This window comes from Chrysemys picta, chromosome 8, assembly GCF_011386835.1.
Source record: "Chrysemys picta bellii isolate R12L10 chromosome 8, ASM1138683v2, whole genome shotgun sequence".
Classification (NCBI taxonomy): domain Eukaryota; kingdom Metazoa; phylum Chordata; order Testudines; family Emydidae; genus Chrysemys; species Chrysemys picta.
Window position 1 is genome coordinate 61,459,171 of NC_088798.1, and position 71,623 is coordinate 61,530,793.

General features: G+C 46.4%; 1 protein-coding gene and 2 long non-coding RNA genes across 3 annotated transcripts in view; all 3 read left to right on the plus strand.

Moving 5' to 3' along the window:
* The first annotated feature begins 1,225 nt into the window (after positions 1-1,225).
* On the plus strand, positions 1,226-15,238 carry LOC135973091 (uncharacterized). Its single transcript, XR_010589796.1, has 3 exons — positions 1,226-1,546; positions 6,085-6,210; positions 14,694-15,238. It is a non-coding gene; the product is annotated as an uncharacterized LOC135973091 (long non-coding RNA).
* A 15,926-nt stretch (positions 15,239-31,164) lies between these two features.
* Positions 31,165-36,750, plus strand: LOC101933411 (uncharacterized). The gene is made up of 4 exons (XR_010589795.1): positions 31,165-31,357; positions 31,441-32,908; positions 35,793-35,910; positions 36,565-36,750. It is a non-coding gene; the product is annotated as an uncharacterized LOC101933411 (long non-coding RNA).
* Positions 36,751-46,942: 10,192 nt separating this feature from the next.
* NUF2 (NUF2 component of NDC80 kinetochore complex) overlaps positions 46,943-71,623 on the plus strand; it is a 34,351-nt gene continuing 9,670 nt past the window's right edge. The window contains exons 1-9 of the mRNA XM_005304261.4: positions 46,943-47,325; positions 51,147-51,278; positions 52,838-52,912; positions 54,749-54,825; positions 55,718-55,779; positions 57,181-57,278; positions 59,278-59,351; positions 68,337-68,433; positions 69,805-69,867. Of these exons, the coding sequence (XP_005304318.2) occupies positions 51,156-51,278; positions 52,838-52,912; positions 54,749-54,825; positions 55,718-55,779; positions 57,181-57,278; positions 59,278-59,351; positions 68,337-68,433; positions 69,805-69,867 (669 nt within the window). The 5' untranslated portion in view covers positions 46,943-47,325; positions 51,147-51,155. The remainder of the gene's footprint in view (positions 47,326-51,146; positions 51,279-52,837; positions 52,913-54,748; positions 54,826-55,717; positions 55,780-57,180; positions 57,279-59,277; positions 59,352-68,336; positions 68,434-69,804; positions 69,868-71,623) is intronic.

Genomic DNA, 71,623 nt, shown 5'->3' on the forward strand with positions numbered 1-71,623 from the left:
TCTCTTTATTGTGAAATGGAGAGAAATGATTCCCCAGACTGCACTGGACTTGCAGGTTCTGCTAATGAGGAGCTGGTTAGCAGGCTGGGAATATGGTGTACTCCGGTCATTTTCCTTATGTCCTTATCCTCTATATCCCTCCTCAATCCTAATTCCTGTTACCTGCACTCACTGTGTGATGTCTAAAGTTAGAGGGCAGGAACTATGTCTTTCTGTACCACCGAGTGCACTTTCTGGCCCTTCTCAGATTCAGATTATGGGATGGATTCTCCATGAAACTGGCTCACGCTTTGTCCCAAAGCTTGGATCTCCTCCCAAAATACAGGGACTACACTCCCAGAGTGGAAAAACATAAATAACCCCCCTTTCCAAAAGAGTGTAATCATCTTGGGTGACATTGCCCATGGTGTGCAGGGACACAGCCCTCTTACACATGCATGAATGAAGTGGGATAAGCTCCCCTGCCCCGAGGCCAGACTGGAGGCTGCAGGCGCGGGGAAGGGGTGCCGGGCGCTGCTCGCTTCTCCCGGGGGCTGTGGGGGAGCGGAGCAGTGGGGTGGGCAGCAGCTGGCAGGCGGGCAGATCCCCACCTCTCTCCGGCAGCTTCCTGCTTCCCTTGGCCCAGGCGGGTGTGCTTGGCAGCCCAGCACTGGACCCGGAGAAGAAGCCTGTTGCTGCTTCCTGATATTTGTCCCCCGATCGCGTCCGGGAGGCGCTTGGGACATTAGACGTGTTGGGGCTTCTTGTCCCCTCTCCCATCCCTGCCTCTCTTTGCACTGTATAATGGGCTGCGAGCTGCTGCTAGGAGATGCTGCTGCTGCCGCATCCAGGGGCGGGGAGCGCTCGGCCGCTGAGCCCTGAGCCGCCGCAGGAGGCGGCTGCGGCGATGTTGGGGCCGTGCTGAGCATGGGGCGCAATGGCCGAGGAGCCGGCCCCTTCGCTCCTCCGCGCCCACCCCCCCAATGGCTCCTCCGGCCATGCTGCCCCCCCTTGCCTGCAGGAGCCCAGCGCCGGCCCGGCAGGCGCCACTTTTGAAAAATGTGCTGAGGGGAAGCGGCTGCTTCCCCTGCACCCCCCTAGCTACGCTACTGTGCAGATCCCCATATCCTATCTAACCAACACAAAGGAGCTGCAGCTGCTCTTCCACCCCATAGGTTGGAGTAGCAGTCATGGGGGTGGGGGTATGACACCTCTGGCCCTGGCCTGAAGGCAAGATATACGTAACTGAAGCAACACCTTATTCAGGCGATTTTTTGCCCTTTTTTAGGTAGTGGAGAAAAACATTCTCATTTTTGTCATTTTGCCACTTCATTGATCCTGCATCATGGGAATTTCTGGACAACTTGCTCTCCAGCATCCCAGTGTTTACGGTCATGTCTCTATCTCCTCCCAGCCACCAAGCACGGCCGCCTTGTGTCTCTGCTGCAAACATCATTAACAGCACAAAGACCACCCACGTTCAGCTGCGGGAGCTAAAACCCTCTGTGATCCTGCAAAAAGCCTGCCAGGACCTTGGGGTGGTCAGCATCTCCCGGGAGCTAGAAATGTAAGTGATAGGCACCTGATCTGTGCTCTTAGCTGCAAACCAACCTTTCTCTGCAAAACAGAGGGGAGCAGGTCCATAAAGGAGGAACCAAATGGCTCATGGTCAAGTGACTGACTCTGTAGGGTCCATGAAAGCAGGGTCAAAACAGCCCAATAGCCTAGCACCCAGTAAAACAGGGTTGGTCCTAACTGTATGCTGTTCCATCTAGGGCTTGGCAAAGATTCACTGTAGCCTAGTGGATAGAGCACTGGATTGGGACTGAGGTTTATTCCTGGCTCTATCACTGTCTTACTGGGTGACCTTGGGCAGATCACATTGTTTCTCTGTCCCTCAGTTTCCCCATCTGTATAATGAAGCTGATTATACTGCCTCTGAAAAAACACTGATGAAAAGCACTATAGAAAGTCCAGATATTATTGTTATTAACATATAGCTCTTGGCTTGTCACTGCCTTCTAATGTTCTGGTTTGCAAATACATCCCAGGGCAGTTGCTTGGGGGATCTCTTGATCAGTTTGCTCCTAGGCAGAGAGTTAAGGTGGTACCATCCATCCCCTCTGTTGTGGTGAAGAGTGGTGAGCGCAGAAGGCTAAGATGTTAACTTGACCTTTGTTTCCCGCCCCACCATTCAGCAGTCAGGTGTGAGTGCACCTTAGTACAGCAACTGCCCTGTCAAAATTCCTTCAACTACTCACTCAACGCAAAGAGGGAAAATACAGTCTGAGCTGTTTGAGCTCTGACAGGGAAGTGGCTCTGCCTTGGAACTAGTCTGACTGGAGTGTTTATCAGAGTCCTTTAGAGGGAAGGTGGTCAGAATTCTTTGCTGATATTAAAGGGCCTACCCCTTTGGGGAAAGGAAAGAAAGGCTAGGTTTGCTGCTGGGTTTCAGGTCAACATGGTCAGAGATTATTCCAGCTCTTTAGGCAAAGGGGTTGGCACAGGAGGGGGAGGGAAGGTGAGGCAGCAAAGGTTGGGGAAATGCGGTTTTCTGTCTGGGGTTGTCCCAGGAATCAATGCAGGCAGGGCAGCTTCAGACAGGTTCAGTGGTGGCATGTCTGGCTTGCAGAGCTTGAGAGGGTGTCATGATGGTGCAATGTGGTTCAGTCAGCCTCAGAGTTGGTTGGATGGAAGCTGAGGAGGAGCGTAGAATCAGGCAGCGGGGACAGGTGAGGGAGAAGAAACCAACAGAAATCTTCAGTCTCCCATCCCCTAGGCAGTCTGGGATCCAGTTGGTCCAGTGATGGGGCCCAAAGTCTGGGTGAAGCCTGGATGTCCTCAGAGTAATTCCCAGAGCCCACAAACAAAGGTAAAATCATCAAAGTAAAGCATAAGCTTTCTGGAGTAACCCCCCCAGCCATCAAGTGCCAGTGGCTCCTACACCTCTTCTCAACATGTCCCACAGGGGGCAGGTGGTGACTTACCCACCCATCTATCTTCATTATTCCAGCCAGCTGAACACAGCTGCCAGTACCTCAAATTTGGGCAACTCCTTCCAGTTCTAGACTCTTTATGCCTATTTCTATATCCATTTGTGACCTGCTGAGAGTCCTCAGCGTTGTATCAGCAGTTCCCTTTTTGCTTAGGTAAAACCCAGTCTGTACTAGGCTTCCATCTCCAGTTTTATAAACAGACTTAGCGAACGTCTATCTCCAGGTTGCCCTTTCACCCATTCAAATTGCAAGGCTAAAAATTCATTAAACCTTATTTGATACCTGCTTGCAGCTAAAAGCAATCAACTAAAAAAAAACCTGCACAGTGCATTTTAAAATGTTATCCTTATTGGTTTTTCCATTTTACTACTGTCATGCAGATGGCCATGCCAGTACTGTTTCCATATTTGCTAAGATACTAAAGCTAAGCATGGTACGAAAACACTGGATGTTTTTTCTAAAAGATATGCTCTAGTTTCAACAGGAATTATTTCAGGGAAATTCTGTGGACTGTATTATACTGGCGGTGAGACTAGCTGATCACAGTGGTTTCTTCTGGCCTTAGAATCTGTGAATCGATGAAACATCAGGTAATGAGCGGACTTGGGGGATATTTTGCCAAAGGAAGCTTTACTGACATTTTGAATCTTTGCAATTCAAGTGGCTGAGAGGCCGCAAATGTCATAGCAACTGGTCAACAGATATTGGCCGAGCCTGTTTAAAACATTGCAAATCAAAAGCCTGGTATAAAATGGAGAGATTTTCAAAAGAGCAACCGGAAGTTAGATGCCTAACTGCTGTATGTGCCTAAGCGAATCTCCTTACCCTCCTCCTGGTTTTGTATAAGTACTGTAGAAGGGACCCTTAAAATAACTCCAAGGACTCCTATGTGACCCCCACACTGGTGTAACCATAGGATCCTAGATTCCATTGTGTGCATTGACTGAAGCAAGAAGTCCCGTGGGGGAGAGGAGGACAGTAATTAATTAAAGATTGAATCATAGTGCGTATGCACAATTAAAGTTGTATGGGTGATGTCAATGGGAGCTGCTGGGTGCTCAGCACTTTTGAAATAATCAGGCAATTTATTTAAGTGCCCAAATATGGATTTAAGAGTCTTACTTTAGGCTCCCATTTTTGAAAATCTTGGCATTTATTTATATTATAGTAACATCTAAGGGTGCCAGTCAGGATGAGGGCTCCAGTGTCCCTGCCCTAAAAACACTGAGACTGTATGTTACAACAGGTAGTCAAAGAGGGTGGTGGTGGTGGTGGTGGGAATGGGAGGGTGAGAGTTAGGCCATGGAATCCCATTTTACTGCGAGGAGTTGCTGCGGAACCTCCATTTAAAGAACATGCTCATCTTCCATTTTTGGGAGGAGGAGGAAGAAGTAGATGATGAGTGGGAAGGCCTTTTCAGTAAGCTACTTGTCATTAACTCATCATCACTTGGTAACCTGGTCTGTTCATTCCCTCTGAAGCACCTGGCATTGGCCACTGTTGCAAGACAGGTTCTTATGTTCTTAAATGCCACAGCCCATTGTATAGTGTATAGTGATTCACCCTCCCAGGCAGTTCTCATCTTTCTGGGAATGTTTGTCGGCCTGGCACTGGCTGCTGGAATTCAGGGAAGGAAGGAGGGTGCAAGGGGCAAAGGGGAGATGTGCTGAGGGGAATGGAAAGAGTAGCTGAACAGGCTAGGAAAGGAGGCAAGACTGGGGCCAGGGGAGGCAGCAGAGAGGGTAAGTGGTGTACGTTCAGCAGTAGAATGCTGGGTTGCAGGGTTCCATTCCTGTCTCTGGGAGGGGAGTGAGGTTGAGTGATTAAAGCATGGGACTGAGTTAGAACTCTTGGATGCTATTTGTCCCTGAGAAATTTCTATTCCTGCTCCAAATCTTTGGGACACTAAAGCTGCTCAAAAAGAGGGCAGGTGGAAAATATGCATTTTTTTAACGTTAACAAAACTGCTGAACCATTTTAAGTCTTAACTTTTCAAAAAACCAAATCTGAGGCAGAGACCAAGCATGGAAAATTTCAGTCCCAAAGCTTAATGCCTAACAAAGTTATAAGTCACTGAAAAAAGGTTATAATGCAATTTGTTAGCAACCTTAAAAGGTTTCCTCCATGTGCTACCCCTCTAATAGTGAATAGTTATAGTTTTCCATAATAGAATATGCTGACACCCAGTGAAATGAAAAAGCAACATATTTAAAACATTAAAGGAAACACTTTCTTACTCACCACACAGTTAATCTGTGGACTAATTGATACAAGATATTATGGTGACAAATATTTTCCAACCAAAAGATTTTGATATTTATGGGAATGGTATCACTTGCAGTTATACTAGCTAAGATATGAGAAATGTAGCGGATAGATTCTTAGATATGTTGTTCAATATTCAGACAAAATACATTTGCCTGAAAACAAAAACAAACCCAGCACATCTGTCCATGTTTTTGATTATTAACATTTGATGGACATGCCTGGCTTGATAAATGGGTAATCAGAATAATACAATCACCAGAAACAAAACGTCTTGCATAGTGCAAAGGTAACACCCGGTTAAACAGAGATTTGATGATTATATTGTATAATGTTTCTTTAAATAAAAGCTGTTGTAAATATCAAAAACAAAATGATAATAATTCCATGGCAATGATTCTGTAAGCCTTTTAAAACTTCCTAAATAAATAAGGGGGAAGAGAAAAATAGCAGCCCAGCTCCTGCAGGCCATAAACCAGCCATTTACTTCCTGGGATTAGGCTAGTACTTCCCCATATATTAGTGCCAAATTTCCATAAGGGAAGAAGAGTTACGGTTTCCTCCTAAGATAGGCCATTGATCTGATTTAGTCTGGGAAATCTAGGCGACACCAAAGATTTGGCCCCCAGAAGAGCCAGCCTCGGAATGTTGTGATTAAGTAGAAATGCAATGGAACCTGTTTTGCATTCTGGGTGATAGAGTTTATTCTCACACCCAAATGGTTATAATGGCTGTTCCCATTAGATCTTGTCAAGTATTGTTTTGCTTTGGATAGATTTAAAAAGCAAACAAATTAAAATGTGAGTTCTTGTAATTGTTTTTTCTCCTCTTTCTCTCCGTGCAGCCAATGCCATCAAGGTCATCCCCTCCAAAACGGAATCGCTTTCCAGCTCAGACAATGAATTGTACATTTGCACCATTCGCCAGAATGTTAAGTTGTAAAATATTATGCTGCCCCCTACCTTAAAAGGTGAGGGTCTGATCCTGATGTCTCCCGCCAGTGGGGACACAATGTTTCTGTTCCTTAAGGGCAGCAGTTAAAGAGGGCCTGGGAGCTTGAATGCGGCAGACAGCGCAGGTCTGAACTTTGGAGCAAAGCGGAGAAGCACGAGTCTGAGCTCTGCAGAATAGGCCAGACCTTCCAATTAGGCAAGAAGTATGTGTAGTGGTTCCTCACTCTCAAGTGGGGATGGAGGCCACCTGGCCTCACTACAGGCAGGTAGTAATCAATAGTCTATGGGGAAGTTCTGGCCCGGGAGAAGGAGAGGGGGAGGGTAGAGCACAGGCAGTCTATGGCCCACAACCTCCTGACTGGAGCAGACAGCAATTAACAGTCTATAGCCCACAACCTCCTGGCTGGGGCAGAGCAAAAGCAGGCAAGCGCAGACCATCCGGCCTAAGGTGCAGGGGCGGCTCTAGCTTTTTTGCCGCCCCAAGCACGGCAGGCAGGCTGCCTTCGGCGACTTGCCTGCGGGAGGTCCGCCGGTCCCGCGGCTTTGGCATACCCGCCGCCGAATTGTCGCCGAATCCACGGGACCGGCGGCCCTCCCACAGGCAAGCCGCCGAAGGCTGCCTGACTGCCGCCCTCGCAGGGACCGGCAGGGCGCCCCCCGTGGCTTGCTGCCCCAGGCATGTGCTTGGTGCGCTGCTGTCTGGAGCCGCCACTGCTAAGGTGGGTAGACTGCCACCCCAGGGGTTAGGATGACCAGATGTCCCAATTTTATAGGGACAGTCCCGATTTTTGAGGCTTTTTCTTATATAGGCTCCTATTATCCCCGTCCCGGTTTTTCACACTTGCTGTCTGGTCACCCTACCAGGGGTGGGGTTGGCAGCAGTGGATAGGGAGACCTGGGCCCACCCTACTCCACTGGGTCCCAGCCCAGGGCCCTAACGGTGGGAGTAAGGGCCGGCTTTAGGACCTGCAGGGCCCAATTCCGCGGTCCGGGTCTTCGGTGGCGGAGGGGTCCACTCCGCATCTTCTGCGGCACTGAAGGACCCCCCGCTGCCAAAATGCCGCCAGAGCAGACCACCACCGTGTGAGCCTAAAGCACGGGGCCATCTTAGGCGCGGGTGCGGGGCCCTCTTACCCGCGGGGCCCGATTCCGGGGAATTGGCCTAAAGCTGGCCCTGGTGGCGGGGAATCCTTGGGGATTCTCGTCTGTCTCCTCCGACCGCAGGGCGCAGCTCCACTCAGGGCCTAGTCTGCAGGGCCGTCCTTAGGATTTAAGGGGCCCTATGCAGTATTATTAAACTGGTGCCCCTATGCCCGATGGCAGCCCGGGGGTGGGGGGGAGGTTAGGGACGAGGCAGCAAAAGATACCGGCCCCAGGGCCTGCCTCACGGTGGTGGAGAGTCACAGTTCCCCGCAGAGACCCCCTTACCCTCTCCCTCACACAGAATGCGTGGTGCTGGCACATTCGGCTCTGTGAATACAGCCCCTGCCTAAGGAGACTGCAGTGCGCACTGGGTGTGCAGGAGCCAACCCGCTCTTACCTCCTGTCATGGGCAGTGGGTGAAGCTGCCCCTTGGGGAGGCTAGCTCCCCAGCCCACCTCTTCTGCCTGTGGCCTCACCCATACTCCACTCCTGCTCTGCTCCAGGCCCCGCCCCACTCCACCCAGGCCCTACCCTCTCCCCATTGTCTCCCTCCTCTCTTCCCTCCCCCATCGTGCTCACCCCCTTCCAGCCAAACCCCTGAACCCAAATGAAGCAAATGATATTTGAAAAAAACACTCTTCTGCAATTTCTTTCTAAAGAAAATGGGGCATGTTTTCCACTGCATGCCAGATGGTGAAGACTGGACATGCAGAAGGTACCTAATTAAAAGCACTAAACTTGGAAATAAAAAAATGTCAGTCACAGGTTTTTTGATATGCCCTGAAGTTTGTCAGAGATTTATTTGCAAAAACTTTGTAGTAAGGGCGAGTCAGCTGTCTTGCTGAATACAACATTAAGTATGGAATACATGATGCAACTCTTCTCTGTTTTACATTTTCTTAATCAGTATTTCTAAGCTGATTTTATATTTTAAATGTACTCTTAAGCCTTCATAAAGTAATCATTCCAGATTACTGCATATTTAACTCACTGAAACAAAAATATTATTTTAAATTAATCAGTCACAGAGCTTTAGTGTGTTCATAACAATGTTCATTGCTTTTAGAAAAAGGGAACACTAATTTACTTTGTGTGATCTCCATAACAATAGACATGCTTATGAAATTTCACCAACTTTAAAATATATGTTTCCAAAGATTTTAGGCATAACAAAGGATGTTATATAAGTACTGATTTTGCTGAAGGGTTCTCTTAAAACTAGTTCATCATATAGTCAGAAGTAAAGGGAAACTCTTTGTTCAGCTATCTGGAAGGAAAGGAGTGTTGTCCCTTTAAGGGCTCTCTTCAATGGGGGGGGGCATATGAAGGGAGAAAGGGATGGACAGGAAGATTTTGGAAGCAAGTTTTTTTACTATAGTAATTAAAATTAAAATGTGTATTTTAGATAAGGGTGGTCTTTTGAAGGATTTATTTAAAAAACTATGTCTGAAGATCCAAGCATTTAAGGCTGAAGATGATTGTGTGTCTAAAAATCTATGCAAGGATTTTTTTAGAGATGTGATTTTATAATCTTAAAGATATCATCTGCAAACACTTGGAAGGTGGTAAGGTGATAGGGAATAGCCAGCATGGATCTGTAAAGAACAAATCGTGTCAAACCAATCTGATAGCTTTCTTTGATAGGATAACGAGTCTTGTGGATAAGGGAGAAGCTGTGGCTGTGGTATACCTAGACTTTAGTAAGGCATTTGATATGGTCTTGCATGATATTCTTATCGATAAACTAGGCAAATACAATTTAGATGGGGCTACTATAAGGTGGGTGCATAACTGGCTGGATAACCGTACTCAGAGAGTTGTTATTAATGGTTCCCAATCCTGCTGGAAAGGCATAACAAGTGGGGTTCCGCAGGGGTCTATTTTGGGACCGGCTCTGTTCAATATCTTCATTAACGACTTAGATATTGGCATAGAAAGTACGCTTATTAAGTTTGCAGATGATACCAAACTGGGAGGGATTGCAACTGCTTTGGAGGACAGGGTCATAATTCAAAATGATCTGGACAAATTGGAGAAATGGTCTGAGGTAAACAGGATGAAGTTTAACAAAGACAAATGCAAAGTGCTCCACTTAGGAAGGAAAAATCAGTTTCACACATACAATGGAAAGAGACTGTCTAGGAAGGAGTACGGCAGAAAGGGATCTAGGGGTTATAGTGGACCACAAGCTAAATATGAGTCAACAGTGTGATGCTGTTGCAAAAAAAGCAAACATGATTCTGGGATGTATTAACAGGTGTGTTGTGAGCAAGACATGAGAAGTCATTCTTCCACTCTACTCTGCACTGGTTAGGCCTCAACTGGAGTATTGTGTCCAGTTCTGGGCATCGCATTTCAAGAAAGATGTGGAGAAATTGGAGAGGGTCCAGAGAAGCGCAACAAGAATGATTAAAGGTCTTGAGAACATGACCTATGAAGGAAGGCTGAAAGAATTGGGTTTGTTTAGTTTGGAAAAGAGAAGACTGAGAGGGGACATGATAGCAGTTTTCAGGTATCTAAAAGGGTGTCATAAGGAGGAGGGAGAAAACTTGTTCACCTTAGCCTCTAAGGATAGAACGAGAAGCAATGGGCTTAAACTGCAGCAAGGGAGATTTAGGGTGGACATTAGGAAAAAGTTCCTAACTGTCAGGGTGGTTAAACACTGGAATAAATTGCCTAGGGAGGTTGTGGAATCTCCATCTCTGGAGATATTTAAGAGTAGGTTAGATAAATGTCTATCAGGGATGGTCTAGACAGTATTTGGTCCTGCCATGAGGGCAGGGGACTGGACTCGATGACCTCTCGAGGTCCCTTCCAGTCCTAGAATCTATGAATCTTCACCAACTCACTAATGAAATATTTTTAAAGCACATTTTAAACTAAGGTCCTGTAGACTAACATGTTCTGAGTAAATATTACAGTAATGCACAACTGGTTTTGTCAGCAAATTCAGAAACTGACAATATATACCTAGGGGTTGGCAAATGCCTGTTAAATGGGTTCATTACCACTTGAATGGCTCTTTAACAGTTTCAGTGTTGTGCTAATAGGTCTGGTAGGGTGGAAGACTTTTTCACTTTTAAGTTACTAGATCCCTTACGGAGTAAGAGTCACCAGGCTGCAGCAGCCAGCTATGGGAGCCTGCAGGAAGGGTCAGAACAGGGATAGGAAGAGGCAGGAGGGGGACACTAAGACCCAGTGGTGCCCTAAATTTTCAGGTGCCCTAAGTAGCCTCCTATGCCTAAGGACTGCCCTGCTAGTCTAGGATCATGTTGATATTCCAGCTCCCTAGAAGAGAAATAGAATCATAGAATATCAGGGTTGGAAGGGACCTCAGTAGATCATCCAACCCCCTACTCAAAGCAGGACCAATTTCCAACTAAATCATCCCAGCCAGGGCTTTGTCAAGCCTGACCTTTATAGATTCATAGATTCATAGATTATAGGACTGGAAGGGACCTCGAGAGGTCATCGAGTCCAGTCCCCTGCCCGCATGGCAGGACCAAATACTGTCTAGACCATCCCTGATAGACATTTATCTAACCTACTCTTAAATATCTCCAGAGACGGAGATTCCACAACCTCCCTAGGCAATTTATTCCAGTGTTTAACCACCCTGACAGTTAGGAACTTTTTCCTAATGTCCAACCTAAATCTCCCTTGCTGCAGTTTAAACCCATTGTTTCTGGTTCTATCCTTAGAGGCTAAGGTGAACAAGTTCTCTCCCTCCTCCTTATGACACCCTTTTAGATACCTGTAAACTGCTATCATGTCCCCTCTCAGTCTTCTCTTTTCCAAACTAAACAAACCCAATTCTTTCAGCCTTCCTTCATAGGTCATGTTCTCAAGACCTTTAATCATTCCTGTTGCTCTTCTTTGGACCCTTTCCAATTTCTCCACATCTTTTTTAAAATGCGGCGCCCAGAACTGGACACAATACTCCAGCTGAGGCCTAACCAGAGCAGAGTAGAGCGGAAGAATGACTTCTCGTGTCTTGCTCACAACACACCTGTTAATACATCCCAGAATCATGTTTGCTTTTTTTGCAACAGCATCACACTGTTGACTCATATTTAGCTTGTGGTCCACTATAACCCCTAGATCCCTTTCTGCCGTACTCCTTCCTAGACAGTCTTTTCCCATTCTGTATGTGTGAAATTGATTTTTCCTTCCCAAGTGGAGCACTTTGCATTTGTCTTTGTTAAACTTCATCCTGTTTAACTCAGACCATTTCTCCAATTTGTCCAGATCATTTTGAATTATGACCCTGTCCTCCAAAGTAGTTGCAATCCCTCCCAGTTTGGTATCATCCGCAAACTTAATAAGCGTACTTTCTATGCCAATATCTAAGTCGTTGATGAAGATATTGAACAGAGCCGGTCCCAAAACAGACCCCTGCGGTACCCCACTCGTTACGCCTTTCCAGCAGGATTGGGAACCATTAATAACAACTCTCTGAGTACGGTTATCCAGCCAGTTATGCACCCACCTTATAGTAGCCCCATCTAAATTGTATTTGCCTAGTTTATCGATAAGAATATCATGCGAGACCGTATCAAATGCCTTACTAAAGTCTAGGTATACCACATCCACCGCTTCACCCTTATCCACAAGGCTCGTTATCCTATCAAAGAAAGCTATCAGATTGGTTTGACATGATTTGTTCTTCACAAATCCTTAAAAACCTCTAAGGAAGGAGATTCCACCACTTCCCTAGGTAACCCATTCTAGTGCTTCACCACCCTCCCAGTGAAAAAGTTTTTCCTAATATCCAACCTAAACCTCCCCCACTGCAACTTGAGACCATTACTCCTTGTTCTCTCATCTGATACCACTGAGAACAGTCTAGATCCATCCTCTTTGGAACCCCCTTTCAGGTTGGTAGTTGAAAGCAGCTATCAAATCCCCCCTCATTCTTCTCTTCTGCAGACTAAACAATCCCAGTTCCCTCAGCCTTTCCTCATAAGTCATGTGCTCCAGCCCCCTAATAATTTTTGTTGCCTTCCTCTGGACTCTTTCCAATTTTTTCACATCCTTCTTGTAGTGTGGGGCCCAAAACTGGACACAGTACTCCAGATGAGGCCTCACCAATGTCGAATAGAGAGGAATGATCACGTCCCTCGATCTGCTGGCAATGCCCCTACTTATACAGCCCAAAATGCCGTTAGCCTTCTTGGCAACAAGGGCACACTGTTGACTCATATCCAGCTTCTCGTCCACTGTAACCCCTAGGTCCTTTTCTGCAGAACTGCTTCCTAGCCATTCGGTCCATAGTCTGTAACAGTGAATGGGATTCTTGCATCCTAAGTGCAGGACTCTGCACTTGTCCTTGTTTAACCTCATCAGGTTTCTTTTGGCCCAATCCTCTAATTTGTCTAGGTCCCTCTATATCCTATCCCTACCCTCCAGCGTATCTACCACTCCTCCCAGTTTAGTGTCATCTGCAAACTTGCTGAGAGAGCAGTCCACGCCATCCTCCAGATCATTAATGCAGATATTGAACAAAACCGGCCCCAGGACCAACCTTGGGTCACTCTGCTTGAAACCAGCTGCCAACTAGACATGGAGCCATTGATCACTACCCGTTGAACCCGATGATCTAGCCAGCTTTCTATCCACCTTATAGTCCATTCATTTAGCCCATACTTCTTTAACTTGCCGGCAAGAATACTGTGGGAGACTGTATCAAAAGCTTTGCTAAAGTCAAAGAATAACACATCCACTGCTTTCCCCTCATCCATAGATCCAGTTTTCTCCTCATAGAAGGCAATTAGGTTACTGAGGCATGACTTGCCCTTGGTGAATCCATGCTGATTGTTCCTGATCACTTTCCTCTCCTCTAAGAGCTTCAGAATTGATTTCTTGAGGACCTGCTCCATGATTTTTCCAGGGACTGAGGTGAGGCTGACTGGCCTGTAGTTTCCCGGATCCTCCTTTTTCCCTTTTTTAAAGATGGGCACTACATTAGCCTTTTTCCAGTCATCTGGGACCTCCTCCGATCACCATGGATTTTTAAAGATAATGGCCAATGGCTCTGCAATCACATCCGCCAACTCCTTTAGCACCCTTGGATGCAGTGCATCTGGCCCTGTGGACTTGTGCTCGTCCAGTTTTTCTAAATAGTCCTGAACCAAACCACTTCTTTCTCCACAGAGGCTGGTCACCTCCTCCCCATACTGTGCTGCCCAGTGCAGCAGTCTGGGAGCTGACCTTGTTCATGAAGACAGAGGCAAAGAAAGCATTGAGTACATTAGCTTTTTCCACATCCTCTGTCACTAGGTTGCCTCCCTCATTCAGTAAGGGGCCCACACTTTCCTTGACTTTCTTCTTGTTGCTAACATACCTGAAGAAACCCTTCTTATTACTCTTAACATCTCTTGCTAGCTGCAACTGCAAGTGTGATTTGGCCTTCCTGATTTCACTCCTGCATGCCAATATTTTTATACTTCTCCCTGGTCATTTGTCCAATCTTCCACTACTTGTATGCTTCTTTTTTGCGTTTAAGATCAGCAAGGATTTCACTGTTAAGCCAAGCTGGTCTCCTGCCGTATTTACTATTCTTTCTACACATTGGGATTTTTTTTCCTGCAACCTCAATAAGGATTCTTTAAAATACATCTGCTGCTCCCTCCAGTGTTCCAGCCCCAACTGAGCTCTGGGGTTCTCCTTTTATACTTTCTGTCCCGCCCTCAGGACTTCTGGTGAGGGGGGAGTGGCAGATTTAGCCCTGCCCACTAGAGGGAGTGTAGTGGTCCCTTGCTCTCCAGCTTTGAGGGAGGCCACTCAGTCTCACTACAGTCTGCTTAACAGGCATTCTTCTGGTGTTTGTACTGTAAAAGGTTCTCCCCTCTTTTTGGCCCAATCTAATCCTTGAATCCCTGGTCTGCTCTTGGAGTCATGCCAGGCCTTGAGTCCAGTAGTTGGCACTCTAGCTCGGTGCAGCAGAGTTCTGATGCTGTTCTGGGAAGCCGCTTTAAGTCTCATTTAAATGACAAACTATTAAGAATTAATATAAACACAGCCCTCCTAATAAATTCTACAGTCAAATCAAGGTACTGAGCAGTTATGGTGGCTCCTGGATCAACTCATGGTCAGTACAAAAATCCAGTGTGTGAATTCCCTGTGACTGCCCATTATCAGAAGTTGCTGGTGAAGGCAGCTTTCAAAAGAGATAATTGACGTGTTAGCTTCCTCAGGTCAGTTCATTTGTAGGGTAAAAAGGACAGGATCCAGACAGGACATCCATCCTCCTCTCACTCCCAACGCAAAGCTAACCACTGTAATCTTATTGTCTTGGTCTCTCAGGAGCACCCAGCATGGAGAAGTGATGATTTACTGAATGACTTGTTTTCGGTAGGCATCGCACTGGCTGAGTTAGACAACATGAGCTCTTCGGAGCAGCTGGTAGTGAAGTGTGCGGCTATCATCGGGCTGACTTTCACGACTGAGCTGCTGCTCCACATCCTTCCCGAATGGACCAAGAGGAAGATGAATCAGACGCTTGCAGCCCTGGTGGATTCCCACATCTTCAAGTGTTTTAATAAAATAAAGGACTCCCAGAATGCACAATCACAGGATATGCCCTCCACAGAGTTACTTGTTTGCCCCGGGACATGAGACCAATTGGACAAGTGTCAGGTATGTGGAGCTGGCCAGAGACTGGGGGCATCGGAGTGTGCTGAAATCCCATTGTTCCTTGTCTGTGTTCTTGGTGATCTTTCCAGAGTGCTCTGTGAATCCTTCTTGTTAACATGCATAAAGTGCAGGGGCTGTCTCTAGTAGGAAGGAACTGTACAGATCATTAGATTTTTTTTGCCTGTAGTTTTTAGTACTTTCTTACATCTTAAATGTATCTATTGACAGTCATAGCCTACACAATGGAATCTCGCATCACACTTTGAAATAAACTCCTGAGAAGCATCTGTTTCAGGGTAATCATCAATGCCTTTTTTTTTTTTAAAATAAAGGAAAATTCTGTACAAAAAACTCAGCTGTTGCAGCATTAGGAATGCGATTGTAAATGCATTCAAGTCAGTCCTGCGGTATCTAGAGAGAGACAGTTGGGTCCAGAGGATAGGAAACTGGCCTGACACATACAGGAAACCTAAGCTCTACTTCTGGCTCTGCCACTGACCTGCAAGTCACTTCATCTCTCTGTGTTTCAGTTTCCCGTCCCCCACTTTTCTGACTCATATGTAGATTATAAACTCATTGGGGCAGGGATTTTCTTTTATTATGCATTTATGCAGTCCCAGGATAATGTAACCCTCATTTCAGTTGAGATCTCTGTTGAATTACTTTAATACAAACAATAATAACCATGATGTGGCAGCATATACATTAAAGCACTAAAATATAGTCATTCAAAAACCCCTAACATACTGTGAGGATGAACAGAGGTCAAAATGGGCTGGTATGAGCTAATATGTCTTACCTGAATTTTTTATTTTGTTCTATTCTCCTTCTACCTCACCTAGATTCCACCAAACTCTCCCTACAGTGTCTAAGAGCTTGTCTACACACAGATTGGCACAGAAATCACCACACATCTTTTGTTATTTCGGTGCAAGTCTGGCACCAACAATAGCAACAGGCGTGAATTAAAGTGGATGAGGTTATTTTGTCATCTGCTGGTGTATAGCCAAGTGGTGATAATTCATACAGTGTGGAACTCTGGCCCAAATCTGGTGGTTGAGGAGCCTGCTACATCCATGGCTAAGGACTGAATTTTTTAGCTCAGGCAGTAATGTCTCATGCTTTCAGATCTGGTGGTCCTAGGTTTGATCCCGACCACCAGTGACCCCCCCCCCCCCAGGGCCGTGTTACACCTTTAGTGTGGACAGTTGCATCAGTGGCTGCAGCAGAAACAGAGCCTTGTGTGCTCAAATGCTGGCCTTGCTGAGAGGGGATGGATAAATCCACGTTATCTTTCAGATAGCCGCTCTTCTGTTTATAATCGAATCAAGCAAGAGCAGCTGGTGATACAATGCGGTGTCATGGCATTTTGCATGCCACTGCTGCAGGAAGCGGCCTACGAGGGCTGGCTGAAGAGCCAGAAGAAAGCCTTACATCTCAAGTGTGTGAGCTATCTAGAAGGGCAGGCTCACAAATGCAGACGCTGCGGAGAAGGGGACTTCATTTCATTTCACCGCCACACCGTGGAAATGATGCTGGAGAGCATCGAGTCTCAGGAAAACATTTCTGAGCAGCACAAGGAATACCCATTCAGCGAAGCAGCCTCACTGATCATTTACACAACCCTGAAAAGGCTTCAGGGTCCTTCATTTGAAGGTAAATGGAAGCCCTTGTTTCCACAGCACTCCCCAGACTGGGCTCCCCAAGGGACCATGCTGTCGGGAGGGGGCAGAATCTTACAGGGAGGCCTTTGCTCACTGCTGCAGAGACTAGGGCTATGCAGGCAATGCACTGACTGCACAGTCCTCAATGCAGCTCTGCGTCCCAATACTGCACGGGAGTGTATTGCGCTTCCGCGTTCTCTGAGACATGGGGCCTAGTGGGTGTGACTAAGTGTACCTCTGGGCATCTTCTGCTCTCAGCTGGTTGGATGCACCAGACACCTTTGCCAAGTCCCTTCCTCTCTTCTCTTTCACTTCCAGTAGCCCTGTTTGCTTTGTATCCTCTCCCACCCTAGGGGAAATCTATCTGGAGAGGCATCCTGGCCCCCTTTCCAGGCTCTCCCAATCCCCTTATTTTTTCCTATATCCTCACTCTCTACCCCTCAACCCCCACATATGCTGTAAGCTTTCCATGCCCCCTCACATTTCTGCTCATCCTTTAGGTCTGGTGTCAGGAACTGAAGGGTAGGGGAAAGTCAAGGACTGTGGTGGGGGCAGCGTGGGGCTGTGAAGGAGTAATGAGAAGCAGGCAGAAGTGTGGAGTGGAAGGACTGTGTGCAGGGAAGGAGGCTATGTTAGCTGGGCTGGTAATATGTGAAGGCGGAACCTGGGCTGGCCCAAATTCTGCCTTCAGCTACAGCTAGACACAGGGTCTAGGGTATTCCACAATTCCATGGCTGCGGGGTTTGCTGGGGAACTGAGTCCTTGCCCCAGAACTGTTCTTCATAATCTGAATTTTCCTGTTGGAACAGATATGTTTATAGGCTTTATGATGATGGAGAAAATGGAAACAGATGCAGTGTCACCTACCTGAGTCTGCAGAGAGCCTGAAACAATGGCTTTGAGGAAAAATGGCTGAGAGAGGTGTGATCTGTCCCATTCATCTCAATTAGGACCCTGTGGACTGTTTCAGCAGCCATAGAATTTTCCAAGGAATTCACCCTGTTGGTGGAATTTGGGAGTTCTGCTGCAGAATTTGGTCCACTGCAAGCTCTTTGAGGCAGGGACCTTTTGTTCTGTGCTTGTACAGCCCCTAGCACAGGGGGGTCCTGATCTGTGGCTGGGTCTCCTGGACACTATGGCAATGCAAATAATAGTTGTTCCACAGAGCACAACGGGCACTGGCTGTGTAACCCCCACAGGTAGGGCCCTACCAAATTCACGGTCCCATTTTGGTCAATTTCATGGTCATGGGATTTTAAAAATCATAAATTTCATGATTTCAGATATTTAAATCTGAAATTTCATGGTGTTGTAACTGCAAGTGTCCTGACCCAAAAGGGGGAGTGGAGGGGTCACAAGGTTATTGTAGGGCGGTTTTGGTATTGCCATCCTTACTTCTGCGCTGCTGCTGATGCGGTGATGCCTTCAGAGCTGGGTACCTGGCCAGCAGCTGCTGCTCTTCGACCACTCAGCTCTGAAGGCAGGGCAGAAGTAAGGGTGGCAATACTGTGACCCCCTCACACAATCCTCTTTTGGGTTGGGACCTCTAGTTTGAGAAATGTTGGTCTCCCCTGTAAAATTGGTGTACTTTTACCCTATACTATACAGAAGACCAGATTTCATGGGGAAGAAGGGATTTCATGGCCCGTGATGCGTTTTTCACGGCCAGTAAGAACTTAACCTTTAGAGTTTTGTCTTTTAAATGTTTAGATTTTAAGTGCTTTTGGAGAGGGAACATCTTTGTAGTCTGTGTCAGTATAGCACCTAGCACAATGGCCCACTAGCTTCCGCTGGCCACTGCCATGCGGATAGTGATGAGAAGTTGTTCTACAGCTCTTTATTAATATGTGTTTCTCTCTCCAATTTGGCAGGGATGGAGAGAAAAGCTGTGACAGCCGAGGCTTCCCTAACCAGCACATGCTCCCCTGAAAGTGTCCAGAGGACAAGTGAAGGTAAAACGTCCCATCAGATACAGAACTCATAGTAACCTGGAGGGAACGAGGCAAGACCACCACACTCAAACCCAGGGAGCTGCGGAGAGAAAGAGGGGTGAAAAAGGAAGTGGCTGAAAGGGGGAGAGATTGAGTGAAATAGTATGGGTGAAGGTATGAGACAGAGCACAAAAAAGAAAATGAAAGAGGCAGGTAAAGTATTGGTATGGAGAGTGGAGAAGGATTCAAGGGCAGTGTAGTACTAGTAGCACATACTCACCTAGTGGGCACCCCTCATGCTGCCTTGCACAGGGTCCTTGTCTCTGGCCTCACCTACTGGGCTCACTCCCTGCCCTTCAATGGCCTTTCTCAGGCTTCCTCTTTGCCCCTTCTGGGTATGCTGTGGCATGGCCATCTGACCAAGGCACATGGAAATTTAACCCCCTTTCAGGGATAACATGAAGAAGTCCAAATGAAAGTCCAATCAGATCTTCAAACTAATACCTCTTCTGCAGCCTCAGGGTCCACTGTAGTTCCCTTGCTGGCCCTGCCTCAGGACTTCTCCTGCAGAGGCCAAACCCACTCCTGTAGAGTTCTTCCTCTGGTGCTTCCTGTCTGTTAAACCTGCTGCTAGGGCTTTGCTCCATCAGAAACCAGTGTCCACAGTAGTCTGTCCCCACCTGAGCACCCTCAGTCTACTTAAAATGTCTTGCTCTGCTTCCTCTGGCCAGGAGGCAATTAGTTAATCACTCCCAAGTGTGGAGTATGACTAATCCGGGTTCTTTCCCTTGCCTTGCAGGTGATGGGGAGAAAACCCCCTCACAGGCTTTTTTGCTGCCCCAAGCAAAAAAAAAAACAAAAACAAACAAACAAAAGAAAACAAACGGGGCAGCAAAAAACGGCAAAGCAAAATAAATAAATAAATAAATAACCTGCGGCGTGGCCGGAGCCAGGGTGCAGGGGGACTTCCAGCACTGCAGATGTGCCCCAAGGGGGAGGGGGCGGCCAGAGCGGAACAACAACAACAACAAAAAGCGGCTGTGCTGCCCTAGGATTGGGCGGATTGCCACCTCGTACAATCTGCCGCCCCAAGCACGAGCTTAATCGGCTGGTGCCTGGAGCTGGCCCTGCAGGGAGCAATTGACTATGGCCCAGCCCCTCAAAGGTATTTAGGCATCTAACTCCCATTGATTTCAATGGAAGCTCAGTGCCTAAATACCTTTGAGGCCTAGTCCCCTGAGTCAGTACTGAACCAGTGCCCTACCATGGTGCTAGGGATTGCTGCCCGGCTGGAGACTTCCCATTGTTCAGATGAAATGTAAACTTGAGCTCTGTAAGATCCTACGGCAAGTGACGCAAGAAGAAGGATCCAAGCCCAGGTGTTCTGATCAAGTTCCAGTTTGGGTCATTCCTTTCAGCCTGCTTCAGTTCAGGCAGTCTGAATGTTGAAACATTGGCTCCCTCTAAAGAATGCTGCTGTTCACAGTACGAGTAGGAAAATATGTGCAATATGTACCAAACCTATTGCAAATAATTTAAGAGAAGAGTAAGCCTACTTCAGTGGAGTTGGACTAAAGTGAATTTGACCTAGTATGTTAATTTATGAGAACGTACAGCTTTGCACAGATTCTGCGAAAGAACTGGACATTTAGTTCTTAATGAAAAGAGGAGTTAGGTGGATTAAAGGTACCGTGTGTGGTGGTGTTTTGTGATAATAATTAAACCTCTCTCTATATATTCTCCCCTACACCACTGAGCTGTTCATCGCACCAGATCTAAGAATGTAACAAATGGAGTAGGGGCATTACGCTTATTGTAGTAATAAAATAGGGCCAAACAGGGCACTGAAAATACAGTAGAACTTCCTACAGTATTTATAGTGTCTTTCAATGGCATCATGTTTTACAGTTTATTTAAACATGGATTACTCACCCACCAAGAAATGCAGCCATCTCTGGGGTGGAGTACTGCAACTACTCTGTGTCAGCAACCTTACCCAACAGGGTGTTTTAAGGAGTAGGAGGGAAGGAATAACCATTTCAAATGACACTCCGAAAAGTGTTTATGAAGCTGAATGTACATTTCCACAAAGAAATTAGGTCAGGACATCACGGTTGCCACCTCTAACTTTTGAGAAAAGTGCTATGAAATCTTTCATGACCATGAATGGTCAGTACCTGAGTTTAATATGTCATACAAAAGACAGTCATACTATGCTGGTTGTGGTCCTTTTGCAGAAAGAAATGAAGGGAGCGTTCAAGTTGTCATGTACAAAAGAGTACAACAGAAAATGGCTAATGTCCAATGGCAAGTCTATTGGGATGGTAGCCACTTTCATAGAGGCAGCACTCTCTTTCTCAGCTGCAGACTGCAGGTGGGGTCACGATGAAAGTTCATCACACTCTCTTTCCAATAAGCAAAGGCAGGTGATGACTCTAAGGTTGCTTTTCAGAGGAACTTTATTCTTTGAAAAAAGAACAGGAGTACTTGTGGCACCTTAGAGACTAACAAATTTATTAGAGCATAAGCTTTCGTGGACTACAGCCCACTTCTTCGGATGCATATTTATTCTTTGATTCTTTTTCATGTCGAGCAGGTGCACCCTTGACTAGGATCTCTGTGTCCAGGCAACCATCTCCTGAAATTTTCATGATCCCAATGCCAGTAAAGATTCTTCTCTATGTAGGCAGCATGTATGAGAACCATTTGTCTTGAACAAAGGATGTGTGCAGCAAGCACTCTTAGATATGCCTTCTCCCTTGTTCTCTGAATTTCAGACATCACTACTTCTACTTTCTCCAAGAAGTTAGAGTTATTACTTCCACAAGACATTGAGAAAGGTAAATTCAAGCTTATCTTCCTGGAATGTAACAGACGAGCCATGGGTTCTTTTTTAGACTCAGTCAGTGCAGCAGTGAGAAATTAAAGACCAAATCCATGCTTGACTATAACAGCTTCTAACCCAAACAGAACTGTGCTTGTCTAGCTCAAATCACAGCTTTATTAGATATAGGACTTCCACTGATTTCAATGGGGGTTGCATCTTTGTAACGGAGAGCAAAATTTGCCTCCTCAGCATCATATATTAGCCTGAAAAATTCAGAAGTGAAAAATATTGTTTAAAAGAAAGCAACAAACAAAAATAGGTGACTAGAGGGAACTGAATTTCTCCCCCTTCCCTCTGACTAGCGGCACATCTGTACTGCAGCTGCACTGCTGTAAGGTCTCCCATGTAGCCGCTCTATGCTGGGGGGAGAGAGCTCTTCCATCTGCATAATTAAACCACCCCCAACAAGCAGCGGTAGCTATGTCGGCAGGAGATGCTGTCCCACCAACATAGCCCTGTCCACACTGACGCTTTTGATGGTGAAACTTATGTCAGTCGGGGTGTGGTTTTTCACACACACCCCGACCAACAAAAGTTTTGCCAACAAAAGTGCTAGCGTAGCCAAAACCTAAAATGCTGCACTGAAAAGAACCTTTAACAGCATGTCTACACTACGAAATTAGTTCGAATTTATAGAAGCCGGTTTTATAGAAATCGGTTCATCAACAGTTTGATGAAGTGCATTATGGACTAACAGGTTTGGGCAAAAAACCCACCCAGTGGTTCTCAACCTGCGGCCCGCGGGCTGCTTGTGGCCCAATCCGCACAGAGCTGCGGCCCATATGACAGACATTCTCAGGGCCGTAGAGGTAGTATTGGATGTGGCCCACATAACACATTGTGGGCTACATATGCAGTTCATAACGGTAAATAGGTTGAAAACCACTGGGTCAGATCATATACTGGTGTAAGTGGTATAGCTGTGCTGACATCAATGGAGCTATGCTGATTTACACCAGCTAAAGATCTGGACCATAAAGAACATTTTTGAGAGTAGTGGGTGTTTCTTCTCTTTAAGCTATCGGCATTTGGAGGATTTCTGGGTGGGTGGGATTCTTCCCATTAACTGTGGCCTTCGGAGTTTCCTGGCCTGGTATGTCAAGTCTGCAGTGAAGACATTTCCTATGTTATGGAATTTCATCTCATTATCTTAGTGCTAGAGAATGGTAAAAAGCGGCTCTTAGTCCAGGACATATGATGTTGCATTGAACCCAGTGGTTGATTTTCTTTCCAGAGATTGTAAAGGCACTAAAGAAACACAAGATGTTGCCAGAGGAAAATCTTAGGTACAGGAACAAGGTCTTCATTCACCAGACCACTTTACAAAGAAATAGATTCCTAGGGGCTCCAGAGGTTGTGAATGGAATATATGCGTTTGGCTGCTACCTGTGGGGGAAGACATTACCTGATGGGGGGCAAGATACCCATGGAGACTGGGAGTTTGGAGGGTGTGAAGGACTCTCTCAGAATGGAACATCCCTACTGTCAGGGCCCCATGCATTCCATGGCACAATGGGACTCCTACATTCTACAGCAGCATTAATTTACTCCAGGGGTAGGTAACCTATGGCACATGTGCTGAAGGCGGCACGCGAGCTGATTTTCAGTGGCACTCACACTGCCCGGGTCCTGGCCACCAGTCCGGGGGGCCTCTGCATTTTAATTTAATTTTAAATGAAGCTTCTTAAACATTTTAAAAACCTTATTTACTTTACATATAACAATAGTTTAGTTATATATTATAGACTTATAGAAAGAGACCTTCTAAAAACATTAAAATGTATTACTGGCATGCGAAACCTTAAATCAGAGTGAATAAATGAAGACTCGGCACATCACTTCTGAAAAGTTGCTGACCCTGATTTACTCTCTCTCTCTCTCTGGGAAATGCCCTTCATTCCCACTCACTCTCCCTCCCATCCCCCCGTGGCTCATAGCTAAACATACTTGCAGTAGAATTTGTTTATTTTCAACAGTCCAAGAATGGATTTTTCATTACACCCTCTGGGTGGCCTGGCTCCACACCCCAAACCTTAGCTTCTGCCCCAGCCTGGCCCAGAGCCCTCTTCCCCAATGGATGCCAGGGAAGTGGGAAGCTGGGAGCTGGCTTAGTGGCTCATCTTTTCAGACCTTAGCTGTTGTACCGTTCTTCAGCCTGGTTAGCTCACCAACCTGTGTTGTTCCATGGAGTTGGTGTTTTCCCTACTCCCTGGCTCTATGGAACCATGCAGGGAGCATGCACTGAAATAACTCTCTGTTGTGGAGAAATCTGCAGAGCAAGAGGTAGCTGCAGGCAGGTCCTGGCAGGTCAGGAAGATAAAACGGTGAGTGTCTGAATGCAGCAAAACAGTGAATTCCATGGCAGAAATGGTGGTTTCTGTGGCATCCTGGAAAAATGGCAACTTGTGCAGCCATGGAAGAGCAGAGTTGATGGAGCCCTGGTTGAGATGGATGCGGCAGAACACACTCTCAGAATGATTGTTTCAGGCTCTCTGCAGACTCAGGTAGGCATCTCTCCATCTGTTTACATTCAATTCACATTATCGGGAAAGACAGATAGTCATGAAAGCTGCATACTGTCTGGGCCAGCTATGGTTCACAGTCCTGCTGCAGATGAGCCAAGGGCAGGAGATACAGATTAATCAATTAGGTCACATTTCTTTTCTATCCAAAGTAAGGTACTCAGGCCTGCTTACAAAGTTATCTTGTAGAGCCGCTGTTCAGTCAGGTACATTTTAGCCAACGTTTGTGCTCCGCTTTCTCTCTGGCGTGTTAAGAGACAGGAAGCTCTCCAAGCTGAAATGGTTTCGGTTATTCTGTTTAGGAGGAATTAGGTGCTGGTGCTGTCAGAGGCGATGGAGTTCTGTCTTCTCAAGTGAGGCAGGGAAAGGGCTGCCTGCATCCTGGCCAAAAGCACAGGGTGCCAAGGCTGGCTAATGTCACAGGCTTGTGCCGTGGGCCTGGGTTCCCTCCAGAAATCCTGCAATGACATCTGCATCTCAGCTTTCATTTTTAAGAAATCTGTTTCCAGATCTTGCAAAAAAAAGAACTTGAAAAAACAGAAGGGAGAGTAACTGATGCAGGGATGTGACGTCTGCCTGAGTCTGCAGGGGAACAGCAGCCACTGTAGCTAGGGAGGAAGCTGCCTGAGCCCACCCCACAGCAGACAGGGCATGGCCAAGGGAGAAGGGGGGCTCTGCCATGTCTGGTGGAGGTGGGGGTGGGGGAGCATTGCCACATGTCCATCCTCTAGTGGCCACAAGACCCCATGTGGGGGTGTGCCAAGAGTCGCAGATTGCCTTAAACTTGCCCTGCATAAAGGAATACCATAGTCTTCCTCCAGAACAGTGCCATAAAGGCACAGGAGGGGCTAGGAGTTTAGGGACAGAGAGCACCATCCCCTGGGTCACAAGAACAACATAAAAACAGCACCAGGGAATTAGAACTGTGAATTCTGCCAAACACAGATATACAAGAAAGCCTTGTGACACAGGAATCCTGCCCCTTCTCTGCCATCTTGTCTCCGGCCAGAGCTGAAGAGATAGAGAAGGAGTTTCTGGAAAGGCTGGACGAGATCATTCAGCAGTCTGACAGGGATTGGGAGAAGATCAAGCGCTTGGGATCCTGCGAATGTGAAGAGATCATGGAGTCTGTCTTTGTGCCCCTGGCCCGGCACTGCATGGCGATGGGAGAATACGCCAGAGGCTTGTATTACTTGTTGGAGTGTGCAGCGGCTTACTTACATCTGTCAAACAACTACATGGTGACCTGCTTTGCTTCCTTGATCCCATGCGAGTTCATGTCCTTTCCCTTGGTCTCCCTTTTACTTCTCACCATACTAGCAGGCTACCCCAGATTTCATCTAGGAACACAAGTGCTTTGGTTCTTTCAGACTGGTAGTGTTAGGCCCTACATTTTCCTTGCCTCTCCTTCCTACTTTGCTAGAGACCCTGAGCTGTGGCGCAGGATTTTAATGTCACAGACATAGCACATGAGAGACTACAAGCATACATACAGTTTAATATTATTACCCTTTTTGACCTGAGCTTTAAGTCAAAATTTGGGATCCTGTGGGTTGTTTCTGTTAGAAGGAAAAACTAAGTCAGGCATTTCATTGATGCAATCCTCTTGATTTACAAGGAATGTACATAAAGTTCTGTTTCCCTGAACACTGTAGGACTCAAACAGCTGGAGACAGTTAATTGCTCACAGATCCAAGCTTCTTTCGAGACAGCACTCTGCCCCAATGCTCTCGTTCTTGCACCTTTTTCTCAGGGTCATGCTACAAGTCCTTCTGTGGCTCTCCTGGCTTTCTTCTGCCTTCTCTGGGTCTTTCTGTGGTGTTTCTCACACCCACACACGCCTGTGCAGTCCAGTCAATCCCAAGCCCTATGTTTGTTATCAGACTCCCAGGAAACTGCTTAGGTCACATGGATCAACTCCTGCTCCAGCTTTGCCCGTGGCCTGTGTTTTGTGGGGAGGCTCCTGTTGCTTTGACTGTCTGTTCCAGAAAAGAGCTGAGTGCCTTACACATTTGTCCGGAGTGAAGGCCAGCTATCACATGCACCAGCCTCAAGGCGGTTTCACCCAACCCCCCAGTATAGTGAATATAGTAGTGGGAGGGGAGTGAGGAATGTTTAAAGGCATGGTGGTTTAGGGCACTAGCCCCAGTCCTCTAGAGGCTGGGGCACAGGGGGTGGGGTGGGGAGGATAAGGAGATCATTAGGGACATGATTTTGGGAGGCCCATCGTAGTCTCTGGGTGACATTTAGTCATATGACAAAAATCATCATATGAATTAGCAATCTCTACCATGGAGAGCTCATGGGAGAGATAGGGTGCTTCTAGTCAGAATTAGAGTATGTTACCGAGCTGTGGAAAGTGCCCACAACTGGAATAGCCTGGAGGAGGCGGTACGCAGGTCAGGAGTAAGGTGCATTGGCAGGGCTGTGTGGGAGGTGAGGGGGGGTTGAAGGGTGACTGGGACTCAGTGCCATCAGTCCTTCAGTACTACATTTCCTCCATACATTCAGCCAAAGAAACCCATGGGCATTATGTCCCAGCTCTACAGGCAGCTCCTGGGTTACTCCAAGGGGAAAGAAAGCAATGTTGCTGTTCTAGACAGAGTGAAGAGAGCTCCCTTTGCTTTGTGGCTTGATTCACCCCTGTGTGAGCACAGCTAGGGTGGCGAAGAGACAGGATGCACAGCCGTAGCTCCGTGATTCAGTGCCATGTTGCCCTGGCGTGCGATAGTTGCATGGGGGCAACCCTAGCTTAGGCTTCCACCAGTGGAAGATCAGGCATAATGCTTTGCCATGACCCCATTCTGCTCACATCTTGCCCTCAGAACACTCCCTCCTTCCTCTGCCACAGGGTGTGGGAGGAGGGGGGCAGGAGACACATTGCTGCCTCCACTTGTGCAGAGGGGATTCTCCACTGGCCATTTCCTGCTGCTTGCAGTGGCCGTAGCAGACCAGAGAATCCAGCCGTTTCTCTTCAGCTGGTGGTGGGGTTGGAGAAAGTGTGCGGCACAGATGGTCACCTACCCTTCTCTGTGGTTTGCTTTGCTTAAGGCCTTTTGCAATTTGAATACAGCAGAGAATCTGATCAAATTGGTGGACTTCAGAGTGACTGTAATTAACCAGTTTGAGGAAGCTACCTTCTACAGCCTGAAGGGTGAGGTAAAGAGACAGCAAGACATAGAGGAACCTCTTTATATATCTGGTTGGGGCCATCTATGGAAGATGATTGCAGGTTTCCTGTGTCTCCCTCCTATGTCCGTACAACCTCATCCGAAACTAAAAGTCCAAACTACTGGATGGGCTCGCATGCCCCCTTTGCCTTAGGTGGGGCCACTGAGTTGTCTCTCACAGCTATCTTAAATGAGGAGTGGAGGACACAACAGTTTCAATGAGATTTAACCCAACCCACTCTCTACTCCCCACCTCCGCCCTTGGCTCCAGCATTGATGTCATACTAGAAAATGGCAGCTGAGAGCCCCACCATTTCGGAACATGCAGTTGACTGATAACAAACGGTCTTTGTCTCACTCTCGCTTCCCCTCTGCAGGGCTGTTATAACATGGGCCAAATGAATTTGGCAAAGAAATTTATCAGGAAGGCTTTGATTTTATTAAACAGAAGATTCCCATTTACCTTGATTGGAGTCTTTTTTAAGATTCTGATGGAAGTGTCAAAGCACGCATCTCACCAGAAGAAGCAGCAATTCTTGTGTAGTCGCAGTAAAGGGTAGGAAGTAGAACTGGAGTAAAACCAAGTTGGGTGGATTTTACTTTAGTCTCTGGTTGTCATTTAGACCTCGATCCTGCAAACACTTAAGCACATGCTTAATTTGAAGCATGTAACTTGCATGCTTCAAATTAAGCATGTGAAGAGTGGGGGTTTTAAAAAATGGTGTTTACACACTTTAGGGAAGAGGGAATTACAGATACGTGCATTCCCAATGGTACAGTACTTTAAAGCAAGGCATTTATTTTGGAAAACAGGAATCGATTGCAAAGAAATGCATTTGCTTTTGAGAATATTTTTATACTCCCTGCTACTGCTGAAGGCATTATTTCCAAATGTTGGCCTGTCCTTGCTAACCAGCCTCGTCATGGGAATGCTCATATTTCAGTCTGGGAACAGTGCTTCAATTTACCCGTTTGTGATAAAAACGGGTGCAACATATGTAAACAAGTTTTAAGGTTTTTATTTGCACTATAAATAATCTACTTGAACAGTGCCAATGCTTTAACAGAATGTATTCTACTGCATGGCTGCGTAATGTGTTTACGAGCATTCTTTTAGGTTGTGGAGCAAGAAGTCATCATCTTAGTGGTTCGGGGATGTCCTAGGTGAAGGGGCACCTGAGATTAGGAGAAGCTCTTTTGGGAGCCATGGGATTTGGGGCCAACGGGGGCAGAGGGAGCAAGGAAAAGCATCTGGTGTTATGGAAAGACCCTTTGGGCCGTGCAGGATAGTGTTGTTGGGGATTCAAGCAGAGAGAGAGAGATGAGGCAGTGGGGGTATCAGCATGAGGGGCTGGAGGTACACAGGAAGGGGAGATATCAGAGTGGTGTGTATAATGGGGGAGGTGCTGTGGAGCGGGAAACTGGGGGAGATGAGGGAACCCCAGTGGAGGGAGGCAGTGGTGGAACAGCAGGGGAGGGGTTGGTGGCAGAGGTCAGTGAGGCAGCCCGGGGTACGAGGCGGTGAGGGTTAAGGCAGTGGAAAGGAGGAAGTGCAGAGGTGAAGGGTTAAGGTAGGAGGGGAGAATGGGAGCCTGAAGATGGGGTGCTTGGGGGTGAAGGTGAGGTAGTGAGGACAGGTAGAAGTGATGGACAGTCCAGCAGGGGGATTTCAGGAGTGGGGAAAAAAGTGAGCAGGAAAAGGCTGGATTCCAGGAGGGGTAGGTGAGGCCCTGAGGGGTGGGATGACGGAGTTTGGGTTGAGGCACCAGGGGGGAGTCAGGCTGTCTCACCTCTCCCCCAGGAATCCCCAACGTACCTCATCATATTCCCCTGCTGCTGCCACCCTCCTCCTCTGCTCACCTTCTTCCCCATCTCTGCTGGAACCCCCTTCCTGCTGCCGCAACACCCCCCTCCCCCCATTACATTCACCTCTTACAGCCACTGGTGGGGGAGATGGACAGAGTAATTCTCTGCCACGAAGCCACCCTCCTTCCTGGATCACCAAAATGTCCTAGCACAACTGCCTTTCATCCGATACCCCTCAATAAAACACCCAACACCTACTTTGGCCTCCCCCTACAGTGTCCCCAGTGGCAGGCTCCCAGCCTACACTGCAGCAGTCTCCAGATGGTGAGCTGAGTTTTCACCCTCCTTCCCGCTCCAGGCTTCTCTCCATGTGAAATCCGTCCAGACTCCCCAATAGCCCTCTTGTTCTCTCTGCCCCAAACAGCCTCCCACCCCAGTCTCTTTCCTCTCCCCCAGCCCTTCCGGCTTCTCTTTCCTTCCCCGAAGATCACCAGTCTCTCAAGCTTTTCTTCACAACATGAACCTTGTTCTTTTGAAATAATAAATGGCAGCCAAGGTTCTCCTGTGATCCCATGACTCCAGGAGCTGGGGCTTTAGGAAAAATGCCATCTATCATGAGAGTTGACAGCATGGCTTTCCCCATATCCCCCTCACAGCTATCCCCTCTGATGCTCCCCATAACTGTGCCCCCCCATGCTTGCGGGATGGTGGGGGAGAAGTGTCTGACCCAGCCAATGGTGCTCCCTCATGCCCTGGCCAAGCCCCTCCTGCTCCCCTCTGCTGACAGAGCAACCCCTGCTGGCACAGGGCTACAATTGCTAATCCCCCCTGTCTGGAGCCTAAAAGCTGATCTGTAGTGGCCATGGAAGGGGGGAGGGTTCTCAGCATTGCTGCATAAAGCAGCCTCAGGTTCTTCTGTGCTGCTCCCTTCTGCAGCCAGCCAAAGTGGGGGAGCAGATGTCTCCCTTCCTTCCCAATGCCCACAAGTACCCTGAACCTCCCTGCTGCTACATCCACCTCCCCCACAATGCCACCCCTCTGTTGACTGACCCTCCCCCAACTAGTACCCCATCATCCGATTGCTACTTCTTCCTTTCCCCTTTCCTGCCCCTGGAATCCTCCATGCCTCCTCTCCTAGGAGGAGGAAGAAATGTCCAGTTCAGGATCCCGCCTCCTCCTCCTCCCACCGCTGCTCTCTGTTTAATTAGTAGCAATAGTGAGATCTTTGTGCTGCTGTGATCTGCTCTGGCTAAAGATGTGTCTCTTGTGTGACAGGGAGAAGAAATTAGCTTTCCTGTACCAGCAGGGCCGCTGCCTTTCCTTATTGTGGCAACTTTTCAGCCTGGACACTGCTACAAACAGCAAGAAGTTCTGTCACCTGGCAGCACTCATGAAGGTGAACTCAGCAGAGGAATCGGATGATGAGAGCCAGGTGGGTCCACCTTCGCCACTGGGAACCCTCTCCTCCTGCCCCCAAAGAAGAGGAAGTAACTAGCAGCACTGGAAATAACTGTGGTGACAGGACACACCCTGCCCCAAGGGTTATGGAGCAGATGTCCGATTTCAACAAACAATGGGTTGACCTGTAAAAGCTTGCTTTGGATAATCATCCCAATGTTCTGATGTTTTTCTGAACCTCATTCACACTGTCTAAGCCTCTGGGGCTGGAAATCTCATGGAAAACCAGCTTTCTTGTCAGATTTCCAGCATGCCTTGCTTCTTTCTGTCTTGGCTGGTAAAACATGCCCATGGTCTTCCTTGTCATGTTGCAGCACTTCTGCCTCTGGTAAGAACTAGGGAGGCAGAGATGTGGTGAAATGACAAACAATTAAAGTTCACTGAGCTTTTTAAGCCTCCCAAAAGAGTTGATCTGAGGTTCAGTTTCATTTTTTTTATTGTAACAGTTTAGGTTGGTTCTGATTTTTAAGCTATTGCTAATTTCATGTACACTAGTTTATATTCTGTGCCTGTACAACACCTAGCACAGGGGGGGAATCCTGACTGGAGCCTTTAGACATGAGCATAATAAATGTTAATATTAATAATCCTATTTTTTTTTAATGGTCAGTGTTGTAAGAGAAAAAGGAACAAAGAAATGTGGGGGTTTCTGGTTCATCCATGTGTCCCTTTTGAGCCTATACCAGATAACGATTCAGTCAACAGTTTCAGGCTCTTGTTTTTTCTTGTTTTGAACATTTTAGATCATTTCATCCTATACGGAATTCTCACTCTGCTGCCAGATGATGGGTTACCAAGGTGAATGGATGAAATATGAGCTGATGGCCATCCAGCGTAGCTCTCACCTCCGGGTTATCGGAGGAGGGCTATTAACAACAGTTAAATTAGCACAGTCATTGGCCTATATGAAGCTCTGCTTGGGTAACCTGCCCTTATCTATTCAATTAGGTAAGTCTGCTTTCATCGTATACTGTGAAGAGAAGGTGTCAGTATTAAGGGAGAGACACTTAATACATTTGTTTTCTCCACAGGCTATCGAGCCCATGAAATGTGTGTGCGTCTGAAGAAACCGAAGCTGGACTATCTGGTTCTCTGCAGGCTCTTCAAAGCTCTCTTTCTGAGCATCAGCTATGATGCAAATTTATGTTCCCATATGGATGGGCTAAGGAGAATGGTGTATGGAGAAGAAATCTAATAGGGAACTGTGGGAGGTCGATGGAGACACAAGTATAGTAAATATAAAGAAATCCCAATGACTTCAGTGGGCAAGGCATGTGGTTACAATGACAGAAGACAGACCAATGTCTCTAGGAAGTGTCTCTAGGAAGGACATCATGTTTAAGGCCCTGTATAAAACAATTTTTTTTTTAAAGAAAATTCCCGACAGTTTGCAAGGAATGAATTTGATAAGCACATTTAGTCAATTGTAAGGAAAAATATGTAAAAGATCACGGTTTGGGGGCATTTTCTCGATTTCCATGTCGTCCACAAAAATGTGATTTACACAGGGCCCTATTTATGGTGTCTGACCTCATGGCTGACCAAGGAGGAGATGGAGGGATAATACTGAGCCATACCTAACAGCTCTTAATGTGAATTACTATCGATGATAACAATGTGCCCTTGACAGAAAGAGGTGGGAGGCACATTATGAGGGCGACCAAGGACTTCCCTGGTCTATAGAGCCAGGAAGTGAGGAAGTATGGACAGGCTAAGTTTGGCTTTTTGCTTTGGTTGGCTGGTACTTTTCTTCTGAAGTGAATTTCTTCCTCATGAGGAGGCAGTTTGGATCCCCATACTTGGGATGCGGGTACCTCTGTCACATGGCTCAGAAGTGTCAACTGGAGTCATGTGGCAGCCTTATTTCCTCCCACCCCTGGCAGATTAAAAGACTGGTCTGTCTCTTATTAGATATCAATCTGTAAGAACTCTCTCTGAGCCACAGCAGCTTCCTGAACACACTTGTTCTCACAACTGTTCCTTCTGCTGGGGCATGTTTGTCTGTAGTAATAGGTTGGCCACCTGGCTTCTATATGCACTGCTCCTGGTGCTTTTCCTTGTCAATGACCAGCTGGAAAGGCAATTAGCTATCCACAGTGGACCTTGCAGACACTTATATGCACATAGGGATACTTTGCGCACCTAGGAAGGACCACAGTGGAACGTCTCTATCCACTCAGTGTCCTGTCAGGCATCCTTGAAGCCCTTCTCCATAAACTCGTTGACCAAAGATCCTCGGAGAGAAAAATAGGATAGATATATGAGTGGAATGATGGATGGGAGGATAGAGAATGAGACATGGAGAGAGGAAAGGAAATAAAGGGATAGGGGAGAAACACCTCAGAATAAAATGAGTCGTGCAATAATTCTCCATGATGTCTAGGTACCAAGATTGTGTGCAAGTACTGAGCTGGCTGGAGCAGTTGGCTGTTGTGGAGGAGAGAATCATTGGGATGGCTTGTTTCTTTTCTTACTGTTTAGAACTCTTGCTTTATGCTGGTAAGTACTGGGTAATGAGGACAACAGATAAAGGCGTGCTTTGAAAAGACACTCCTGGACAGGGATGGTTGCCATGTCAAGACTGCCAGAAAATGGTGGCGCCATTCTGGCATCTCGTTTGTGGTTAAACTGCAATTGACATGCTTTTAAAGAAGAGAGCTAAAAGATTTAACAGAAAAGGGGTTGTTGCTCCGATGAAGGGATGTTGATATCTGTGTGAACGTTGACGCTTTTGGGATATTCTCATACAAATCTGGAGCCTTATACTGGGAGGTGGGAGGTTGTAAAGTTGGCCAACAAGGCTAACTGGGGTTCTGCAGACTTCACTCAGCTGGCATGGAGGAATTCCCCTCATCTCTACCCCAATCACCCTGCTCCTTTTAGCCCCCTGGCACTCTGCACATCTAAAGCCTTGTGTACACTTAAAACCTTTGCCAGTATAACTATATCAGTATGGCTGAATTGGCAAAACCCTGCTAATGGAGATGCTGTTATACCAGCAAAAAAATTCTTTTGCTGGTACAGCTTATACCAGTTTTGTGAATTACATAAACTGTACTGGCAAAAGCCCTTTCCCCGCCCAGTATAGCTGCTACGTGCTAGGGCTTTGGCTGGCACAGCTATCTCATTAAAAAAAATCACTCCCCTAACTGACTTAACTAGGCCGGTAAAACATTGAATTGTAGACCTGGCCTAAGGTCTCCAGGACCACAGCTCCCTTCGTACAGACTTCAGCAAGCCCACAAAGTGAGGGGACTGGGTGAGAACAGGGGGCTTGGCTGGGAGATTAGGTGGTCACTTCACACCACCTTACAGTGGGTTTCCTGAGGTCTGCAAGAGGGGAGAACTCCCTTCTGAACCTTTGAATGGCGGTGGGAAACCTTTTTCTTTGACAAGTCTAGCCTCTCTACTGATCTGACTATGCTGTGAGCTCTGCTTCTGCATGGGAAAGGGCTAGAGACTTTCCTTGCAGTGAAAGTCTAGGGCTCCAGCAATCCTTTTACATGCAACACCAATCTAGCCAGTGTCGGAATGTCTGTTCCTTGGAGTATCTGTTAAACATGTTTAATAACGTATTATAGGTTACTCTCACAATCGTGCTCAAAGGCAGTGATCTGCTGAAGCCAATTCTCTTTGGGTTTTTGGTTGTGGTTATCTGTTTTTTTCCCCTACAAAAGTGGCAACAAAGTTGGAAGAATTTGAAACTCTCTTTTTGCTCTATAGTTTAAGGAGGTCCTCTTTCAAAAACACCTTTTAGAAAGAGAGGGATGGATAATGGGACCCAAGTGGCAACCTTCCTTATGGAAGAACTGCTGCTGCTCCACAACATAGGAATTGCTTTGCCCATCCCTGCATTGCATCCATTGTGGAGAACAAATGTAACTCACACACCTCCTGAGCATAGGCGTGCACAGCCCATTTCATTAGGGTGTGCACCCAGTGAGCCCCGTCCTAGCCCCACCCCCACCCTGCCCCCATCCACTCCCTCCTACTTCCCACCCCCTGACTTCCCCCCTCAGAATCTCCAACCCCCCCTGCTCCTTGTCCCCTGACTAACCCCTCCTGGGACCCCTGTCCCTAACTGCCCCCCAGGACCTCACCCCCTATCTAAGCCTCCCTGCTCCTTGTCCCCTGACTGCCCCCCAGGACCCTACCCCCTACCTGTCCCCTGACTGCCCCGACCCTTATCCACACCCCCGCCCCCAGACAGACCCCCAGGACTCCCACGCCTATCCAACCGCTCCCCGCCCCCAGACAGGATCCCCAGAAATCCCGACCCATGCAACCACCCTGCTCCCTGCCTCCCCCAACCCCTCTCCACACCCCTGCCTCCTGACAGCCCCCCCCCAGAACTCCCGACTCATCCAATCTCCCCCAGCTGCTTGTCTCCTGACCACCCCCTCCATAGACCCCCCACCCTAACTGCCCCCTCCTTACTCCCTGTCCCCTGACTGCCCTGACCCCTATCTGCCCCCTGACAGACCCCGGGACTCCCATGCCCCATCCAACCCCCCCTGCTCCCTGACTGCCCCCTCCAGAGACCTCCCCCAACCCCTAGCCACCCCCCCAGGATCCCACCCCCTATCCAACCCACCCTGTCCCCTGACTGCCCCCACCCCTTATCCAAGCCCCCTGGCCCCAGACCCCTTACCATGAGATGAGGCTCCTAGCCTCCCCACGGAGCCAAACACTGCCCCGCGGGAGCGCACAGCCCCGGCCTCCAAAGCACTGCGTGCGCAGCGGCATGGCTCCAGGGGAGGGGGCCCGGGAGCGCAGACCCTGCGGCTTGCCGCGCTGGGAGAGGGGGGCCATTTGCCCACCCCTGCATTAGGGTGTGTCTGGGCACACCCGGCACACCCCATGCGCACGCCTATGCTCCTGAGTGTGGTATTCTGTCCCATCTAGTGGCACCGAGACCGCTTAGAGCGAGAGTATGAGTCTGCTCTACAGCCTTAGCTAACAGGCAGTTGGCTTTTAGCTCATGTGGTAGAGGCTCATGCACTAAGCTCCAGAGGTCTCAGATTCGATCCCAGCTGCTGACAATTGGAGTCTGTCGGTGTTACAGAAACATGGGCAGTTTAAAATGGACTGCATGCTTGGGTGATGATGCTTTCATTTTTTCTGCCCAGTATGGGGTTTCTCCCCTTGCACTAGAGACCACTGATACAGAGCCTGTGACAGCCCCAAGGAGCTCAGTTAAAACTCAAATCTTGCAGCATTTCTTTTAGATTTTTATTGAGATCTGAGGATTTTTTATGCCAGGTGATTCAGCTACTTCCAAGATCCCTCTTGACTATCTTTGTACTTATGGTAGTTTTAGAATAGGGAAATACACCCCCACCAGAAGGGGAAACAGCTTCTCTAATGCAAATTTCTTTTACAGGATTTTCATTTAAGTCATTTAAAGAGTGCCTGGAATTCATACAACGCAATGAAAAAAACTGCATCCTTATGTCTCAGAACAGCATCATGTTGGGGCTGTATTCATCCCTGGCCATTTGGTAATATACAAAGTCTCCTCAAAATTGCTTTGCTGTGTTACTGGTTTAATCTTTATTTTGCCATATGGTGGGTCGGAACTCAGAAACTTAGGGCCGGATTCTGCCATCCGTACTCACGTTGAATAGCTCCTTAGTCCATGAGTCCTGTTGAAATCAGTGTGACTACTTGGCTGATCAGGTACTTCTCAATATGAGTAAGGGTGGCAGAACTGGGCCAGTTCTACTGGGTATTGATGAGCCTTAAGGCCACCTTAGCTGTGGGGGTGGCTGAAAAGTTTTTGTCATCCTGGCACATACCTCGGATGGATAATTTTAGGTCTAGTAAAAACATCTTTATTTTGCATTAAATTATTATAATCGACATCATTGTGCCTAGGAGTCCTAGTCATGAACCAGTACCCTGCTGTGCTCGGCGCTGTACGAACACAGAATAACGAGACAGTCACTGCCCCCAAAGTACAATCCAAGTTGGTGGTAATCATATCTCATGCTTTGCTGCATGCATTAGGAAGAATTCCTCTGCTCATTGTATAGCACTGTGCAGGTAGCTAGATGCAGCATGAGTTTTCCATATATAGATCGGTGCCACTGGCTGGTCCAATAGTCCAATCCGCTACAGCAAATCTTATGTGGATCTCTCTCTTGGTGATCTAGGTTTGCCAGACTTCAGCAGTGGGGCAGCTTCAAGGAGCCTTTTGAAAAGGCCAGAAGGTTGCTGAGGAGAACTAGCGCCTCATTCTTTGCTACCAGTGGATTCTGTAGATTCTTGGAGTGTGAGATCCTTATGCTACGGAAACACATTGAGGAAAAGCCTGAATTGGTCTGGGCGACTCGTAATAAGATGCTAAAGGTGAGAGAGAGAGAAGGAGATGTCCACATTATGTGGAAAGACTGTAAAATGCAATAGATCTGCAAATGGAGGCTGGATATCTCCTGATGGCTGCTAGACATGGAGGGCCTGATCCAAAGCTCATGATGTCAGTGGGAGTCTTTCCACAGGTTTCAATGGGCTTTGAATCAGGCCCACTGGGAGCAGCCATCTATCAAGTTTCCCTGCACACCTCTCTTTCAGACACTGGGCATTATGATAGGTCAGGATGAGCAGACTAGGGGAGTCCAGAGTCGTCGTCTAGTGGTGTGTGGGTGGTCTGGTAACTGGGAGGACAATTGGTATTACAGGCAGTCTGGGGCAACGGTTAGAGTTCTTGCAGGGGGGTCTGGAGCCAGGAGATACAATCGAAGGGTTTGGGTTGGCAAGATAAGTAGGTGCAGTCAGGCAAGGCAGAGTCAGGTGAGACAGTACAGCAGCAAGGCAAGGTCAGGCAAAACAGCAGGGCAGCAAGGTGGTCCAGGCAGTAATGGCCTGCTGCTCAGACAGCTTCCTCTTCCTGTTGAGGTCTTTATATAGTCCAGGTGCCTGGTGAGAATGCTGTCAGTCCAGCCAATCAGGGGCCTAGCTGTTGTAGGGCTGTAGGTCTTTAGCACCAAGGCTGTCAGTCAGGGGTAGTGGTTCAACATGCTGCCATGGCGCAGACACTGGGGATACCTTTTAGGGACCCAATGGACTTGGATTCAATACCAGGGTCCTGACACCTGCAACACTACAGCCCTGTGTATCTACTCAGCTCTACTAGCCTTGGTCTCCTCCCTTGAATTGCCTAGTTCCCTGTTCGGGCCCCTGTAATTGTTTTAATGGCTGTTCAGGTGGTGGTTTGGTTTTGAAATCCCTTCAGTGCTGCACTACAGCTCAGCATGAGCAATAACCAATGCAAAGCCTATTACAAGTGGAGGGGAAGGTTGATCATAATTTTGCTTCTTTCCAGTTGATTCATCCAAAAATTGATGGCAAGAATTGCAAAAACTCTTTTTTCCCCATAATACACTACAATGGAGAGGAGGGGAAATCCCCAGACAAAATGAAGTGCCCCCAAAGCATACATAGACGCTTCTATTTTTGGCATGGAACATGGAAACTGGTCAAAAGTGATGTTCTATATTTGTGTGTGTCCAGCTGTGCAAGGGAGGAGGAGAGAAAGCATTGACATTTTTGCATTGTGCAGCTAGGTTTATTTCTACATTATAGAGTTTGTAGGGGAGACAGAGAAACTTGAATTTGATGCAATGAGAGGCAGGAAGCTAGTGGAAGGATTCAGAAAGTGGGGGCAACCCTTGATCAAACAGCAGTATTTCATTATCATAGCCCTTAAACGATATGTTTCCAGGGCCAGTAATTGATGCACATTTGTGGGGTGAGAGAACCATGACAGATTATTCGGACATTGTGAGGATGCAGAAAAAGATGCTATTAAAGCTGTGACAGATGTCCCCTCGTCCCCATCCCACTCACTTTGCAAGAAACATATCTTTAGGATCCTCTCAGAGTGGCCTCTGGACAGGAGGTAGAAGAGAAATCAGCCACACAGAGTGCACAATTCCCAAAGAGGAATTGTCCTGTAGGTCGGATAAGAGACTATTGCAAAGCCAAGTTAGTGAGTGCTGCCTAAGTGCATGATCAAGACGAGTTCATACAGTCTGAATCTTCCTGGTTTTTATCTCACCCCTGCTACTTTCTATCTCTCTGCAGGTTTCCTGTTTCTTTCTAGCTGGCTTTTCTCCTCAGGCATACTGTATTCCTGCAAAGGGATCTCAAAGCTCTGGGATGTCATCCTGACATGAATCTCAATTGTTCTCTTGTTAGGACTTGGACCAGGTTCTCTCTCGATGCTCCACAAGCCCTATCTGTTACCCTAGGGTTTACCACCTGAAAGCCTATATCCTCCTGGTGTTGGGCAATGAAGAACAGAGCCAAATCTACCTATCCCAAGCATTCCAACTCTGTGACATATATGGAAACCTCCTGGAGAAATCCTGGCTGGAGATCAGCAATATAAGTCCCGAGAGCTGGTAATCTGAAAGCTCTTTCCTTTGAGCACCAGATGAGCTGGTCTCTGGGAAGGGATTTAGGATTCCCTAGAAGAAAGTGGAGCTGGCTGCAGGTCAATGGCTGCAATATAGATAAAGTCAAGCGGCAGGGGGGGGGGGAAGGGGGGGTGTTGTGAAGGCAAATGATGGAAATCCTGGATGGAGCTGGTGGGTACCTGCAGTAGGCTATACCTCCCTAGCACCCCCTGGGGGAAAGGATGGGACCTGTTCCTGTGGCAGAGTCCAGTGCTGTTCATAGCCTCTGCCCCCTTGCCCAGGGGTAGGGGGAATTAAAGTAGCCCAAACAAACAGTTTGGGAAGTCAAAGAAAAAGAGAGCAAAAAAGGGCAAAAGTATCAGCCCTTCTCCTTTCTGCAAGGGCCTGGGTGGGCAAGGCTTTCTAGCTGTTTCCCCAGTGAGCAACCCCTGCTTCTGGGAGTCAGGGACCGCTGCACTGCAGTCCTGCTCCTTCAGAGTGCTGCCCCAAACTGAGTTGGGATCCTCCTTTTTAAGCCCCCCCGCCCCATACCTAGGCTGGACAAGCCTTACAGCTGCACTGGCTTGAGGCTGGTTGTGCTGGAGGAGCTCTTTAACTCCTTCCTGACAGGGGCGGGGAACTGCCGCACCACTGTGACATACACCCCAAGCCCACCTAACTTCTAACTTCCACTAACATTTGTGGTATATTCTCAGACAGCCTGGGGCTGGCATGACATTTGGGGACAAGGCTTGAGGAGGAGCATGCGCAGCACCTAATCCTTCACCCTGTTGTGTACGTCCACACCCACCCACATCATCAGAACTCTCCTCCAACAGAATGGAACAGAATCTCTCAAGGACTCCATTAACTGTGCTACTGCTTACCCTGCAGTGGCGACTATTTACAAAACCCAACAAATAGGCTCCCAGCTCTTGCCAGGGTTACTCTGCAGTACTCCTTCTCTACGCTACAGGGAAAAGTCGATCTAAGCTACGCAATTTAAGTTACGTGAATAGCGTAACTCAAGTCGATGTAGCTTAGATCTATTTACCACAAAGTCCATACTACGCAATGTCGACAGGAGATGCTCTCCCATCGACTCCCCTTACTTGATCTGGTGGCGTATAGGAGTCAACGGGAGAGCAATCGGTGGTTGATTTAGCAGGTTTTGACCTGCGAAACTGACCACTGATGCATCGATCGCCGTGCATCGATCCCCCGGCAAGTGTAGACAAGCCCACATCTGCCAAGCTGAGGAGTGAGATGCAGCCTGAGATTTCAACCCAAGTGTCTCACTCAGTATTGTGTGAACAGCACTTATCTTGACATCACTGGACGGTTCTCAGAGCTATGGTTTAAGAAGCATAAAATCCCATTCAAAACATTTAACAGGTTTGGGACCAACCAGTACATGACCAACCATTCCAAAATAACATTGCTTCCTGCTGTGTGCCTCCTGGAACTTGTGCTTTGGAGTACATTTTGATGGAAGATCTATAGGAGCATCATTTTTAGGGGCCAGTGGTTTTCTCTCTAGCGCAAACTTTATATTTGCAAAATTAAATCTCCTTTTCATGTTGTCCATGCGTCTGTCTACACCTGCCTGCCCATCATGGCTTGGTCAAACTTGTCATGGTTAACATAGCATGTTCTCCCTAGCATGGCCGTAACATGCTCCACATCTACACACACACTTGGGTTTCTATTATGCTATTGACTGTGCTGACCCACCTGTGCTTTTTGAGGTCCACCTTGATCGAGCCTCAGTCATTTTAAGTTTCATGGTGAGCAGAGGGCAATGTTGTGTTAGCCCAAAGAGTGCAAATGGACCTCTCAGTGCAATCCCATACTGCAGAGGTGGCTTGTCTGGACACTTGTCTGCATTCCACTGTCCAGGAGTCAGCCTGGCCAGGACCCACCTACTTGTACAAACAATGCAGCACACGTGGGTGGCCCCTAGCTGCACAGTGCTTCCACAGTGGCAGGCTTCTTCTGGTGATTGATTTGTGATCTGATCTCTACAATGCCTCACTGGATCATCTGACCAGGCTGCCAGCTGGCCAGCACCGACATCAGCATGCTCACTGCCTTACAGACAGGGCCAGAGCCTGTGGTACCATATGATCACAGCAATCAGGGAAGGTGTATAGTATGATGGCATTTCCCAGCATCTGGCAGAGATGGACATTCCCTGTACTGGAGACTGCATTATGAGAGCAATAGAGGAGAAGGCCTCTGAATGCCAGGGGGAAGAGGAATCTGATGAAGTGCTTCCTGAGACAGCTGCACGTTCAACCTGGAGAGCAGGAGAAATGCCATTCAGATCTGGTAAGCTACTTTTTAGTTGTGAAAATGTACCAATGGGGTCTGATTTGGATTGGGAAGGGAATGCATTCCCAGGTTCTCCTGAGTGTGTGTTTGTAAGAGCCCTGCACAAGCCACCCTTCCCCTTTCCCTCCTTCCTTCCTACACCTCCATTGCATGGTCAGTAGGTCCCAGCACATCCAGTCCCCACCCCCAATTTCCCTTTCTTGACCCCACACCTTCTGGTTGCCTGGCCTACTGTTCCCAGTAGGGACAGAAACGCCCAGTCCCTGATGAACAGCAGCTGGCTGTTGTCAGATGTCAGACAAGCAGAGAAAAATGTAAAAGGCCCACAAGCAGCAATGCAGAAAGACTTAAAAACAGGAGCATTACTAAAGATCTAGTGCAGTCTGGCCAAGACACCTACATGACAACGTATCTGCTGGGCCATGTGCCCTAAAGCACCTGCAAAGAGGCTGGTATAATTGGAACACACTGCCAGATGGTAGCATGCCTGCAGTGCATGAAAATCAGTGCACAGTAATATGCGCTTTCATGGTACACTCCTCATATAGACGGGACATGGAACAAGTGAAGGCAACCACAGGAACAATGGACATATAACAATGACAAGCATTCTTACTGGAAGAGTTTTACCACTGACCGTGTTAGTTTCTGACCTAATTTTAGCCCACTTTTGTGAGGTAATGTCAGAAAATATCTCAAAGCCAGTGCTCTAATGTAGCTCTTGCGTTTCTTGACAGAGCCTATTTTCTTCTCCTGCCCAGGGAGCTGATTGGAGCAAATGGCTGGGGTGTATAGTTTGGAATTTAGAAGTTAAGCAAAATGGCTACATTTGTCTCATCCCTTGAAAGTACAGTATTAGGCTAAGAAAGGTGTGATGGCTTACTATGGACACAAACTCAAAACTACTTGGTTTGTCTTAACAGGACCTTCTACCATGGCCCCGGCTGCACAGTTCTGTTTTGGACCAAGACAACAAAGGCCAGTGTGGGCACTGGAGTTAAAACTCTCCTTTGCCATGATGCCAAGTGCTTTGAGACCACAGTCAACCATGTTGACCAATATTGTCTCACTGTTTTCTTGTGCTCCCTGTCTGTCTGTATCCACCTGTAGACTCTTGTCTTAGATTGATAGCTCCTTGGGGCAGGGATGGTTTTTTGTTCTGTTTGTCCAGCACCGAGCACAATGAGGCAATACAAATAAAAAATAATAATACTAATAGACAGGCTGATAGCTTTGGGGCCAGGAAGCACCTGCTATTGGCCTTTTAAAAAGACATTGGCCAGAAATATGCTTGGTCCAATCACAGTTGGAGGAGAAGGGGGAAAAAAAGTATGGGAAATCTACAGCTAGGATGGCATATAAACCATGGCTACCTACTTTCATCAGAAGGACATGCCCCAGGAAGAGAGGGGATTTGAAATATGGATGTCTGAGAACTTTTTCCAGACCCAAATGGACACAGGTAGAGTTCTAACCATCTGCGTAAGATCCTTCTCCGGCTCCTTGTTTACAGTACTCTGCCATACAAAATGTGGAAGACTTGAGTTTGGAATCGGCCTTTCAAACCTCAGGCTCTGCCAGCCTAGCCTGTGAAATTCCACCCCGGTGGCAAACTGAAAGAATAATTCCCCTAGCAAGATGCATTTTTATCATCTTGGAGGACAGTTCTGTGGTTTGATGGTTCTGTTCTGGTGTCATCATTGTAAAGGCAGCTGGCCTGCTTTATTGGAATAAAGTCTTTTGTAGAAAGATAAGTCACTACAATATTTACACTTCCAGTATAGCGCCTCTGTAGCGTGAAGCAGGAGTAAATCATCAAACGAAAACCATTCACCTTACACCCTAAAAGGGTGTAAGTAAGGGGGCTTAAGGGGGCTCAACATCCCTGTGTGGGTTATCTGTACTGTGGGTCACAACATGGGGAGCTGAGTAGTTTCAATGGGGTCCTACTTCCCTTCCTACATAGGAGCAGGGAATCCAACACACCAGCCAGCAGTGCTGAGCCAGCATGGAAGGGGAAGAGATCTGTGCCTGGTTTAGGCGTGATGCAGATTACTTCCTTCCCCAAAGCCAGCTGGGAACCAAGGGTCAAATTGCAAGTTTCGTAATCCGTTTGTTCCCTGGCTTGCTGGTGGGGCAGTGTGGGATAGATAGCGATCGATAGCAAGAATAGGGGGCTCTTGTCAGACTTCTCCCCTTCCTGACCATCTTGGAAATGCTGTCTCTGAAGATCCAGTCTCATTCTGGCATCTCGTTTCCCTTTTGTTTTCCCTAGGAGTGGTGGTTCACTGCAAAAGGCCCCATGGAAGACTTATGGCTGAAGGCCGCACCAGATTTTCCCAAGTGGGAAATAGGAATGACAGAGAAAGACTTTCCAGAGATCCATAAAACCAAGTACTTGCTGCGGGTGCCAGCATTGGATATTAACAATCCTTTCCCAGAACCTGAGATCCCCGATGTCTGAGCTGCATGTAGTTCTGCCCAACTGGAGCACTTTGTAAGCCTTTCCAGCCGGCACTGCCCAAATTTGTAAGCATTTATGATATTCCTATGGTACACATAACACCTGCTCTCTGCAAAGCCTTCTGTATTTGCTCATCTCTTCCTTTGGTAAATGTAGGTTCTAATGTCTCACCGTGGCTTGCTTAGACCATTTTTCCTCACTGTTAATTAAACTCTGCAGTATCTCTTCATTATAGTAATTTATTCCTTTATAACCTGGAACAGAATCTAGTGCTATTCCCAAAAAGGAAAGTGTGATGGGTTGGATCACAGAACTCCCCCTGAGAGCTGCCAACCGATGTGCCAAGACTACTTCTATCCCTGTTTTCCCTGCCAGCTCAGGACTCCAGCACCCTGTCTTGCTGAGCCAGACACTCCCGTCTGCTCCAACACAAACCCAGGTCTGAATTACTTGCCCCAAAGCTGCAGGTTTACCTGAAAACAGCTCACAGAAGTGTGCTTGTCTTTAGCACTCAGATGCCCAACTCCGAATGGGGTCTAAACCCAAATAAATCCATTTTACCATGCATAAAGCTTATGCAGGGTAAACTCATAAATTGTTCGCCCTCTATAACACCGATAGAGAGATATGCACAGTTGTTTCCTCCCCCAGGTATTAATACATACTCTGAGTTAATTAATAAGTAAAAAGTGATTTTATTAAATACAGAAAGTAGGATTTAAGAGGTTCCAAGTAGTAACAGACAGAACAAAGTAAGTCACCAAGCAAAATAAAATAAAATGCGCAAATCTATGTCTAATCAAACTAAATACAGATAATCTCACCCTTAGAGATGCTTCAGTAAGTTTTTTCCTCAGACTGGACACTTTCCAGGCCTGGGCACAATTCTTTCCCCTGGTACAGCTCTTGTTCCAGCTTAGGTGGTACCTATTGGATTTTTCATGATGGCTCTTCTCTCTCCTTGTTCTCTTCTATCTTTTGCATAGGTGGGAACCCTTTGTCCCTCTGGGTTCCCTCCCCCCCCACTGGAAAAGCACCAGGTTAAAGATGGAATCCAGTTCAGGTGACATGATCACATGTCACTGCAAGACTTCATTACCCACTTGCCAGCACACACATATACAGAAAGACTTACAGGTAAAACACAGCCATCTGCAGACAATGGTCCTGGTTAATGGGAGTCATCAAGACTCCAAACCACCATTAATGGCCCACACTTTGCACAATTACAATAGGCCCTCAGAGTTATATTTTATATTTCTAGTTTTAGATACAAGAGTGGTACATGGTACATTTATACTAATAGGATGATCACACACAGTAGATTATAAGCTTTGTAATGATACCTTACAAGAGACCTTTTGCATGAAGCATATTCTAGTTACATTATATTCACTTATTATCATGTTTTTATAAAGCTATATAGACTGCACAACGTCACAGAAAGTCTAATTTAATTTTTTTTAAACATTCACGACTAAAATGCACTTTCTTCAACAAAGTCACTACAACGCTCCACCCACTGTAACAATGCAGCCTATGGCGGGACACTACTGAGAGTATCAATTCAGGACAAATTGCTTAGAGCGGGGCAGTCATAGCCCAAGGCTGAGGTTCCTTCACTATTAAGGTACACCAAACCAGCCAAACAGAGAGAACTTCAGTTTCAGTCCACTGGCTAACCAGAAGTCATCAAGCAATTCCCTCAGACACTCCAGTTTCCCAGTGTCACCACCAGCACCACTCCTTATGGGGACAAATGGTTATGAAAACCAATACCTCAGTAAAAAAAAAAAAAAGGTTCACCCAATCCCAAAAGACCAAGCCCCAGACCCATGTCAATATACCAATTAGATTTTAACCACAAATCATGCTGTTGCCAATCCTTTAGAATCTAAAATCTAAAGGTTTATTCATAAAAAGAAAAATATAGATGAGAGCTAAAATTAGTTAAACAGAATCAATTACATACAGCAATGGCAAAGTTCTTGGTTCAGGCTTGTAGCAGTGATGGAATAAACTGCTGGCTTAAGTTAAGTCTCTGGAGTACATCCACAGCTTGGATGTGTCATTCAGTCCTTTGTGCAGAGCTTCAGTTTGTAGCAAAGTTCCTCCAGAGGTAAGAAGCAGTATTGAAGACAAAATGGAGAAGATGCAGCTGCCTTTTATAGTAGGGCTGCCATACAGCCGGATTTCCCCGGATATGTCCGGCTTTTCGCTCTTTAAATAGCCGTCCGGGGGGGATTTCTAAAAATCTAAAAATGTCTGGGATTTCCCCCCTGGTCGGCTATTTAAAGAGCGAAAAGCGGCTGACAGGGCGGCCGAGCACCGCTCGCATTGGGGACTCAGTAGCCAAAGCCCCTTCCCGGCTCCCACCATCCTCTGCAGCCGTAGCACGCCGCCCGGCAGCGCTTGGGGGTGGGGCTGTGTGCCTGTGAGGGAACGCGGCGGCGGGGCTGGCAGCGGCGGCCAGAGCCCCTCCCCCACAGCCTCAGCACGCTGCTCGGGTCGGGTGGGGTGGGCGGGGCCAGACACCTTGCTCTAAGCCGAGCGGCACGGTAAGGGGGTTGGGGAGTTGAAGAAGGGGGGCAGGGAGCTGGGGGGGGTGTTGGATGGGTCAGGAGTTCGGGGGGGGGGCTGTCAGGGGGGCAGGGGTGTGGAGAGGGTTTTGGACCGTCAGGGACAGGGAGCAGGGGGGGTTAGATGGGTCGGGGGTTCTGGGGGGGGCTGTCAGGGGGGCAGGGGTGTGGAGAAGGGTCAAGGCAGGCAGGGAGCAGAGGGGGTTGGATGGGTCGGGAGTTCTGGGGGTCCTGTCAGGGGGCAGGTAGCAGTTGGATAAGGCATGGGAGTCCTGGGGGGGTCTGTCTGGGGGCGGGGGTGTGAATATGGGGTGGGGGTGTGGATAAGGGTCGGGGCAGTCAGGGGACAGGTAGGGTCCTAGGGGGCAGTTAGGGTGGGGGGTTCTCAGGAGGAGGCAGTCAGGGGACAAGAAGCAGGGAGGCTTAGATAGGGGATGGGATCCTAGGGGGGCAGTTAGTGGCAGGGGTCCCAGGAGGAGCACTCAGGGGACAAGGAGCGGGGAGGTTGGGGGTTCTGAGGGGGGCAGTCAGGGGGTGGGAAGTGGGAGGGAGTGGATGAGGCAGGGCAGGGCTAGAGCGGGGCTCCCCCCCCCGTCCTCTTATCACATGCCAGCAATACTTTTCTACCAGCATTTTCTCCACCTACACTCAAAGCTCTTTAGAAATAATCGCTGGAGGGGCACAATCCTGTGAGCTCCCTGTCACTCCCCTAGGGCAACTGCACACACCCAGCACCTTCCGGTCCTCAGTTCACTCTGCAGTGCGCCACCTGCAATTAACCAGACAACACCCACCCACGCGTCCGCACGGGGCCAGCCTGCAGTAGGGGGCGCGTGAGTCCCACCGAAAGCCTTGCCAAGCTTCGCAGCGCCCCGGACATGCGCAGGGCGGCGTGTGCGCGAGAGCCGCCGGTCCCGGGCAGCTCCCTCGCTGGGGGCGGGCCCGGAGTGTTTCGGCACCGCGCGGTAACCCCACCTCTGGCTGGTGCTGCCCCAGCATGTGGGCGGGGACGCAGTCGCGCCGGAAGTGACGTTAGCTGGGGGCGGAGCGCCCGCCAGATTTGAAAAAGTGACGTGACGAGTGGCGCAGCGGCCCCACTGTGTGGGCTCCGCTGTGTGAACCCCACTTCTCTCGGGTCAGGTGAGCGGCGCGCGCTGGCATTCACCCCTCCCCCACACCCCGCGGTGGGACTTGCCGCTGCGAGCCCCCGGCTGCCCGGCCCAGGGAGAGCGCGCACGGGGGCGGGGCTGACAGCATGGTGATGGGGCCTCCGGGGTGGGGATGTCAGTGCCAGGTGCTGGTGCCTGGGCTCCCTGAACATATGAACGGCCAGACTGAGTCAGACCAATGGTCCGTGTAGCCCAGTGTCCTGTTTTCCCACAGCAGCCCATGCCAGGTGCCCCAGAGGGAATGAACAGAACAGGGCAATTATCCAGTGATCCAGCCCCTGTCCTCCACTCCCAGCTTCTGACAACTGGAGGTTTTGGGACACCCAGAGCATCAGGCTGCATCCCTGACCATCTTGGCCACCAGCTGTTGCTGGACCTATTCTCCATGAACTTATCTGGTTCTGTTTTGAACCCTGTTATAGTCGTGGCTTTCATGACATTCTCTGGCAAAGTGTTCTGCAGGTTGACTGTCAGTTGTATGACAAAATACTTCCTTTTGTTTTAAACCTGCTGCCTATTAATTTCACTGGGTGAGCCCTTGTTCTTGTGTTATGAGAAGGAGTAAATAACACTTCCTTGTTTCCTTTCTCCACACCATCATGACTTTATAGAGCTCTATCATATCCCCCAGAGTCTGTTTTCTAAGCTGAACAGTCCCAGTCTTTTTAATCTTTCCTCATATGCAATCTGTTCCATACCCTGATTCATTGACCTTAAGGCCAGAAGGGACTATCATTGCAGGCCACAGAACCTTGCCCACCTCAAGTTACAGAGAATTCACCATTTACTCTAGTTCAAACCAGCAAGTGACCTGTGCCCTATGCTGTACAGCGAGGTGAAACCCCCCCAGGGTCTCTGCCGATGTGACCTGGGGGAAAGCTTCATGACCCCAAATGTGCTGATTAGTTAGACCCTCACCATGTCTGAGAGACCTACCAACCAGACATCTGGGAAAGAATTCACTGTAGTAACTCAGAGCCTACCCCATCTAGTGTCCCATCTCTGGCTATTGGAGATATTTGCTACTAGCAATTGCAGATGGCCACATCCATTGTAAGCAATCTTTCATACCACCTCCTTCATAAATTTATCAAGCTGAGTTTGAAGCCAGGTAGGTTTTTTTGCCCCCACTGCTCTCCTTGGAAAGCTCTTCCAGAACTTCACTCCTCAGATGGTTCGAAATCTTCATCTAATTTCAAGCCTAAACTTGTTGATGACCAGTTTATATGTATTTGTTCTTGTGCCAGCATTGGCCTTTAGCTTAAATAACTCCTCTCCCTCCCTGGTATTTATCCCTCTAACCATGTATTTTAATAGAGAGCAATCATATCTCCCCTTACCCTTCATTTGGCTAGTCTAAACATGAGAGGAGACTCAAAGAGCTTGGCTTAAGTAGGTTTTCCATTCTTCTGACCATCCTACTAGCCCCTCTCTGCATCTGTTCCAGTTTTATTTCCTCTTAAATATGGGAGACCAGAACTGCACACAGTATTCCAGATGAGGTCTCACTAGTGCCTTGTATAATGGTGGTAACATTTCCCTGTCTCTCATGGAAATACTTTGCCTGATGCATAGAGCCCAGCGGGGACGCAAAAATGTGGATCCGCATCCATCAGAATCAATGTGCATCCGACCTGCCATCTGCTGGCCGTCTTTTATGTGTATCTGCACCTGCAGCACCAAGCTGTCTCTCAAGGGCTAGGGCTAGCGACGGAAGGGGAGTGGAGATGAGCAAGCAGGGGGCAGGGTCTTGCAGCGAAGAGGCGGTATGTGGGCAGGGACTGCAGGTAAGAGATGGTACAGGGGCGGGGTCTTGAGGAGAAGGGGTGGCACAGGGGTTGGGGGGAAGGAGCATCACATGCCGCTCCCTGGGGGCTCGCGAGCAATAGCAGCAGCAGGGTGCCTTGCATTGCAACAGGGCAGAGGAGTGGGATGCCAGGGCCCTGCCTGCTCCAATCCCTGTGGCTGGGGGTGGGCCCTGTTACCCAGGAGCCAGCGGGGTGAGAGTGTGGCCAGTGCTGCCCGTCTGAGGGGCCCAAGCTGCTGGACAGGAAACAGTGCTGTGAGCGAGTGCTGGACATTTGTGACTCTAGCTTGCCCCCCAGCCACTGGCTGCTGGCCCCGAGTGCGCTGCATCCCTCAGGGCCAGGCGCTGCTGGTGAGTAGAGCCCTGCGTGGTTGTATCTGCATCCAATCCATTATCCGCAAAAATGGTCTGCAGATATTAAGTGGATATCCGTGGATTTTCAGAGCTCTACCGATGCATTCTAGGATTGCATTAGCCTTTTTCATGGCTGCATCACATTGGTGGCTCATAGTCATCTTGTGATTGATCAATACATCCAGGTTATTCTCCTCCTTTGTCACTTCCAACTAATATGTCCCCAGCTTATAGCAAAAAATCTTGTTATCGATTCCTATGTGCATGACCTTGCAGTTTGCACTATTACACTTCATCCCATTTCTATTTCTCCAATTTTCAAGGTCATCTAGATCTTCATCTATGATATTCTGGTCCTCCTCCGTATTGGGAACACCTCCCAATTTTGTCACCTGCAAATTTTATTAGCGCACACCCACTTTTTGTGCCAAGGTCATTGATGGAAACCCCTTTCCAGCCTGACAGTTCACCTTTCAGTATGACACATTGTAGTCTCACCTTTAACTAGTTCCTTACCTGTTTTTCAGTTCTTGTATTAATCCCCATCTTCTCCAATTTAACTGATAATTTCACATGTGAAACTGTATCACGAGCCTTAGTGAAATCTAGGTAGATTGGATCTACTGCATTTCCTTTATCTAATCATTTTTGTTGTCCTTTTCTGTATGTTCTCCAATTCTAATGTCTTTTTTGAGACGGGCTGACCAGAACTGCACACAGTGTTCAAGATGTGGGCGTTACCATGGATTTATATACTATATTTTTTGTATTATCTATCCCTTTCCTAATGATTCCTAACATTGTTTGCTTTTTTGACTGCTGCTGCACATTGAAGAAGTGTTTTCAGAGAACAATGACTCCAAGATTTTTCTTGAGTGGTAACAGCTAATTTAGACCCCATCATTTTGTATGTATAGTTGGGATTGTTTTTTCAATGTGCATTGCTTTGCATTTATCAACATTGGACAACAAAACAGTAGATGAAATTCAGTCACCCTGGAGCAGGATGGGCTGTCAGTGCCTGCGGGAGGGGTGATGGGGCCCTTTGGGGTGCCTAAGGTCCCTGTTCCTTGGGCAGAGAGATGATGCGTCCCTTGTGGGGGGGAGGGAGTGTCAGTGCCTGGTGGTGGGGGGTGGTGGCAGTGCACCTGGGGTCCTCCTGGTGACTGGGGTTAAGGGTAGGATGGGTCCATGGGAGGACCTGATGCAGTGTGGGGGCTGTCAGTGCTTGGTGGGGGAACTAGAAGGTCCAGGGCTCCTGGTGGCTGGGGCAGGTCTGTGGATGGCCCTGGAGTGGGGCAGTGGGCTATCAGTGCCTGGGAGAGGGGTGTCGGGCTATATGGGGAACAGTCACAAGGCACTGGGAATGGGTGACAATTCCACGCAGGGAGAAAGGATTTTTCTGTGGTGGTGCTGGGTCTGTGTGGGGACAGAGCTGGAGCCCATAGCAGCCATCTACCTCTATTCTAGTTCCATAGGGGTCTCTGCTGGGAGGCTGCTTGATGTCATGCAGAGGCCCTGGGGGAGGTCAGCCAGTGACCTGTGCTCCTCTGCATAATCTCCCCAGCCTGTGCTCTGACAGTTGTGAGGCTCTAAAGGTGCATTCTTTGTGCTGCTATTTTTCTTTGCAGGCCCACAAAATGGATCTCTTAACGTTTCCCAGATATAATCCCAATGACATCATAACTCACATCCGCAATCAGATCCTAACAGGATCCGAAGCTAAAAACCTCTCCAAAAATGACTTGTTTCCACATCCCAAGGTAAGAATGCTCTGGAAACAGAGTAGCTTGCTGCTGGAGGACAATGTAAATATACTAGTGTATTCAGGATTTGATCCCATAACACTTATTTGCAAAAGTAGTCCCACTGGCTGCAGTAAAAATATTCACGAGGAAATATTCCAGATGTGCTCTGCCATTTTACAGGTGCACGTGAGCAGACAGCCCCCTGCATCTGCATGCAATTTCATGATTAGGACACTGGAACCCATAACTTGGTTTTATAAAATTGGGAAACCTGCTTTACTAGACCATCCTCTGGATAACAGACTTAGGGTACGTCTTCACTACCCGCCATATCGGCGGGTAGCAATCGATTTATCTGGCATCGATATATCGCGTCTAGTTAAGACGCGATATATCGATCCCCGAACACGCTCACCGTCGACTCCGGAACTCCACCAGAGCGAGCGGTGGTAGCGCAGTCGACAGGGGAGCCGCAGCCGTCGATCCTGCGCCGTCTGGACCCCAGGTAATTCAATCCAAGATACTTGTTGCGTATCTTGGATCGATGATCCCCCCCTCCTCCCCCCAGTGTAGACCAGCCCTTAGCCTAATGATAGTGAATGCCATTGTCTGTTGATTTAATTGCTGTTAGCAACAGTTCTGCCTTAAAGACCATGCATTTAGCTAGGGTGAAGGTGCTTAGCCAAATATTCAGTAGATGTGAAATTTGAAGCTCTGGTATTACAGTACAGAAGTTGCAGAATTCAAATAAGGGAATGCACTGAATATCTGAATTTCTGTATATTTACACATTGTAGTTTAATTCATTAAGGCTTAGACTTTAACTCTCTTCTTAACTGGGGACAATAGACCATCCATTGGGATATCTCAGGGAATTCTGCTGCACATGAGTTGATGTCTTAGGCGATTACCTGAAGACCTGAATGGTTTTCCTGTTTAATCTGTAGCCAGATCTTTTGTTTTAAATGTACTTAATTTATATAGATCCTTCTTCCCTGCAATTGTTTGGGAGTTTATTAATGGCATGAGATTAAGTCTTAATTTCCAGTCTAAATGAAAAACTCAATATTTTATATGCTTTCTTAATTATTCCCCCATTCACTATAGAAGTTTGCTGTTACATTTTTATTTAAAATCACTGCCTTTGTGTGATAGCCTTTTCAAGATTTTTCGTGTCACTCAAGTTTGAAAATTCTCCAAGTGAAGCTCACTTAATCATAATTGTTGATTACAAATAGGTAATTAAAAACTATCAGTGTAAATACACTGATTAAAGTTACAATTGGCCAGTCTTGTTATTGCCTGTTAAAGTTGCATCACGAGATGTTGCACTACAACATTTCCATGATGCAACATGAATATTGGGATGTGATTTGTCATTGTCTTCATGAAAAAATGAAATGGCTCTTCATTTGTTAAAGGCAGAGTACTACTTGTTTGTGATAGATTCTGTGTGCTATAAATAACAAGGAAGACTAAATAGTAATTTACAGAGAGGAAGCTCATCAATAAAAGTCACTTGGTATTAGTGTACTTGTAATTACTACAATTAAATGTTCTTTCTCTCCTTGTAGCCTGAGGTATTGCACATGATCTTCATGAGAACCTTGCAGAATGTGTATGGAATCCGTCTGGAGCACTTCTACATGGTGTGTATACAGTGTGGGGGGGAGAAGAAAGTGAAACTAGATTTCCAGAATTATGCAAATTAACATTTATTAAAGGACTGGGTTTTTGAATTTTTAAATTAACTGATCCTTTTAGCACTTTATGTAGCTGAATGGTATTTTGAAAGTCCTGTAGTATTTTGCATTTAATCCACAGCATTTAGTTAACGGATAATTTCAGGTATAATACAGTTAGAAATACTGGCTACTGTTGTTTCCCCAGTCTGCTGAATTTTGGGTTTAACCTTTCTTTCACAAGACAAAGTAAATATAAAAAGTACTTTAAAAATACCACTAAAAATAGAATTGAGGACAAACCAGTCAATGAAACGGACAGCCTGGGCAAACTAAAAACTGATTCCTCATTAATTTAACAATGTATATTGATTTCTGTCTCCAAAGTGTTAAAATAATAACTAATCCCTAACAGCCCTGTGGATAAATAAGTGCTAGCCACATCTCTCGCATGGGCAAACTGAGGTACAAAAGGGAAGTCTGAAAGAGCCGTGAATAATGTAAGGATTCCTGGCTTCCAGAAACTTTGGTTTCAGGGCAAAACTCCAAAAATGAGCCTCTGCAGAATGTGCACAATGCATGTTTCTGTGACCACAGAATGTCACCTTGAGTCATCCAGGTACTGTGACTAGACTGCCTGGAAACCTTGCTTCAGCAGAGCCCTAGACTTGCTGCCTACTTTTTTAGGCACGTTAGTTTGGCATGTGCTGATCTGAAGTTCTTAACTAACACTGAATAACTTCTTCAGTATAATGTCCTCCCTTCCCACCAGGGGCAGTGGGTGCCATGCTTTAGCTGAGATAAATCCAGAGCAACTGAGATCAGTTTGGGGAGGATCAAAGCTGTAGTGTGAGCCCCAGATATGTGCAAAAAAAGTAAGAGGAGCAAAATGATTTTGTGAAATGTGTTTTTTTGGGGGTAGGGCTGTTTCTTGGGAGCCACTTGCTCAAATGACACCAACTTGGCTCACGACTTCACAGCACCCCCATGAGGCATAGCAAATTTCAAAACAATCTGAGTCAGCATGTGGATTTTAGAGCACTTAGAATAGTCTACCTTCAAACAGAAAGCAACACTCAGCCTTTAATTATAGTGGAGTTGGTGCTATGCTATAATATACTTGAATGAGTGCATTAAAATGTAATGCAGGTGTGTAAAAGAATACTATAACATTACATGGCTGCACAGAAATCCAGACCCACATTGTTTTGAGGGGGTAAACCAACAATTTCCTTACTAATTATCAGCTTGTGCTATTATCTAATGCTCAATTCTAGTCTGAAATATGGCAATGCATCATAAATCCATTATTGCACTTGAACATTCACACCTGTTTTAGCCTGTGACGTTACTTCATCATAGCCTTAGTTAACTGTATTTCTTTGATTCCGTCTAAAAATTCAGTGGGCCAGGCGATCATTTTTTTTTTTTAGTTAGGATACTGTATTTTTATATTGTGTGAGCAAACCATTCTTGTTTCCAGGTGGTATTGACTAGGCAAGCACCTTCCAATGTTTTCACTTAGCAGCTGTTTGAGAAACCCCCTCCTGGAAACACCAACCTTCCCACTCTGCCCAGTCTTCAACTACTTGGTTCTCAAAACATTATTCTGTGAGCCACCAGGACAGGGATCCACAGGCTGCAGTTTGGGAACCACTAACTTGCCTTTGCCTTGAAGTTTAGTGATAGAGTTTCCCACCCATGTTTATCACCTCTGAGTGACTTTCCCATAAAAAAACCCCTAGTATTTGCCCCATATGAATACTCCTTGTAATCGTCTTATTTATTGACTCTTGTGTTTAGATGCCGGTCAATGTTGACATAATGTATCCACAGATTGTTGAAGGCTTCCTACCTATTTGTAACTTGTATATTAATATGTGAGTACAACAAATGGATTTTTTCATACAGTTCATTCATTATTTGATTGTAGTTTTAATTAATTTTATGTGATTGGGGTCTGTGCAATTGTGGTGGCCCTTCAACTTGTTGAGCTTGTGTGAAATAAAATTTAGCAGACTAACAAGAGGCAGCTTAAAGCAGCTAACAGTTTAGTAGACTAAGAATCTCTGCTGCCAGCTGCTTTTTATCCAAATGTGTAAGATAGCTTTCATGCTTTAGGATTGTGAGACTGAGGTTTAGATCAACAATAAACGATGGCAAATTCGTGAGGATGCAATTGAATTGGGAATAGCTTGAAGCAGTTCACCAAGGCCCATGGCAGAGGCTAATCATGAGATATGGAGGAGGATCTTCGAGTAGCTGTTACATAAGCCTGAAGTATCACCCCAGTTATGTCTACCATTGTTAGAGGCACTGCTCTAACAGACACTGTTCTATTCAATGTGTGGTGGAATAATTGACATTGGGCAGATTGACTTATAAGTTTCATATTAGACCACTCCTATTTCTTTTTCTGTTTCTGTTTAGTGTCCACTAAAATACTTTTTACAGGACACCTAAATATAGAGCAACTTTAAAAAAAAAATCCTTATGCAAGGCACTGTAACAACTCAGGATCTATAATACTAGTTTGTTAATGCAGTACTATTAAAATGCTATTTGTGGGTTTATTCTGCCATGTCTGATCACCATTGTGTACAGTACCAGGGTACATTCAGATTCTACTATTGGGGGAGTACACCCATGTACTCTAGATTTATATATAGCAAAAGTAATGTAGTGGCCATTTGAAGTAGGCTTGTTCATAGAACTAATAACATTCAGTATCTTTTTTTTTTTTTTTTTTTTTAATTTCTCTCCTTCCCACAGGGAGCGTTTTCTTCCAGTCTGCCGTATTAATGACTTTCAGATTGCTGATGTCATAAATCCAAGTAAGCAAGCTTTTGTTAACCCATCCATGTTTCCACATGCTCATGTGATGCCTGGGCCATTTCTATTAAATAACTTTGAAGACTCTTGGGTTTTATTTTCTACACTGCGGTAGACAATTGTGGTGTAGTGGAGCCAGCAGCTGCCTACTTTTGAACCTCGTGGTATGGCCTCCAGAGAAGACCAGTTCATTAAATAGTTCTTACAATGCTTTAGCCTATCCAGTTAATACTAATTAGCTAATAAATCTCAGCTCTATTACAAAACATTACAGTTCTGTCTTGCTACTAGGTTAGATAGTAATCTTATGTTTTCCAGTAGTTTTGCAATATATGGTGGTTATAATTACACTTAAAAAGTAGAAATAGTTATGAGTAGGTGACAGGACTGGAACTTGATAATGTGGATTTCCTGGGGGAAATATTTCTATAGAAAACACTTATCTGTCCTCCTTTCTTCCACTCTCTTGCCAACACACTGTCGCAGTTCTGGTTTGGCACAGGCCATTCAGGAAAGACTTTGTTACATTTGCCAAAGAAATTTCTTTAAGTTGATTTCTGCATCTTCCTGTTTTCCTGCCAAAGCATTTGAGGTTGGCCAGGAGTGTCCTTGTTCTCTATTCCAAAATTCAATTTGGATTGAGCTGGGACAAGAAGGGCCTTCTCAGTTCAGGGATCTAGCTGTGGATTTTCTTTGAATATGTCTGCTGGAGTCCTTGTGTAGCTGCTTCATGGTTTAGTACAAGGTTTTTCTGTTTGGGTTGCCGACTTTTTTTTGCCTCCCTTCTTTCTTTTTATCAGATTTTTTTTTTTTGTACTGACATTAGTCAGTGCTCAGTGTTTTCAGGGGAATAGCTGTTTTTCTGAGACGTTATGCCCAGTTTGTAATTTATTTTTCGATTGTATAAGGTCCTTGACAATGCATCTGGGTGCATCATAAATTCATGGCTTGGTGCAGTTGATTGTACAAACAAATTAAATCTTTTCCAAATAGTGGTAAGGTAATAGCTATAAGACTTGGGTTTAATTTTTTCAGAGATTGACATAACTTAATCATATCAATTTAAGTACATTTCATGACTGAGGAACATTTGTTCCTTTCTAAAACATACTTGGTTCAGTAATAGATATCTCTTAAAATACACCTCCCTCACCCCCAAACTGGCACTGAAGTTCTGTAAGAAATTCTCTTCTAAGCCAATATGGGTAAGTTGACCTCCTAACTTTCCTTGGAGTATAGTACATTTGTAAAACTAAAATATCCAGAGCTATCTTTAACATGGTACTTTTCTTCATTCAGTCTTTGCCTCTATTTAGCTGTTTGAGTTTTGCTGTGCTCAAGTTTTCCAATTATGGGCCATATAGAGACCAAAACACTCATTCTTTGCTATTCCTCTCTTTTAGAAGCAAAGCGGACAGCTCGTTTCTTGAGTGGCATTCTTAACTTTATTCACTTCCAAGAATCACGTCGTGAGATCTACATGGAATTCCAGTGGGCATATGTAAGATTATGTATAGTTTGTAAAAAAACAGCTCAGATAAGACCATCAAAAATATAATTAATATTTATTTATATCTAGAAGTTTAGAGGCTTAAGTACTGTTTGGGAATTTACACTAGCCTGCCATGTGTTACAACTTTTTTCCAAGGGGCTGTAACAACTTTTTGTCTTTCTGTAAGACAGATCTTGAAGAGGAGGAAAAAAAAATAAATTTCAGGTGACTCCTGCCTATGCATTAGAGAAAACATTTAAGTGTTTACAGGGTAGGAAAGAATCTTAATTTTTTCCAGCTGTTGGAAAGGCAGGTACCAGCTGAATACAGGCAAGTCTTATTGTGCCATTGAGCTATAGGCTCTGATCAAACACGAGGCACTGGTAAATAATTTCAGAAACACTTTGGTGTGGTACTCTGAGGAAACATGTCAATTCTTATTTTCATCTAACTTCAGGCCATTTAAGCATGCCTCAGTGTCTGGAAGAAATAAACAGCTGTATAAAGGACAAGCTGGGTCGGTTAGTCTAGGAAAGAGAGTAGTGGTGATGGGAGGAAGGGGAAGTTAGGAATTTGCCTATTCTCTTATCTCACCACTGAATCAATGTTTTAGACCACATATTGTGATGGAAGGCTATTACACTGTTTCCGTTTGGATGATGCACACTTTGATCACCTCCAGGTAGAGTACTCTACCTGCTATACCTGGCATTGAATCTGACCAGTACATGGAAAATTCAGCTGGTGAAGCACACAGTTCTCTGCATCCTAGCCAACAAAACCTGACTGGTGCTCCATGAACTCGTCTGGTTTCTCTTTTTTTTCCAATTTGAATTGGAAGTGGGAGTGCTAACCTATGAAGCCACAACTGGTTAGAGCCCATCTGTTATAGAGACTGCCTTGTCGGCAATATTTTGACAGTTGCACTCTACAGGGATGATGCAGCTGGTGATACCCAGGATAAGACTTGGGCAGTTAAGGCAAGAAGCTTTCAGCTAATGGAACTTGAGTATGTAACTTAATGCCAGAGAAGATCAGATTGAGCCCAAACCTAACCACATTCAGATAAAAAACTAAGACCCACCTTTTCAATAAAGCCTTTGCCTAATAATGGCTTCCAAAAAACCATGGTGTAGAAATAAAAGGGGAGCACCTTTCTGCTCAAGACTTGATTATTTCTAATATGCTTGCAGCCTTGGGAGCTAAGATAAAGTACGTGAACTGTGTATAGCTTTTCTGCTGATTCTGATATACATCCAGGATTTCATCACTTACCTACAGGATCTTTGGCTCTTGAAAGGCACAGGATAGAAGTAACAAACATTGGTGACAGACCCTTGCTAAATATGTGGAACAGTAACTTTAAAAGTCACATTTCTTACAGGGCGGAATGGGGGTTTCTGTAGGCATAGGAGCCCATTCTGTGACAGTATCTTAAAGAACACCAGTTGCCACATAACTGCAGTTTGTTATAATCAATATATGGCTACAGCCATCCCTGTAACTTGGTATGACTAGACCACCTGTCTATCAACGTGCTTGTTGTTTTTCCTGTTGCACATTACATTTAGTATTTGCATATTTCTGGAAATAAACATGCATATTGGAATCTTTAAAATATGGGCTTCAGTACAGGGTAATTGTCAAGTCAGTTTTTAGGCCTAGCAACTGGAGCCCCCCTCTAGTATCTCGTAAAATATTCAAGCACAAGGAGCAAAGACTTGGACACTTGGAAAACTTTCACTTTGAGGAGAGTTTGAGAGGTAACAGTCACTAAGGAGAAAACTATGAAGCTAGAACTACAGACCAGTAACTACCAAGTACAAACCAAGAACTACCACTAATTATCTCAACTGGGCAGGTTAGCAGTACAAACAAATTATGAAATGCACATGGATTGTAGGACCAACCTGATTGTGTGAGGAACATGTAGGTTGATTATATAAATCTGCTTGTTCTCCCATATAATGTAAACTAATCTCTAAAATACCTTAAACTTAACTTTCAGAAATCAGCTCTGGAAAAAATACAGCAACTGCAGACAGCAAATCAGGAGGCAGCAGTGAAGCTAGAGAAACTTGAGTGAGTACGGGGTCTAGTAATTGACCTCTGTGCATTTTGCAGTTATAACACACATGCACCTGCCATCTAACTGGGAATATTAAGCTGATGTCTTAGAACAGAAGCAATGTGGCTGTTGACTGACTTTTCTAAATCAACCAAGGCATTATATGGCCTCATTTGTGTTTGAGAATCTTCCATCTATTTTAAAGATAAAAGTAATCATCTTTCTTCCTTCCTTGGTTAAGTTGTTTTTCTGTGTAAAGCAATTGAGGGGAAAGTTAAAAGATGAGTTTGCATTTAATTCTGAAATTGATGAGGCAGGTGATCATTTCTTATTTCCATAGTTGGTCCAGCTCCTGTGAAAGGTCTGTCTCCTGAGCTGATCAACCTTCTTCTGTTGGTCAAATGTTTCATAGCTGTGGAGAGACGGCGGGACTCTTTTGTACCTAGTGCCAATCCTATGGGCGTTTGATTAGCTAGCCCATAACTATAATTCAGGCAAATATAAAACTTTTCCCATGGCATCTTTCTCTGTTTGCTGGTGGTTGCTCTTTGAGTAGTTTCCCTAAGAGTTACTTTCAATGCCCTTGTGGGTCATATTCAGAGTTACAGATTTGATATTCTGAGCGTCTTGTTAGAATTGTGGGAGATAGTGACTTTAGAAACATAGTACCATTTTATTAGAATGAAAGAATGCTGTGTTTGAGGGCATATATTCAGTGGATATAGTTTAAAGTACTTTAAAGTCCTTTTCAGAACTTAGAGTTCATGGTGGATAACCAGCTAAATGTGACCTCCCAGGCTGATGGTCAGCATGACTGCTGGATATATAAGCAGAGGAATATTGAATAGGAAGTGGCATTCGATGTATAACCTTTGCATTAATGAGACCATTACTACACTAGTGTCCATTTCTCACATCCACACTTCAAAATGGATGTAGAAAAGACCTATAAGAATGATTCAAGGTCTGGAAAATATGCCTTAGGGTATGTCTACACTATGATATTAGGTCGAATTTATAGAAGCCGGTTTTATAGATATCGGTTTTATACAGTCGATTGTGTGTGTCCCCACATAAAATGCTCTAAGTGCATGAAGTCGGTGGACCGTGTCCACAGTACCGAGGCTAGCGTCGACTTCCGGAGCGTTGCACTGTGGGTAGCTATCCCACAGTTCCCGCAGTCTCCGCCACCCATTGGAATTCTGGATTGAGATCCCAGTGCCTGATGATGCAAAACAGTGTTGCGGGGGGTTCTGGGTATATGTCGTCAGGCCCCTCCCCCTCTGTCAGAGCAACGGCAGACAATTGATTCGCGCCTTTTTACCTGGGTTACCTGTGCAGACAACATACCACGGCAAGCATGGAGCCCACTCAGCTCAGCTCACCGTCACCATATGTCATCTGGGTGCTGGCAGACGTGGGGCTGCATTGTTACACAGCAGCAGCCCCTTGCTTTTTGGCAGTAGATGGTGTATTATGTTTGATATCTGTCATCGTCGTATTCCAGTTCAATCAGAGGCACCTGGGCAGACATGCTTTGTCTCCTGGAGACTCAGTCCGGCCGGCAGTCCTATTGAACCGGCTTGACGATGATGGCTAGCAGTCGTAGTACAGTATCTTCTGCCAAGCACCCAGAAGATGCCAAGGGCTATCAGTCATGCTGCACCGTCTGCTGCCAGCTTAAGATGTAAAAAACAGATGTATTCATTTGCTTCCCCCTCCCTCCGTGAAATCAACGGCCTGCAAAACCCAGGGTTTTGAGTTCAACCTTTGGGGGGGACCATTCTGTGTGACAGTTGTTTGTGTTTCTCCCTGATGCACAACCACCTTTGTTGATTTTAATACCCTGTACGCCATGTCGTCAGTCGCCCCTCCCTCCCACCCTCCGTCAGTTTTGCGCCTTTTTTCAGACCAGACGCCATAGCACTGATATCACGGAGCCCGCTCAGATCACTGCGGCAATTATGAGCACTATGAACACCACGCTCATTGTCCTGGAGTTTATGCAGAGCCAGGACATGCCAAAGCAAAACCAGGACCAGCCGAGGAGGCGATTGCAGCGCGGCGATGAGAGTGATGAAGAAATTGACATGGACATAGATCTCTCACAAAGTACGGGCCCCAGCAATGTGCAAATCTTGGTGTTACTGGGGCAGGTTCATGGCATGGAACGCCGATTCTGGGCCCGGGAAACAAGCACAGACTGGTGGGACCACATCGTGCTGCAGGTGTGGGACGATTCCCAGTGGCTGCGAAACTTTCGCATGCGTAAGGGCACTTTCAAGGAACTTTGTGACTTGCTTTCCCCTGCCCTGAAGCGCCAGAATACCAGGATGAGAGCAGCCCTCACAGGTGAGACGCGAGTGGCGATAGCCCTGTGGAAGCTTGCAACGCCAGACAGCTACCGGTCAGTCGGGAATCAATTTGGAGTGGGCAAATCTACTGTGGGGGCTGCTGTGATCCAAGTTGCCAGGGCAATCAAAGACCTCGTGATGTCAAGAGTAGTGACTCTGGGGAAACGTGCAGGTCATAGTAGATGGCTTTGTTGGAATGGGATTCCCAAACTGTGGTGGGGCGATAGACGGAACCCATATCCCTATCTTGGCACCAGAGCACCAAGCCACTGAGTACCTAAACTGCAAGGGGTACTTTTCAGTGCTGCTGCAAGCCCTGGTGGATCACAAGGGACGTTTCACTAACATCAATGTGGGATGGCCGGGAAAGGTACATGATGCTCGCATGGTCTGTTTCGAAAGCTGGAGGAAGGGACTTTCTTCCCGGACCAGAAAATAACCATTGGGGATGTTGAAATGCCTATCGTTGTCCCTGGAGACCCAGCCTACCCCTTAATGCCATAGCTCATGAAGCCGTACACAGGCACCCTGGACAGTAGTCAGGACCTGTTCAACTATCGGCTGAGCAAGTGCCAAATGGTGCTGGAATGTGCATTTGGACGTTTAAAAGCGCGGTGGTGCAGCTTACTGACTCGGATAGACCGCAGCGAAAAGAATATCCCCATTGTCATTGCTGTTTGCTGTGCGCTCCACAATATCTGTGAGAGTAAGGGGGAGACATTTATGGCGGGCTGGGAGGTTGAGGCAAATCGCCTGGCCGCTGATTACGTGCAGCTAGACACCAGGGCTGCTAGAAGAGTACAGCAGGGTGCGGTGCGCATCAGAGAAGCTTTGAAAATGAGTTTTGTGACTGGCCAGGCTACGGTGTGAAACTTCTGTTTGTTTCTCCTTGATGAACCCTCCGCCCGCGCCCCCGCCCCCTTCGTTTCACTCTACTTCCCTGTAAACCAACCACCCCACCCTCCCCTCCCCCCTTCGAGCACCGCTTGCAGAGGCAATAAAGTAATTGTTACTTCACATTCATGCATTCTTTATTAATTCATCACACAACTAAGGGGATAATTGCCAAGGTAGCCCGGGATGGGTGGGGGAGGAGGGAAGGAAAAGGACACACTGCAGTTTAAAACTTTAAAACTTTAACACTTATTGAAGGCCAGCCTTCCGATGCTCGGGCAATCATCTGGGGTGGAGTGACTGGGTGGCCAGAGGCCCCCCCCACTGTGTTCTTGGGCATCTGGATGAGGAGGGAATGGGACTTGGGGAGGAGGGCTGTTGGTTACACAGGGGCTGGAGCGGTGGTCTCTGCTCTTGCTGCCTTTCCTGCAGCTCAACCATACGCTGGAGCATATCAGTTTGATGCTCCAGCAGCCGGAGCATCGACTCTTGCCTTCTGTCAGCAAGCTGACGCCACCTATCATCTTCAGCCCGCCACTTGCTCTGTTCATCCCGCGATTCAGCCCGCCACCTCTCCTCTTGTTCATATTGTGCTTTTCTGTAGTCTGACATTGACTGCCTCCATGCATTCTGCTGTGCTCTGGCAGCGTGGGAGGACATCTGGAGCTCCGAGAACATATCATCCCGAGTCCGCCGTTTTCTCCTTCTAATCTTCGCTAGCCTCTGTGAAGGAGAAACATTTGCAGCTAGTGGAGGAGAAGGGAGAGGTGGTTAAAAAAGACACATTTTAGAGAACAATGGGTACGCTCTTTCATGTTAAATTTTGTTGTTCACATTACACAGCACATGTGCTTTCGTTACAAGGTCGCATTTTTCCTCTTATATTGAGGGCCTGCCGGTTTGGTGTGAGAGATCACTCACACAGTGCCAGGCAACAGATTTCGGCTTGCAGGCAGCCATGGTAAGCCACAGTCTTTTGGCTTTTTTAACCTTCTTAACATGTGGGAATTGTTTCAAACAGTAGCGCCCCCATTTCCCATACCAAGCACCCCTTGGGATGGCCATTTAAAATGGGTTCGCAGTGTAAAAGGAGGGGCTGCGGTTTCCGGGTTAACATACAGCACAAACCCAACTACCCTCCCCCCCCACCTAATTCTGTGGGATGATCACTTCACCCCTCCCCCCACCGCATGGCTAACAGCGGGGAACATTTCTGTTCAGCCGAGCAGGAACGGGCACCTCTGAATGTCCCCTTAATAAAATCACCCCATTTCAACCAGGTGACCGTGAATGATATCACTCTCCTGAGGATAACAAAGAAAGATAAGGAATGGATGTTGTCTGCATGCCAGCAAACACCGGGACCATATGCTGCCATGCTTTGTTATGCAATGATTCCAGACTACGTGCTACTGGCCTGGCGTGGTAAAGTGTCCTACCGTGGCAGACGGGATTAGGCAGCCCTCCCCAGAAACCTTTTGCAAAGGCTCTGGGAGTACATGAAGGAGAGCTTTCTGGAGATGTCCCTGGAGGATTTCCGCTCCATCCCCATACATGTTAACAGACTTTTCCAGTAGCTGTACTGGCCGCGATTGCCAGGACAAATTAATCATTAAAGACGCTTGCTTTTAAACCATGTGTAATATTAACAAAGGTACACTCACCAGAGGTCCCTTGTGTGCCCTCAGGGTCCGGGAGCACGCCTTGGGTGAGTTCAGGGGTTATTGGTTCCAGGTCCAGGGTGATAAACATATCCTGGCTCTTGGGGAAACCGGTTTCTCCACTTCCTTGCTGTGAGCTATTTTCATTGTCTTCATCATCATCATCTTCCGCGTACCCTGAACCCGCTTCCCTGTTGTGTGTTTCTCCATTGATGGAGTCAAAGCACACGGTTGGGGTAGTGGTGGCTGCACCCCCTAGAATGGCATGCAGCTCCGTGTAGAAGCGGCATATTTGCGGCTCTGCCCCAGACCTTCCGTTTGCCTCTCTGGCTTTGTGGTAGGCTTGCCTTAGCGCCTTAATTTTCACGCGGCACTGCTGTGCATCCCTGTTATGGCCTCTGTCCTTCATGGCCTTTGAGACCTTTTCTAATATTTTGCCATTTCGTTTACTGCTACGGAGTTCAGCTAGCACTGATTCATCTCCCCATGTGGCAAGCAGATCCCGTACCTCCCGTTCTGTTCATGCTGGAGCTCTTTTGCGATCCTGGGACTCCATCATGGACTGTCCTGATGAGCTCTGCGTGGTCACCTGTGCTCTCCTCGCTGGACAAACAGGAAATGAAATTCAAAAGTTCGCGGGGCTTTTCCTGTCTACCTGGTCAGTGCATCTGAGTTGAGAGCGCTGTCCAGAGTGGTCACAATGAAGCACTGTGGGATAGCTCCCGGAGGTCAATAACGTCGAATTCCGTCCACACTACCCCAAATCCGACCCGCAAAAGCCGATTTTAGTGCTAATCCCCTCGTCGGAGGTAGAGTAAAGAAACCGGTTTAAAGGGCCCTTTAAGTCTAAAGAAAGGGCTTCGTTGTGTGGACGTGTCCAGGCTTAATTCGATTTAACGCTGCTTAAGTCGACCTAAACTCGTAGTGTAGACCAGGCCTTAGACTGAGCTTATGTCTGTCACTGTATTTAGCTTAATTAAGAGAAGCTAAAGCGGTGACTCAAACATGGTCTAAAGGTATCTGGATGGGGAGAAGATGGCTAATAGAGGGCTCTTTAATTATGCCTTTGCCTCGTTGACCAGATCAATAGCTAAAACCTGAAACTAGACAAATTTATACTAGAAATAAGGTGCACATTTCTAGTAGTGAGGGCAATTAACCATTGGGACAAGTAACTAAGTTGGATGTGTGGTGGATTCTAAATCACTTGAAGTTTTTAAATAACTATACAGATGCTCTAGCTCAACCAGAAGCTACAGACTTGCTACAGGAATTACAGGGTGTAATTCTGTGGCCCATGTGTTTTCAGGAGGCCAGATTAGGTGATCACAGTGGTCCTTTCTGGTGTTAAATCTGTGAATCTATTAAAAAAATGAAAACCAAAATGTAGTATAACAAGTAGCTGTTTGAAATATAGGAGACAAAGGATAGGAATAAATGGTCCATTTTTACAATGTAGAGAGGTGACCAGCAGAGTCCCCCAAGGATCTGTACTCTGACCTGTTGTTCACTGTTCACCCCCTTTTCCAGATGATTAATAAATATGTTAAAGTGGCAAAGTTTGCAGATGATTCAAAACTATTCAAGAGGTTAAGTTCAAAGCCAACTGCGGGGCAGTTAGAGGGATCTCATAAAACTGGTGACTGAGCAACAGTAAGGCAGATGAAATTCAACATTAAATGCAAAGTAATGTATACTGGAAAAAATAATCCCAACTATACATCTACAGTGATGGGTTCTAAATTAGCTGTAATCACATAAGAAAGATCTTAGTCACAGTGAAAATTTCTGGTTGCCCCATCTGAAAAAGGATATAGTGGAACTGGAAAAGATTCAGAGAATGGCAACAAAGATTGTCACAGGTGTGGAACAGCTTCCATATGAGGAGAGACTAAAAAGATTGGGTCTGATAATCTTAGAAAAGAAATGACTAAGGGGATTCTAATAGAGGTCTATAAAATCTTGAATGGTGAGGAAAAAGTGAACAAGTGTTGTTTACCCTTTCATATAACAACACAAACCAGGGGTCACCTGATGAAAGTAATAGGCAGCAGGCTTAACACAGCAAGAGGAAGTACTTTTTCACACAGTGCACAACTAAGCTGTGGAACTCATTGCCATGCGATCTTCTGATTACCAAAAGTATAACTGGGTTCAAAAAAGAACTGGATAAATTCTTGGAGCATAGTTCCATTAATGGCTATTAGACAAGATGGTCAGGGATGCTATCCCATGCTCGGGGTCATCCTAACCCTTTGACTACCAGAAGTCAGCAGAGGCAGATGGATGCATTCCTCCATAATTGCCCTGTTCTGTACACTCCCCCGGAAGCTCTGTCACTGTTGGAGACAGGATACTGGGCAAGATGGACCATGGTCTGACCCAGTATGGCAGCTTTTACAGTAGTGTGTAAAGTTGCCAGTCCTGCCTCCATTTACCTTCTGTACTAATAGTTATATTGTATACATTAGTATGTGCTGCTTGTATTATCTGAACCAGGGTCAGCTTTTCTCTCAAACTGCAGCATGCAGAAGAAGGGGAGCCACATCAAAGCGCCTGCTCTGCATCTGCACTGTCTGGTAGCTCTTGGTGAACACTACTGGAGGAGTGAGAACTGCGGGACCAGCTAGCAGAATATGCAGCTGCTCACCTTAAAGGGAACTATGCTACTTACCTACCTCACAGGAGATGTTGAGGGTTAATTAGGCTAGTATTTGCAAAGCACCATAGAAAAGCTAAATAGTTGTCCTGCATCAAGTTTACAATGTTCTGTTCTGTATCTTTAAGACTTTTTGTCAAGTTTTACTTCTTTGTCTAGTGTTACTTCTCTGCTCTTGATTTCTCATTCTTTTTGCTCCCTTGTCTTACTCGCTCCCTTTGCATATTTAAGCAAGTCTGCACTCCTGTTCCATGGACTTTCCCTCTCCTCCAGCCCTCCATTAAATTTCACCCTGTCAGATGGGGCTCCCTCATGCCCATTCCTTTGGCAGAGTACTCAGGTTTATCATCACTATACTTTGTCACTGTTATGGACTGCAGGTCAGTTTTTCTCTCTCTGGGATGTCCCACCAGTGACTTGCTCTACTACCAGTCACCAGTTCCAAATTCAGGTTGTTCTAACTAAAAGTATGTTAAAGATGGAAGATCCTATTTTAAATGTGCCTCAGACTAATATTTCTAGAGTCTTAGTTACAATTACACGACTACTTCTGACTCCCTGCATGGGGTTAGCTGTCTCCTTTACTTACGTTTTCCGGCCCATTTTCATCAGTCCAGCCAGGGCCGGCTCCGGCGTTTTTGCTGCCCCAAGCGGCCGGGGGGGGGGGGAGCCGCAATCAGCGGCACTTCGGTAGCTCTACCGCCGCTGCTTCATTCTTCGGCAGCAATTCTGCAGCAGGTCCTTCTCTCCGAGAGGCACTGAGGGACTTGCCGCCGAAGAGCCGGACATGCCGCCCCTTTCCGTTGGCCGCCCCAGTCACCTGCTTGCTGCTCTGGTGCCTGGAGCTGGCCCTGAGTCCAGCTCCCCACCTCTGTGTGCCACTGTCTTTTCCCCCCCCCCCTCCCTTATCCATAGCCACTTGTTCTTTTCTAATTTCCAAGACCATTTTGGAAAACTAAGGAGTTTTCCAGTACCGAAGAATTGCTCTCAGTACACACTGGGAGAGTCTCCTGTCTGATGTTAGCCCTGTGCTTTAAGTCTACAACTTTAAGCTATATTGCTACAAAAATATTACATTTTATAATTCAAATATCTAGATAGATCAATGTGTTATAGTATCATTCTCTCACTCTTGTTTTTGCACTTTCTTACGTGTTTCCTCTTAAACTTACAGCTCTCACTCCTTGTGCTCCCTCTTTACTTAAATCATACTGTAGCTATGAAATCTTTCAACAATAACCCACCAAAGCAAGATTAAAAAGAAAATTATGTGAGATTAGGTCTTCAACTGGTCACCCAGGTCACTGTCTGTAGCTGATCCTAAGACCCTTTGAGGCAGGAAAAGTGTCTTTCTGTCTGTACTACACAGCCCTGAGCTCACTGACACTTGGCGTGCACTAACAAGATCAAACATCATATCTTTGTGTTTAGCACGATTCCAGTAGAGCAGAAAGCAGAGTTCAAGCAGCTGTCTGATGATATTCAAGAACTGCAGCAAGTACTAAACCAGGACTATCGTCAAAAAACGGTATGCCCTATTTATATGCGTCTCTGAAGTTTTGCCACAAAGTACAGCTACTATGACTTTTGATTGTGGGCATTTATTATTTCTTTGGATTTATCCCATGAAAATTTGAGGGGACATTTGATTAAAACTAAAAGCAAAGTCAAAATATTTAAGGTATTTAAGTCTATCCTGGTCTGAGTCCTATGGTACTCCCTAGCATTAACTTGTGCTGGTACCTATGAGGGAATTAAGCTAACAGCTGGGTCCATAGGGATCAGAAGCAGTGTGTGAAATATAGTCTGTTTTTCATTACAGAAACACATTGCTTGTGTGAGGAACTGAGATATCTGGTGCATTATAATGAATATTGTGAGACTGTTTCTCCATTTAATTTTGTGTTGCTGCCTACTTGAACTGAAAGGGTTAAGTCAAGCCAGAGCTGGGGATTGGCCCGGGCAGGAAATAGGGACTTAAGGGTATGTCTGCAATGGAGTCTGAGGTGTGATGGCAGCTCAGGTAGATGTACCCATACTAGTTTTACCTGTGTTAGCATGGCTAAAAATAGCAGCGTAGATGTGGTGGCAAGGGCTGTACAAGCACACCAGGGGCCCTTGTTATCTGTTCAAACCTGTGTTGCTGCATCTGCTCTACTTTTTTAGCAAGGCTAGCACAGGTGTGTTTACTCAAGCTGCAATTACTCCTTCAATTGCAGTGTAGACACCCTAAGAGATAAGACAGCAGCAGATACACACCTACAAAGCAGCTAAGAGTACCATGGGGCTATCACTGGGACATGCTAAAGATCAAAAGACCCTGACTGGTTAAAAGATGCCCCTAATAGAAAGGGACGGGGAAAGTGGTCAGCATGCCCACATGGGTGGTGGGGGGAAGAAATAGGAACTGCAGGCTGGTATGTTCTCGCTAAGCAGGACCTAAGCATCTAGGCCGGGAGTAGTTAAAAGGCAAGATCCATGTAGTTAGGTCTCCCTTTTTGTTGTTTGTAACCCATCATGTTTCTGAAAGCTGTGTTAGTATTCAGCAATACTGTTTGAGAAGGCTGTGTGGCCTCTGTGCATAAATCAATGGTAACCACTCCCAGATGCATCAACAGCAAGGTCCAAACCCCAGCTGGACTTGCTGAAGTAGTCATGGTTGGTACCCAGGGGGCTATAACACAGGTCCTGGTCTAAGAGTGGGTGAACTGTGGAATTCCACCCAAAGCCTGATACCTGTGGGGTGCATGTGCTGAGACCCTGAGAAGGGATAGCTGTGCAGGTAGCTGCTAACTGCTTTTTTCAGTAGTCTCTTCTCTGGAGTAAAAGTTCAAACGTAAAACCAGAAGCCATATAATTCTCCTCTTTTTAACTGTCAAATAATTATTCTCTTCATTAGACAGCCTTGCAAGAAGTGACTTCCCAAAAGAAAGCAGAAGTTGCAGAGAGAACCCGAAGTCTGGTAAGTATAACTCAATTTAAATGGGATTTGAACAGTAGCCTGCAGTAAGTGATGGAGCTTCTTTTAATATAGCATCAGATTTTTCTGCCTGACTTCTGCTAGCTATGTGCAGTGTGAATGGTTCAGATAATGAAACTTGATTGCATTTTAAAAACCACTTCTATATTTGTATTTCATGGAAACTTGCATGATAAGCATAGAGTTTGGTTTTGATATATCTGGGACTCCAGCTCTTGTAACTAAGGGCTTGTCTATACTTACCGCGCTGGTTCGGTGGCAGGCAATCGAACTTCTGGGTTCGATTTATCGCGTCTTGTCTGGACGCGATAAATCGAACTCAGAAGTGCTCCCCGTCGACTCCGGTAATCCTGCTCGCCGCGAGGAGTACGCGGAGTCGACGGGGGAGCCTGCCTGCCGGGTCTGGACCGCGGTAAGTTCGAACTAAGGTACGTCGACTTCAGCTACGTTATTCACGTAGCTGAAGTTGCGTACCTTAGTTCGATTTGGGGGTTTAGTGTAGACCAAGCCTAAGTTTTCTAACTCCAGGTCTAAACACAATTTTTGTATTAGTATAGCTATTTCAGTTAAGGATGAGACTTTTATATACCAAAATAATTATCCCAGTACAGACCCTAATGTGGATGCAGTTACATTGGAATAATGGTGCTAAGATCAATATAGCTTATTCCCTTTCCTTTACAGCAATAGCTATACTGGTATAAGCATCTTTATACTGGTATAACTTTGCCCACACAAGAGGTTTTGTAACATTTCAACTGTACTAGAATAGTAAAAGCTGTACAACTTTTCTTTGTAGTCAAGGCCTAAACACTTCCATTCAAAACCTCTATTTTCACCTTTCAGGCTGAAATTTTCCACGCTTGGTCTCTGCCTGTAAGTGATACTTTGGGCAAGCTGAGTTGAAAGATTTCAGCCTTTAAGAGTGTGAAGAGTGCAGGGGAGGGGAGGAGGCTATAAAAAACAAAATCTTACAACTTTAACTGCTGTAATAATGCTGACAGAGATGGAGATGTAAAGTTGAAATTTGGCACAGAAGAAGCCCTCATGGAAAAGTCCCTTTAAGCATTTGAAAATTGGGTTTTAACTTAATCAAATTATGAGCCTTTGAAAATTTCACTTTATATATGCATAATGCAGTTGGTATGATGCCCATTTTGTATGTTGCACATCAAATGAAGCTGAGCTCCTTCTTACTGATCCTGTAAGGTGCTTGGGATATATTATTCCCATTGTGCCTTGCCTCCATCTTTCTTCTTTGGAAAGAAAAATATGTAGGTGTTAAGTACATCTGGTCCTAAATCAGAAAAGATAATGGACCATTATAACACTTAAAGTTGTTTAAGTATGCAAGGTGGAAATATTGCTAGTATCTAAAGTTGTAGAACAGCTTTATATTGCACTGTATTAAAGAAATAAATGATCCCATAACTAAAGACTATATTGTTTCATGCAAATAAAAGCATAGAGTTAAGGCTGAATATGCTACCTTTGGAAATTCCTGATTTGAATGCCTAACTATAGAACTGTGACACCCTTTTAAAGTATCAGAGGGGTAGCTGTGTTAGTCTGGATCTGTAAAAGCAACAAAGAGTCCTGTGGCACCTTATAGACTAACAGACATATTGGAGCATGAGCTTTCGTGGGTGAATACCCACTTTGTCATGCATCCGACTCTTTTCTCCTTTTAAAGTAGTTAATTCTTGATGGAATAGCTGTATCACCTTTAAGTCTTCAA